This window comes from Eleutherodactylus coqui, chromosome 4 (assembly GCF_035609145.1).
Source record: "Eleutherodactylus coqui strain aEleCoq1 chromosome 4, aEleCoq1.hap1, whole genome shotgun sequence".
Lineage (NCBI taxonomy): Eukaryota > Metazoa > Chordata > Amphibia > Anura > Eleutherodactylidae > Eleutherodactylus > Eleutherodactylus coqui.
Window position 1 is genome coordinate 271,817,945 of NC_089840.1, and position 72,089 is coordinate 271,890,033.

The 72,089-nt window shown below is 45.7% G+C and overlaps 3 protein-coding genes across 3 annotated transcripts in view; all 3 read right to left on the bottom strand.

Annotated features, from left to right (window-relative positions):
• The window catches only part of LOC136626696 (trypsin-like), a 12,113-nt gene extending 10,371 nt beyond the window's left edge, over positions 1-1,742 (bottom strand). The window contains exon 1 of the mRNA XM_066601713.1: positions 1,703-1,742. Within this exon, the coding sequence (XP_066457810.1) occupies positions 1,703-1,742 (40 nt within the window). The remainder of the gene's footprint in view (positions 1-1,702) is intronic.
• Positions 1,743-12,771: 11,029 nt separating this feature from the next.
• On the bottom strand, positions 12,772-18,385 carry LOC136626357 (trypsin-like). Its single transcript, XM_066601344.1, has 5 exons — positions 18,334-18,385; positions 17,049-17,202; positions 14,816-15,069; positions 13,818-13,954; positions 12,772-13,016 (listed from the first exon to the last, which is right to left on the bottom strand). Exons 1-5 carry the CDS (start codon positions 18,371-18,373, stop codon positions 12,867-12,869), a joined length of 735 nt encoding a protein of 244 aa, XP_066457441.1. The 5' UTR covers positions 18,374-18,385; the 3' UTR covers positions 12,772-12,866.
• A 30,217-nt stretch (positions 18,386-48,602) lies between these two features.
• LOC136626356 (trypsin-like) lies at positions 48,603-52,960 on the bottom strand. The gene is made up of 5 exons (XM_066601343.1): positions 52,913-52,960; positions 51,636-51,789; positions 50,312-50,565; positions 49,929-50,065; positions 48,603-48,852 (listed from the first exon to the last, which is right to left on the bottom strand). Exons 1-5 carry the CDS (start codon positions 52,950-52,952, stop codon positions 48,703-48,705), a joined length of 735 nt encoding a protein of 244 aa, XP_066457440.1. The 5' UTR covers positions 52,953-52,960; the 3' UTR covers positions 48,603-48,702.
• Between the last annotated feature and the right edge of the window lie 19,129 nt (positions 52,961-72,089).

Below are 72,089 nucleotides of genomic sequence, written 5' to 3' on the forward strand. Positions count from 1 at the left end.
GGTCCTACCAGTGTTGGTAGTGATGTTAGCCTGGCGTGTACGTTTTCCTGTTCGGATTTAATTATTAGGTGTAAATACGTGTATATTACAGCTGTAACATGCAAGCATTTACAGCTAAGAATCGAAGCTTAGCAGAAAAGCTTACCCTGAGCCTCCAGCCCAGGCTAAAATCAGTACCGACGCTGTCCTCCCCCATGCAGTTGCGCTGGCATTGTGGGCTTGGTGAGTGTGAGGGGAGCACTTAAGCGGGAAGGGGGGGGGGGGGGAATGCACGCTGCTAGCACTGGAGGAGCAGGGGAACTGATCATCACTCAGCACACTGCTAGGACTGGAGGAGCGGTGATACTGTATATAATAGACATTTTAGAAACCCTTTGAAGAAATAGTAGCTGATAAAAGAAACATGCAGCTGGTACCCTGAAGATCTGCACATTATGCTGTATGAAAAATGTTGATGTGTAAAAGTTTTAATGCTATTTTTACGTAGTTTTATGGTACCGTATATTGTATTTTAGGTGCTGGCTGATTCTCCTAATATTATTTGTTATATGCTGCATTAGCTACACAGTTCATAAGCTAGATAGTTTTACAAAACACAGACACCAACTAAGGAAATATCCCAAGGCCTATGCTAGACTGGTGTGAAGAATTAACCTTTTGCAATCCAATTTTGGATTCAGGGTTTCCTAAGGGGCTTTCTCTTTCTGCTATTATACAATGGCGCCATCTGCTGGCTGGAGCCAGTACTGCAGTACATGACATACTAAAGAGGTCTCCGACAACAGAGCGGCCAGTAATCTATAGTAAGAATACCCTGCCGGACGTCTTCCAACATCAGCGCCTTACAGCCTTCAATCAGAATGTCTTTAGACATCAGACAGTGGATTGGAAAGGGTTAAAGTTATAAAAAGGAGTCACAGTTTTAATTCAGTGGAGTAGTAAGACAACAGCTCACAGGAACAACGACATCTCACAAAAGTAGCACAATGTGAGGTTCCACAGATATGAGGCCCACTATTGAGTGGAAGAGCAAAGGGACAATAAGCCCAGGCTGTACCTGATTCTTGTCATCCCTATGTCTGGAGGTACAGAGGTTTCGGATACCTATGATACATACATATAAGGACGTTGATGATGCTATGACAAGTTCTACTAGCGTGAGGGTCCCTGAACTAAAAAAGTTGATAATTTTAGCACAGCCAGGTTAGAAACAGAGAGAGCCTAAGAAGCAAACTAGTAAACTAGTTTGAGGGAATTACAGGAACCTCCAGAAAATATACATTGAAAATAGTCTTCTGAAGTGGTGGTCCTCTCAAGGGAAATGGTCAGCATACATAATATAAAGGAAGTCAAAATCTCATCTCAAAAAGGGCTGACAATCTCAAAAAAATTGTCCTATTTGAAACTTTCACTACTGATTTGAAATGAACCCTGGTCTTCAACATATCTACTCTAGCATTGGAAATAGAAGATGACTACCCAACCCCAGTAGTAGGAATAAGAGGGTAAGAATAAGTATCCATTAAAAGGAAGCATAGTATCTTCAGGAGTCACCAAGTCTACTGGACTTTTTAATTAGATTGAAGTAAATATTTTATCATGTGGCCTAGAGGAGAAAGCTTTCTGGATGAAATATCCTTCTCCTGAAGCCAATGCCAGTTACATCATTCCCCATAAGAATATTTAATCAATACTAACTTACCGCCCGTTACGAGCAAAGCGAAAAACACAAGACTTCTCATTGTGAAGATATGAGATTCTAGAGCCACACGTCTCCTATTTATAAGGCATCAAGAAATTAATGTACAAGATGAAGGCCACCAATTATTTTGGTTAGTTTTTGGCTAAACGACCAGGAAATAAATGTTTATACACAGGTGGTTCCGCTTAGTTCTTTCCCATGTGATAAACCATAATTTAGCATGTTTATTTTGGAACAGAATGTTTTATTAGCCACAGGGGAATTACCGTTGGTGAAAATTAAAAAGTATCAAGTTCCGGGAGAAGAATTCTAGTTCTGCAGATATGATGTATTAAGAGAAGCACAGAGTCTAGGTCACGTAAGGTCATTATCCCCCTCTACTCTTCATTAGTCAGACCTCATCTGGAATACTGTGTCCAGTACTGGGCATCCCACTTTAAAAAAGAGATAGACAAACTGGAGCAAGCTCAGAGAAGAATTACCAAGATGGTGAGCGGTCTGCAAATCATGTTCTATGAGGAATGGTTAAAGGATCTGGGAATGTTTAGCTTGCAAAAAAGAAGGCTGAGAGGAGACTTAATAGCGGTCTACAAATATCTGAAGGGCTGTCACAGTGCAGAGCGATCAGCCCTATTCTCATCTGCACAAGGAAAGACTAGAAGCAATGGGATGAAACTGAAAGGGAAGAGACACAGATTAGATATTAGACAGTGAGGGTGATCAATAAGTGGAACAGGTTACCATGGGAGGTGGGGAGTTCTCCTTCAATGGAAGTATTTAAACAAAGGCTGGACAAATATCTGTCTGGGATGATTTAGTGATCCTGCACTGAGCAGGGGGTTGGATCCGATGACCCTGGAGGTCCCTTCCAACTCTACCATTCTATGATATGATGGCTGAATAATGCAGCACCTTGATGAATTCTTAGAAATGTGGCAGAGCTGAGTTCAGTAAACTCAACATGATATTACAATGTGTTATTTATTTATTCAGGTATAGTACTACTTAATATTAACCACCAGAGAGGAATCAGGGTATACATCTATATATATAAAGACGAAAGCCCTCACTGACTCATTCACTGACTGACTGACTAGCTCACTGACTGACTGACTGACTCACTCACTCACTGACTCGCCAAAAGTTCTCCAACTTCCCGATGTCGTAGAAACATGAAATTTACCACAAGCATAGATTATCTCCAAAATAGGAAAAGTAATTGGGTCCCAACTCGACTATTCAATTCTAGCGCAAAAGAATTGGCGTCAAAATTTTGCGTACGGAATCTAAATCACTCACTTCCCAATGCCTTAGAAACTTAAAATTTGGCACGCGAATTGATTATGTCATAAATAGGAAAAGTTAATGGGTCCCAACTCGATTTTTGAATCCTATGCACAAAAAAATTAGCGTCCAAATTTTACGTGCGGAATGTAATTTCTTCACTTTCCGGTGTCATAGAAACGTGAAATTTGGCACGAGCATTGATTATGTCATAAATAGGAAAAGCTAATGGGTCCCAACTCGATTAATTAATTCTATCTGCAAAAGAATGTGTCCAAATTATACGTGCGGAATGCATTTTTCTCACTTTCCGGTGTCATAGAAACGTGAAATTTGGCACGAGCATTGATTATGTCATAAATAGGTAAAGCTAATGGGTCCCAACTGCATTATTCAATTCTATGCGCAAAAGAATTAGTGTCCAAATTTTACGTACGGAATGTAATTTTCTCACTTTTCGGTGTCATAGAAACGTGAAATTTGGCACGAGCATTGATTATGTCGTAAATAGGAAAAGCTAATGGGTCCCAACTCGATTATTCAATTCTAGCGCAAAAGAATTAGCGTCAAAATTTTACGTACGGAATGTAATTTTCTCACTTCCCGGTGTCATAAAAACGTGAAATTTGGCACGAGCATTGATTATGTCATAAATAGGAAAAGCTAATGGGTCCCAACTCGATTATTGAATTCTATGCGCAAAAGAACTAGCGTCCAAATATTACATACAGAATGTAATTTTCTCACTTCCCGGTGTCATAGAAACGTGAAATTTGGCACGAGCATTGATTATGTCATAAAACGGAAAAGCTAATGGGTCCCAACTCGATTATTGAATTCTATGCGCAAAAGAACTAGCGTCCAAATTTTACGTACAGAATGTAATTTTCTCACTTCCCGGTGTCATAGAAACATGAAATTTGGCAGGAGCATTGATTATGTCATAAATAGGAAAAGCTAATGGGTCCCAACTCAATTATTCAATTCTATCTGCAAAAGAATTAGCGTCCAAATTATACGTACGGAATGCATTTTTCTCACTTTCCAGTGTCATAGAAACGTGAAATTTGGCACGGGCATTGATTATGTCATAAATAGGAAAAGCTAATGGGTCCCAACTCGATTATTCAATTCTATGCGCAAAAGAATTAGCGTCCAAATTTTACGTATGAAATCTAATTCTCTCACTTCCTGATGTCATTTTACATAAAGGAAACGTCGCATGGTTACCTCCCCGTGGCATTTCCTGGGTAACGCAGAGAACTATGCAAAATGGTGAACATATGTTTTTCCTCAGTATCTCTAAAGTAACCACGACTTCATAAGATTTTCCGTGTGAACACCAGATAAACACCAGTACCAAATTAACTCGGGCGAAGCCGGGTATATCAGCTAGTATGATATAACCTCCAAGTATTAAAGGGGGATGTACTCTTTAGAAATCACATTTGTTAGGGCTCCTTCACACTTGTGAGGATGATATCAGTCCGTGAGTCACAGCCCGCTATTGTGCTCCCCACCGTGTGAAATCCCCAGTGATGCAAGGCGTTTTCATGTGAAAACAGCCTCGCATCACTGCGGGGATTCCCTTCATCCCCACATGGCAGATGATTGCGCCGGCCCCATTGAAAGCAATGTGCAATATCGCAAAAAGAACGTACTGCGATTTTTTTTCCCCATGCAACATTGCATGAGTGAAAACATTGCAAAAGGGAATGAAACCATTGAAAATCAATTGCTGCATTTTTACTCATTCTCACATTGCGTTAAAATCGCTCGATTGTATCACCAGTGTAAAAACACCCTTAGAAAAGTGTCCCTAATGATAAGCTGATCACAGTTTACACCAGTGCTGTGACCTCAATTCACCTGGTGCAATCACACTCAGTAGCAGATGTTGAATTCCCATGCAGCGCCACCACAGGAGAGATGAAGCATTACACAGTTTCAACTGATGTCCTATAAGTCTAATGTACTTTTGTCCTCCAGACTGCTGTATCTAGTAGATAAGAATCCCGAAGAAAAGATCCCCTTTATTAACTTAAAATGTCCTGACTCCTGAATGTCTTTTTTAATAGGGACATTCTGTACTATAGACAAAGTCAAAGTATTCTCAATAAACCCAAGAATGACAGCGTCCTGAGCTTTCTTCTTGAAGGGGCTTTTCCCAGTATTTACTACTGCAGACCTATCCTTAGGATTAGTGAAGAACAGACTTTTGAAAAGTTTGGTTCAGCCAGTTTGCCGAATCTTAGCAAAAGGTTTGGTCCGAATTCATTTCAAACTGAACCGGAATTTCACTAGTACTAGAGATGAGCGAGCATTGCCTTAAGCGAGTATCTCCCCGCTCGAGACAGAAGCTTCGGGTGCCGGCGCGTGGGAGCGTTGAGTAGCGGCTGTCAGCAGGAGAGAGCGGGGGGAGAGAGGGAGAGAGAGATCTCCCCTCCGTTCTGCCCCGCTCTCCCCCGCAGCTCCGTTCCCGCTGTCAGCACCCGAACATTCAGTCTCGAGCGGGGGAGATACTCGCTAAAGGCAATGCTCGCTCGAGCAATTGCCTTTAGCGAGTATACTCGCTCATCTATAACTAGTACCTTAAAAACTGGTGTATAACACTCTTTACCACCCAGGAGTATATCTAAGGTATCTAAGAGCTTTTAAGCTGTTTTTAAGACAAAGTTAATAGAAAAAAAAGAGGGAAAAATAATAAGGAAAAGTAGAAGGAAGAAATAGAAAAAAAGGAAAGGAAAACGAAGAAAAAAAGAATTAAAAGAAACAAAATATTTCTTCTTCCACCTTTATTCTCTTCTTCTTTTTCTTGTTCTGCACTGTGACAGCCCCTCAGATATTTGCAGACTGCTATTAAGTTTCTTTTTCGTCTTTTACTTCTTTTTTTCTTCTTTTTTTTTCTTCTTCCATAGAGTTTAAAGAGTTCATCAATGATGAACCGCCTGAATTGTGGGTTCGCACCGAACCAAAATTTTTGCAAATTTCAACCATGAAGCAGGGTGCTACTATTTTGCTTCACTCGACACTCAAGATAGAATATGTGCTTAAGGAAGACCTTGTTATCAAAATATTGCAATGTGTAGGAATAAAGTGAAGTTTGTTTTGACCCAAGATGCTGTCATGTTTCTGGATCTTCTACACCTGAGGTTTTCTGGTATTGTGCACTTCTCCTCAGCTCTCTGCTGTGAGGGATGCTGCTGACACACCTGATTTTGTTCGGTTTCAGTGGGAGTAAAAACCTTCTACTACATTTATGGCTCGGACCCTAATGTGTACATCTGTCTCAGCTAAACTGCAGATGTGGATCCCAAGCAGCCGAACCCCACTGATCAACTGCTGATTGCCTATTCTATGGATATGCCATCATAATAAATGCCTGGAATACCCCTATAAAGTATAAATTTGCCTTGCATGGTTACTCTTTTTGGTAAATAATTATAGGGACATCTAATTATTCTCACTTTGGGCTTTTACTGTCCCGACTGATCACATATTTATGGCTTATCTCAATATCCCGGTAAAGATTTTTTACATGGCAAACTGCATTTTTTATGACATACCGAGCGGCAGATACCCTGGTGTCTTCTTATTACAGTTGCTGGATGTCTCCTGTAAAATGGTTTTAGGGTTTAACATCCAAAATATTTTAAAAATGTAATTGTACTAATTATTGTGGTGCTTCCATAACTCCTCGCAGTAGGCCTGCTGGCGGGGGGTCATATTTGACTCTGATCTTTCCATCACTCCTTATTCCATCCCTTGTATGTTCATGTCACCTGCACTGCAAAAACATCTCCAGACTGAACCGTTTTATTACCATAGACAAAGGAAAATCTCCTCACTGCTCTCCCTTCTCCAATGCAATCTGAATGCAACAGCCAGGCTCATCATTCTGTCATACACTGATGTCTCCACCCTGTTGCAGTCACTACACCGATGCCTCCACCCTGTGCCAGTCACTACATTGATGCCTCCACCCTGTTGCAGTCACTACATTGATGCCTCCACCCTGTTGCAGTAACTACACTGATGCATCCACCCTGTGCCAGTCACTACACAGATGCATCCCCCCTGTGCCAGTCACTACACTGATGCCTCCACCCTGTGGTGGTCACTACACCGATGTATCCCCCCTGTGCCAAGTAAGATACAGAGACAACAACGAATTGGCAGAGCTCTATGTGAGAGGGAAAGAGAAAAGCATGGATGTGCAGTGATGTGAACGAAATGTTCTTGGCTTAATGACACCATTTAGTCAGAAGGCTATATACTGTTGGTGTGCATGGAAGAACATCATGGAAAAAAAACTAGGACTCTGGTGCAACCTGATGGCAAAAGACTGAAAACTGAAAGTGATGAAGGTGATGATAGATGTATTTTCTAAATCAGCATGTAATGCGTTTCGAGGCTGAGTACTCCTTCATCAGACAGCTGGATAATGAGCTACATTCAAAATAAATGCACAGGAAGAATGAATCAGATGCTGAAAAGAACCACTGCCTTCAATGAAGTATGGCGGTGGCTCGGTGACGCTTTGCTTCCTCTGGCACTAGAAACCTGTAGCGTGTAGATGGATTAAATCAAAATTCAAGACATCCTAGAAGATAGCGACATGCCTTCCATGGGGAAGCTGAAGCCTGGCCGTCATTGGACCTTCCAACAGGACTATGATCCCAATCATAACTCAAAATCCACCCTGGCTTGGTCACAGAAGTAGTTATGGAAGATTCTGTAGTGGCCATCACCATTGCCTGACTTGAACCACATGGAAAATCTTTTGTGAGATGTGAAGTGTGATGTTTGCTTGATGAAAAGTTGCATCATTGTTGATATCATTGTAAAATGGTGGGTGTCATGGTAGTTGGGTACCGACCGCTGCACCCTCCTCAGGAAACTTTATGTTTGTCCTTTACCTGAGTTTTGAGTTTATTGTTCATTTGTTATAACTGTAACTTTAAGTAGAAAGTGTGAGGCAGTGCTAGGGGCATCTTCCCACAAGACTAAAGGGTGGAAGGAGATATAAAATGGAAATAGGCCTACTGCCATGTTGTAGATTGTGAAATAGAAGGAAGTTTGTGGATACCGGCAGCTTCACGCTGGCTGCACTCACTGGACTGTCACTGCTGACAGTGAACATTGCTTGTTCTTTGTGTTCTATTAAAGTTACTTGATCAACAAGTGGACTCTGACATTATGTGGTCTTGGCCTATCACAGCTCCTCTACATGTCTCTTATGTGACGAATGCATGCGACCAAGCCTTTGCCCAGGCTCTCTGGAACGGCACAATCCAGGCTGCCCCCTTGTGTGCTGTGCTTGTCCATCTCTGAACTGGAACTTGGAATCATCAGCCAAGACTCTACTGTTTAGTCATCGCTTTAGTTGGGACAATCTGTGATATCTGCCGCGGCAGAGAAGCTCTGACTGAGAAACCAAAGCCTCTGTTCAGCCAAGTCACCAGGGTACCTGTATGCCAAATCGGTCCAGTGGGCAATCTACATTGCAGCCCAGTGCTGAAGGTGCAAGGAGGTGATACCTCACTGCTACCACCCAATTAGAGATGGGGGTGCTTGTTGTGAACTTCAGGTTGGAAAAATTCAGTGTATTATAATATAGTGTTGTTTTTAGTAACATATGTATAGCAATGGACTGCCCAACAGTCAGGACAACCGTGTTGAAGAGGATGAGGGTGGGGTGGGGTGGGGGTGGGGGGGTGTAGCACCCTTCCAAAAGGAATTTTATGTTTGATTTTAACCCGATTTTTGAGTTCATTGTTCATTTGTTGTTATTGTCACATTAAGAAGAGAGTGAGGTACAGCTGAGGGCGTCTTCCTGTGAGACGGGGGGTAGAAAATAGATATAATATAGTTGTATAATGTGAGGGAGGAGGAAGTGTGTGAAAGTGCCAGATCCTCTGCTTGCTGCCCTGTCAAACAGCCGGACAGGGTTATGCAGATACTCTGCAGGAGAGGACACTAAGCATTGTATGGGACTCACTGCTGTGAAAGTCCCTAACCTGCTGTAGGGTAACCGCAGTTTTCAGGTTTAGAAATGTGTTATAATGGACTTGCCCAACACCCCTCTGAGAGAGCTAGTGGCCCCCAACTCTGCTAAATCTACTGTTGCTGAGTAGTTCTTTTAGGTTTAGTGTGTTGGTCACTATTATGACCCATTGGTAACCGCTAAGTCTTAAGTAGTTCTGGTTGATCATATGTGGTTACATCATACCCGCAGTGTGATCAGTGTATTAGTTAGTATATTAGACAAGGACTGGTATCCAGTTTAGAGATAGTGATAGATCAGGTGATCGCTGGCCCATAGGAAGAGTAGTAGTCCAGTCACATTGGTAGACTAGATAGTGTTAAAGACCTAGTGTAGTGTAGTTAGGCTTGCCATCATCATCTGCCTGCCTGTTTGATGATCGTCGGATGAAGAAGCTTCTAGTCAGCATCATCATCCTCACTCATCTCCAGACCTGCAGCGGATCATCCTGTTATTCCTGAGGAACCCAAGCATCTTCCACCAGCTACAGGGGCCCCTGCATCAAGATCAATTTTACTTCTCATTTCTGAGGTATTTTGCATAGAACTCTCTGCACATACATATGTATATACCCGGGTATATAGGTACACTTAATTGGGACTTCTAGCCTAAATATGGACTACTGTTATATTCAGTGTGATTTATATCTGTGCTATCCCCAATTATGACTTCATAAAGTTGCTGTGATGGTCGTTATTGTTTTCTCAGTATAATTATTAATGTATAATTTGAATATAGAATTGGTTCCTGTTCATGGCTATGCATAGGTAATTCTCAGGAAGAAATTCTTGTTATGTCAAAGGCTCTGTCCTGAGTGGAGGCACTGAGAACAACTCATTTATACACCCATTCTTCCGCTGAGCAAAGGTGCCAGGTCTCCGTGTCCCATACAGGTTAGCGTCAGGGCCTATTGGGGGGGGGGGGGGGGGGTTATTATTAATACACCCCCAACCAGGGTTACATTTGGAGGCACTGCTGAGATCCAAGTGGGTTTTTGTTACAGATTTATGGATTGTGGATCCACTGGACCAAGCAACCAAGCCTAGAAAGGTCCTGGTGTGGTTGGCAGCTGACTCCTCAGATAGAGGGACTGTTACCAGGAAAAGGGAGACTGACTCTTGGCTGTAGAGGGAATGGAAAGCCCTACCTACCAGCAAGGCAATTGCCCCGATAAGGGCAGTCCGGCACTGGAACCTCGGGTCTGACTATCCCTGATGGGGTAGCAAATGCAGGGACTGGCCATAGACAGAGGAGCACACAGATGCAGGACAGAGCAAGGGCAAGGGCAAACCATAAACAGGAATGGGAACTGACAAAAAACAAACATACAGATCAGATGTGCAAGAAGCCTCAGACAGAACAGAAGGCCAGACACAGACCCAACACAGGGAGGCTGACAAAAAAAAACAGACCAGACAGAGCAGAGTGACCAACGAAAGTGGAGTGTCAGTAACTAATAAACACCAATTCTGAGGCAACCAGGAAGTGCATCAGCTCAGCTTAAATAGGGAGGAGATTTCCCATTAATCCCGCAGCTGAGCTGAGAGACAGAGGACTGGCTAACCCTCTCACTGCTGGATAAAAACAGACAGAGGATCCATATGCACAGGAGTAGCAGAATGATGCTTGCAGCAGCCCGGAACCGCATGTGGGCAGCAGACACAAGTAGCGACCTTACAGTACCTCCCTCCTTATGCCACCTCCTTGGCCTGAATCTATCAATCCTGGATCAATCCCCTAGGGCTGTACATTATTTCCTTAGTGGGCAGTCCATGGCTTGTCACTGAGGGTACAAGAAGTTTGGTTTGCTATGTCCAACTGGGGGCAGGGAATCTGGTCAAGAGCCAGGAGTGGCCTCTGACAAGTCCTAGAGGTGCTGGGCACCGAGGAGGGACTAGCAGATTATAAAGGCACATGGACAGATATACAGATACGGAATCAGAAGTGGTGACGATGCCAGCACAGACAGATCAGAAGGCCTAGAACAGACCTAGCACAGAAACACACGGACAAATGTAGAGATATGGAATAAGAAATAAAGCAGACTGACAAAAGGACGTACAAGACTTATCCATATGGCCTAGCACATAGAACATTACACAGAACAGAAACACTCATCATACATGTAACTTCTGTTACGTCTTTTACATCCAAGAACTGGTGATCTCAGATAGAACTGTTGAACGGACTTCATACACGCCGTACAAGAGAGCTCAGATGGAGCTTGACAAAGACTCTGCGATGGAGTTGAAACATTGCGTGTACCTTTTTAACCTAAATTAATAAAGGAGCATCGGTCTTGATGCATTGATTTAATGCAAACACCTGGTTATGCTGCTCCAATTTTGTACATTACTCATGTGATTTGGGACTTTGGAGTCAGGTCCCTACCTGAGCTGTGCATATTTGTTTGCCCTGCACCAGAGGTGTGCTCTTTTTGGAGTGCTGCTGTTTTGGGCAGAGGAGCTGAGATCGCATCTGGTGAGGAAGACTGCGGTACCGCTGTGTCAGTATTAATTGAACTCCAGCAAGCGCACAAGATCTATTCCAGGCAATCACGCTATAGATTCAATTCCTGACGCAAATCTGAAACTGCCCCCCCCCCCCCCCAATAGATCAGTGGGATCCATAGCCTTAGAATACTGTTACAGATTGTGGATCCACTGGACCGACCAACCAAATGGAAACCTGTCCTGAAATGGTTGGCAGCTGACTCCTCTGATAGAGGGACTGTTGCCAGGAAAAGGGAGACTGACCCTTGGCTGCAGAAAGAATGGAAAGCCCCTACCTAGCAGCAAACTAATTGAAGAGTTGCTTCAGTTGCTGAATATTCACAAGAGTCGGACAACGTCTTAGCATCTTGAAGGGGATGCTCTCCCTGAGAGATTCAACAAGACTTTACTGGATATGCTTGGTACCATAGAACTCATTAATAAATATGCTTGGAGCTGAAAAGTCGAAGCCATGATGCATGCCTATAATAGCACCAGACATTCATCATACTTCCTAATGTTTGGAAGGGAGCATCAATTATGTATTGACATCCCACTAGGAGTTTCTACTGATAGAGTTAGTCATCAGGATCATTACCAATATGTGGCCCATTTGAAGGAGACACTCAGGAGAGCATATCCACTGGCTAAAGAGAATGTTGCCAAATTGAACAAAAGGAATAAGAGGAGATTTGATCTTTGGGTCACGTACCGGAAATTGAATCCAGGTGACCAAGTTCTGCTACAAAACTTGGGAGCCTTGGCGAAGCACAAGATAGCGGATCGATGAAGGAACAAAATCTTCACAGTAGTGACCAATTACCTGGGATTCCAGTTTACAAGATAAAGTGGCCAGAGGGTAGGGTTAAGACTTGGACCAGGAATCATTTGCTACCTATTCATCAGATTGGCAACCCAGATGTCTCTGATGACAATTCAACCTGTGATCCATCTCAGAGCCTGATCTTCAATCCATCTGATTCTCTCAAGACAAATGAGAATAATTGGATGACAGTGACTGATGCACCTAGTCCCACTGTTTCTCCTCTGCCGAATAATTAAAGATGATCAAGCAAGCAAGTGGCCTCTGACATTATGTGGTCTTGGTCTATCACAAGTCCTCTACGTGTCCCTTATGAGGGAAATGTGTGCAACCAGGCCTTTAACAAGTGCTGGGTGTGAAAAGTGTTGAAGTGCTATTAACAATAAAAGTATAAAGCAAAAGAAATAAAGCTGTAATCAGTTGATCAGTTTTAGATTTTTATTGCCATTCTATATGCTACGATGTGGTGACTTATAACAAAGTAGCAGGAGTAAAAAACAACCGGAAGAAAGTAGATGTTTAGTTGGCAGCCATAGTGTTGGAGATCCAGGAGTTGTAGTTGCAGACCTTGGTGTAGACCCCAGGGTAGTTCTTGAGAGCACAGCCATATCCCCAGGAGACAACGCCCTGCAGCTGTCCATTGCAGACCACGGGTCCACCAGAGTCACCCTGAGGAGATATAGAGAGACATTGTTAGCGATTTAGGACATACTATTCTACCATATATGTACATTTTACAGCTTGGAACAAGTGAGGGCTTCTTTACAGACTTGAATGGAAAAAGTTATATAAATACCACCTCTGCATTAAGCCCATACCTGGAGGCAGCAATATGGGAACAAGGGGGTAAGAGGAGACCTGTTCTCCTGAGCATCTACTGTGCACCCCCTATGTATTGTGGATATATTTTAGCATAGATGCCACAATGAGGTCTTTATAATGCGTAGTAAATATAGTTGTAATTAATGTAGCATTACATTGGTCAGGATAATGTCTAACCTAGGGGTTAAATGATTTAAAGTGACCCACCAGTTTTGGGACAAATTTCTGTATATATTACCTGAAGGTGATCTTCTTGATGGTCCCTCTGTTGTTCTGGGTTCTGTTTTTGAGCAGCCAGCATGGCCTCTGCCATTTTCTAACCACACTATGCACTGCTCTTTGATTGGCCAGCTCTAATCACACGATCTGCACTGGCCAACCACAGAGCAGGTATAGCGTAGTCTTAACACTACTATGCACTATGGGTGATTAGGTAGTCTAAACATGGTAGCAACCATCTTGGCCATCCAAAAATAACCCCCAGGAAGGACCACTTAGAAGATCATCTACAGATAATATACCACCAAAATTTTGTTCTGAAACCAGAGGGTCGCTTTAAGACAGAGGTACAAAGATTTTAATGACTGGTAGCAGTTTTCACCCAATGGTCATGGATCTAAAATGTATGTGATTAAGAATATACATTACCTGGCAGGAATCCTTGCCGCCTTCCAGATATCCAACACAGATCATGTTGTTGGTGATCTCTCCAGGGTAGGCGCTGGAACATTGGGCGGTGGTCAGGATGGGAGCGTTCAAGCATTGCAGTTGGCTGGGCATGTTTGCTGCAAGTAAAGATTTACAAAATCTTAAAATCTTTGTATAGTGTTTATTTAATAGACCCAGAAAGCTGATAGATATGTTAAAGAAAACCTGATCGGTGAGGTCTCACCTCGGAGATCCCAGACAGTCTCCAGAATGGGGATCCCTTGTCCCCCCTCCAGCTCACTTCAGGGTTACTGCACCCCCTGCAGTGAGGTGGACACTGAATGAAGTACTGGATGTGCAAGCGCGCAAACGTTCTCTTCATTTTTAATGGGAGTGCTGAGAATTCGAGCGAGTATTTCTGTCAGTCACATTGAAATTAATGGAGTGCTGACTGTGCATGTGCGGCTAGCACTCCATTCAGAGTGACATGCCTTGTGTTAAAGATTAAGGATCAATGATAAAACAGGTAGAGGTGAGCAATCAGCCATAAATCTTCTCTAGCACTAGCTAATAGAAGAATCTATCGGAAAGTACCTTCCAATAGATGTTTTATAGAGGACCTGATTGGTAAGAGTCTCACCACTGAGATCTCCAGAACAGAGGTCCTGTGTCCCACCTCATTGCAGAGTTACTGCACCCCCACTTTGAGGAGGGGACTGAATGAAGCGCTGGTCATGCAAACACACCAGTGTTCTCTTCACTGTCAATTGGACTGCTGAGTACCTGAGCAGTGTACCTGCTTGGGTCTTTCCATCAGCAAGTTATCCACAGGATAGAAGATAACTTGTAATCTTGGTGCAACACATACAATGTTTACTTTAATTTGCTTGAAAAGAACCTCTACCTGTCATGTCATAAGGCGTGATCCATATCATTCTGACCATGTTCTTTAGCAAAATAGTATTGACAGCACTATGAAAGTGCAATTCTTGACTTACTTCCACTGCTGAGGGTGTTGCCCCATCCGGAGATCAGACAGCTGGTGCCAGCAGGTGCACAGCCATTGGGCAGAGGAGCAGTTTTGACGTAAGAGTTGAGGGTGGCGGGAGTGGACAGCTTGATCAACATGATGTCATTGTCCAGGGTTCTGGAGTTGTAGCTTCCATGTCGGACCACCTTGGCAGAGTTGATGAACTGCTCAGTACCTTCACTGGAAGCAATATTGTGTTCTCCAAGTCTGACCTGAATGCTCCTGCAAAAATTTAATGGAAATGTCACATCTGGTACTAGTAGTTTGCATAACTAGAGGTGACAAGTTACAGAGAAATAGACAGGATCGAACCAGAAACCAATGAAACGTGTCAAACTAATGAAAGACATCCAGATAAAGTATGATGATGTATGGAGAACTATCAAACTACTAACGACCACTTGACCCTGAGTATGTATGTTTGTGTGTGGGTGCTTCTCATGCTCCACCTCTGGTGACATCATTGCCCTGCCCCTGGTGACGTCATCACAGGTCCTACAACATATATAAAACACAGAGCCTGACCGACAGAAGAACAACAAAGTAGGGCTCTTGGAAGTGGAGGACAAGAGTACCAAAATGAGAATACAAATAAGCCATTATTATCTTAGACACAACTCAGCGGTCCTGACAGAAGACACTGGCCTACTGCCACCACAGAGATTCAGTAGGCTGAAGGACCTGCGGTGATATCACTGCTGTGGGAGCAGACATTTTGCAGTTTGGGCTGAAGGACCTGTGGTGACGTCACTGCTTTTTGGAGGAGCCACTCTGCAGTTTGGTAGAAAGTACTGTATACTGGAAAAGCCAACAACAGCCACCAGGACCTATGATGGCGTCACCGCCATGTGATCACCTGTGTGGATGGAGTCAGGGATCACAGGACCAGGGCCTGATCACTGTATCCAGGAGTCTGCTGAGCTGGTTATGTCCGGAAATGAGCATGGATGTACCACAGTTGCGTGTGTGTGATGTGTGTGAATCAGGATGCATCTAGTAGGGCTGTGTGCATGATGTGTGGGGATCATAATGGATGTACAATGTAGCACAGCTGTCTGGTGCAATGCGCCACCAAAAGCACCGGTACTACAATTTCCTAATAATTACTTGTATGACTAAATGTGCTAGAACTACCGGAACCAGACTGATCCCTCAAGTGGAGCACCTGCCCCAAAAAATGCAACCCCACTACAGTGTAGAGTAATTGGCAACTACTACACTGAACCCTAAACCTCTGAGCCTAACTAGCCGAAGTAATAAACTGACTAAAGCCCTAATAACTAAGTACAAGAACAGCAGAGAAATGTATACGCACAACTCTCTGACTCAACAAGTGGCCAGAATACAAACATTACAGTTACAATTGATATGGTAACCAGGATAAAAGGCAACCAAGCCAGTCTATCAGAGCACCAGAGGGAAATGTTGTGCTGATGTCACCCCAGACCCATCCAGGAACCTGAAACCAACAGTGCGGTCAGCGCCATGAGAGGAAGAGTGTATTTCATAAAAATCCAAGCAAGGGAAGAATAAGTAAGTATAGCATGTGATGGCTGAGACACTTGATTGGTTACAGTGATCACATGCTGCTCGTAAACAAAGGCTGCTAGACCGCCAGAAAATCTTCACTGGATCAATGGTGTATTGTAAAGCTGAGTATTGGGTGTTTTGTGTTTTTTTGGGGGGGGATTTTATGTCTGTAGCTATAAAAACCGTTGCCTTCTCCTGGCACTTCAGAAGTGTTTATTCACGGGTTGCCCTGGAGACGTCCTATAGGCATTCTAGCACTACAGGTCGGGCTTGCTCAGTAAGAACAACCAGGGATGGCTTTTTCTCTCTTCAGCTCAGATTGCTGACCAATAGCTGGCAGCACACAGCAGGGACACACAAAGAAGGGAGCTATAGAGTGGAGAACTTTGTGAAATATAATTTCAAGTTGCTATCTTGAAAAATAGGGAAATATAAGAAATGGAGGGCAGTATAAGATGGTAATGACTGTGCAATTTATACCCATAACCAGCTGTCCATAAACATGGGGCAAACAGCTTTCATATCTGGAATTTTTGAAAATTCACTTCACAACTGGAATACCCCTTTAAGAATCGTACAATTATCTGTGCTTGACTAGTAAACCCTACATATCACCAGTTGTTGACTTCAGTTTGATTGGTTCGGTCTTGAGCTGAATACAAGATACTTACGACTTGTAGCAGTGAGCAGCAGAGATCACCCAGGTGCTGGTGACCAGGGTTCCTCCACAGAAGTGGTAGCCAGAGTTCAGAGACACCTGGTAGGGGACGGAGTTCTTGGTGCAGGTGAAACCGCCTACAATCTTATCGTCATCATCATAAGCAGCTGAGAATATTACAAAGGACCAAGTTAGAAGTCAACTTTTGATTTCAGTAAATATTGTGTATATGGAAAGGAAAATAAAATAAGAGACTGAAAGAAAAGTAAAGGTCAATAGCTAATAGAAATAAAAAACATAAAAATAAGCAATTTACTTAAATAGGAGGTCATAGTAAAGGCCTCCATACACAATATTTAGTTGTTTGAACATGCCAGTAATGGTAGAGTCGGCAAATATCTAGTGTGTATGAGGGATGCTCAAAGAAGGATCGGTGATGTTGAATTTCAATGTCCGAACCTTTTGTTCCTCGGAAAGATAAACAACCACCGGAGCTGTTTGGTTGTGGCTTACCTCCCTAAACACATGAATACTTGGCCAAGCAAATGATTATGTGTAGAGGGAAAAGCTGTCAGCTCAACAACCATTCAGCTGACAAAGATTGAAGGTTTTTGGCACGTTAAAGGGGTTGTTTGGGACTTTTGCTATCGATGACCTATCCTCAGGATCGCACAAGTAGAAACAGATATGATGTCAGCAGTATAATCCAGAGCACTTTAATAGTGAGGCAACAAATGTACAGTCACCTGGAACCAGAATCCATGGATCCAATTTGGAATCATAGAAGGAAGACATGAAAGCATTCAATGTACAAAATTTAAAATGGAAACCTTGAATGCTGTCAAGTCTTCCTCCTGTCCTCAGGATCAGTCATCAATAGTTGATCAGCAAGGGTCCGCTGCTCTGGATCCCTGCCGATCAGCTGATTGTCTGGCTCACTGCACTGACAGCCAGCTGGACATTGTCATTGGTGGTTAGGGTCGGTAGTGTAGTAGATGGCTTAATTCCCATGGAAGTCAATGGGAGCAATGCCTGCTATTATACTTCCGGATGTGACTACAATAATTAGGACATCCTATTGATTTCAATGACAGCAGAGCCAGCTATTACACTTCTGGCCCTGACCACTGATGTAGACGACCGACTATGCTGTACTGACACTAGACCAAGTCATCAGCTGATCGATGGGGATCCTGAATGACGGACCACCGCTGATCAAATATTAATGAGCTATCCCGAAGATAGGTCATCAATAGTAAAAGTTCTTGAATACCCCTTTAGTAGACGGCAGGACTCACCAACTGCTCCGAGGAGCACACAAATCAGAAGAAGTTTCATGGTGGAAGTTGGTCCGGAGTGATCACCGAGTATAAACGCCGATATTTATACCCAAAAATTATCATGATATCACCCCTCGACCCCCCCCCCCACACCCAAGAGAAAGTTAATCAATATCCACATAACCTAGTTGAAGGTTATTTTGTTGTGAAGGTTTTGTTGTTCCACCCTACCGAGTAGATATTTTTGGAATGTTGAGCGATAATCTTTAACCTTTTTCCACTGCAGCCATTTTTCACTTTTTCAGTTGTTTTTCACCCCTTGCCTTCCAATGGAAAATGGAAAAATCTTTATTTATTTTTCCATTGACATGGCCATATGAGGGCTTGTTTGTGGTATTTTGTAATCATTAATGTACCGTATAAAGTACTGAAAATATTTTAAAATAAAAGGTATGTGCATTGAATAAAACAATACAATTTGGCCATAGTTTTCTGTTTAATTATTATAATGTTCATTAAAGCAGTAAAAATGAAGGGTCAATCTTATTCTGTGGGTCAGTACCTTTATGGCAATACCAAATTTATATCGTTTTTTATGTTTTACTACTTGAAGATATAAAACTTTTTTTTTTTCTTTTAAAAAATTTGTATTAAATTTTTACATTTTTTTAGAAAACATTTGTTACCTGTAATGAAAATACATTTCCAGAAATAAATCACGAGTGAATAACGTATAAATAGTACAGAATTAAAACCTAAAAAAAACAAGAAGTGTGAGTAATGAAAACAGGGTTTAGGGTGCCTACCTGCTAGCGTTTTTTTTCCGCTGCGAATTCGCTGTGTTTTTTTTTTCTTCAATTGTCAATGGGACTTTCTAATGTTAAAAACGCAACACAACTTGCATTTTTGGTGGGTTGCATTTTTAACATGAGAAAGTCCCATTGACAATTGGAAAAAAAAAACGCAGCGAATTCGCAGCAGAAAAAAAACGCTAGTGGGTAGGCACCCTTAGAGGGAAAAGTGTATCAACCAAGGTTTCCACATTGAATGGTATTTTTGAAGAAGATTATTACGAAGGACATGAGTTTTTCATGAGCGCTATGCTTAGAAACTACAGATATAAGCTCCCTAAGTGTAGGAATTTTAGGAGACCTCCAAAGTCTCGTTAAAAGAATCTTTGCTGTCAGTAAGATGTGGCATATCAGTCGTCTATAGGAGAGTGGGATAATGTCAGCCTCCAGCAATAGAAGGGCCAGGGCTGGGGTTTTGGTAGGGTCACTCCAGTAATAATAGAAATTATATTAAATACCTCATTCCAAAATGGATCAATAGAGGGGCGTCCCCAGAATATATACAAGGATCTGAGTTGCCCGCCACCGCGCCAGCATAAAACATCCGTCTCTGGGAAGTATCTCACCTATCTTATCAGGGTAAAAGACCATCTGGTTTGCAATGTAAAGTGGCCCTTTGAATATGAAATATTGCGTATCTATTGGCCAATTCAAATGCTACAAGCCATTGTTTAAGGGTCAAACATTTGGCTAGGTCTTTTTCCCAACTTGTACTTTCTTAGAATCACCAAAGTCCCCGGGAAGCATGCTATAGAAGTGACTATTTCTCCCGGATACAGCGAAGAGTAATAAGGATAGTTTCCACAGGATTTCAACTGAGCCACAATTAAGGGCTGCAAGGAATGAACTCATTTGAATGAATTTAAAATGATGTCCCATGCGATTTCGAAATTCTGATTCCAGGAAAGACCTCATTCTACCCTCGGCATTATATCGTTAATGTATGTAATACTGCAGCCAACCCTTTACACAAATGTTTGGTATAAAGTATTCATGCTCCTCCATGGGTATACTAACAGTCATTCTCTTAGTCCCCGATTTATGCCGAAAGACCTGAAGAGTAGAGATGCTGTCATAGGAGGGGAAAATACAAGAGATTCGGGAGGAAAATGTATATTTGTGTTTTTACAGCTAATGGTTTGCGCCACTATAAGAGCTTTTAAAGTTCTGTTACCAGTAAAGGAGAGCTCTATAGTAACCCAGTTAGTACAAGGAAAGCTCATTCCCAATTGCTTCATTCGTTGTTAATGATTGAGTGATAATAAGGTTGGAGGCATGGTACCCCTAAGCCCCCCTGTCTACGATGTGGGTAGATAATAGAAGCCACTATTCTGGGTTTTTTATCGTTCCAGATAAATTTAGAGAGTTCTGATTGAAGTTCAGCTATTATATTTTGGGGAAGAGGTATAATGAGTGTTTGTAAGAAGTAGAGGATTTTAGGCTATATTAGCATCTTATGTAAGGTTATGTGTTCAATCGAGAAGAGTTCATGTTTCCAGATAAGACTTAGTTCCTTTTGAAGGGAAGAAAGAAGAAGCATATATTTGGTTGTTGCCGATTTGGAGAGCAGAAAGCATAATTGAGGAATACTACGGGTTGTATGAACACAATTCTAATTGCCAAAGGCAAAAAATACCCCTAGGTAATATCCTCTAAAATATAATCTAAATACTTTATCATTCAAAAAAAAGACAATGTCAATGATATTTAAAATAAAGAGGCAAATAGTGGTAACAATGAAATGTGCCAATTAAAGGGAAATTCTTGTTGACTGTCCCTCTTCAAGATGTCAGGTATATTAATTCCCAAAGTTGGGATTTACTCAAGTTTGATTTATAGTAGGAGATTGGGATGAAGCGGGCAATAGAACCATAAGCCTCTCCTGGTGAGTGCATAGGGTAAGAATCCCATCACCTGCAAACAATCCTATTTTGTGTTGTCTATGCACGCTGAAATTCACATAATATTTATGTTGGAACTAAGTGAGTTCCATTAGTTATCTTAAATAGAGGGTGCCATCTACCAGAACCCAAGCTGAAGAGAAGCTATGGAGTGCCTGAATGGCTAAGAAAATAACGGAACCCAAATTTTTGTAATGCTGCAAAGGTAAAACCCCAATGAATCCTGTCAAATGTCTTCTGTGCATCCAGTGTCAGAAGCAGAGAAGGCATCCGAGAGCGCTCCGCCACTGCTGTGAGATTGATCATTTGCCTAGAGGCATCAGAGGCTTGTCTCCCCTCCATGAATCCCACCTGGTCACAATGAATAGGATCAGGCATGATTTCCTGAAGTCTGTGGGCAATCAATTTAGAGTACATTTTTGGGTCACAGATGAATAGAGAAATAGGGCTGAAACTGGCGAGAGAATCTCTTGATTTATCAGGTTTGGGTATGATAGCAATCATAGCATGAATCATTTCTTCAGGCAAATGGCCCCTTGCTGCAGCTTGGCTGAAAAGCTTAGCTAAATGAGTGGTTATGACTACAGATGAGCGAACGTACTCGTCCGAGCTTGATATTCATGCGAATATTAGGGTGTTCGGGATGCTCGTTACTAGAGGCGAGTACCACGCGATGTTCCAGTTACTTTCACTTTCATCTCTGAGACGTTAGCGTGCTTTTCTGGCCAATAGAAAGACAGGGAAGGCATTACAACTTCCCCTGCGACGTTCAAGCCCTATACCACCCCCCTGCAGTGAGTGGATGGCGAGATCAGGTGTCACCCGAGTATAAAAATCGGCCCCTCCCGCGGCTCGCTACAGATTTGTTCTGACATAGAGGAGGGAAAGTGCTGTCTTGGTGGAGCTGCTATAGGGAGAGTGTTAGGAGAATTTTAGGCTTCAAGAACCCAACGGTCCTTCTTAGGGCCACATCTAACCGTGTGCAGTACTGTGGAGGCTGCTTTTAGCAGTGTTGCACTTTTTTTTTTTTTGGTATATCGGCCGTGCAGAGCATTGCACCTTGCAGTAATACTCCAGGGCCAGAAGCGCTTAGGCAGGGACAGAAGACATATTGATTAAATATAGGCAGTGGGCCTTTGCAAAAACATTTGGGGAAAAAAATCTATTTGGGCTGCCTGTGACTGTTCTCAGTGTTCTGGGTCTCTGCTGGGTGTAGTAGTTCTCCAAATTCATACGCAGCCAGCTAAGTGTTACAGCAGGCTTGCGCAAAATTATTTCCTGGCTCTGTCTGGGCTGTTAAATCACCGCTGTATTGCAGTCCACAGTGCAACACTCTGCAGTTCTTTGACATACTCCAGGGCCAGAAGCGCTTAGGCAGGGACAGAAGACATATTGATTGAATATAGGCAGTGGGCCTTCGCAAAAACATTTGGGGAAAAACATCTATTTGGGCTGCCTGTCACTGTCCTCAGTGTTCTGGGTCTCTGCTGGATGTAGTAGTTCTCCAAATTCATACGCAGCCAGCTAAGTGTTACAGCAGGCTTGCGCAAAATTATTTCCTGGCGTTCCGTAAGCGAAGTCAGCCTCCAACCACAGGCCAATAAGTGGCACATTTAATTACAGCGTTCTGTTTCTGCATTACTGGAAATACAGCATGCTGAGGGGTAGGGGTAGGCCTAGAGGACGTGGACGCGGCCGAGGACGCGGAGGCCCAAGTCAGGGTGTGGGCACAGGCCGAGCTCCTGATCCAGGTGTATTGCAGCCGACTGCTGCGGGATTAGGAGAGAGGCACGTTTCTGGCATCCCCAGATTCATCGCACAATTAATGGGTCCACGCGGTAGACATTTATTAGAAAATGAGCAGTGTGAGCAGGTCCTGTCGTGGATGGCAGAAAGTGCATCCAGCAATCTATCGTCCACCCACAGTTCTGCGCCGTCCACTGCTGCAACTCAGAATCCTCTGGCTGCTGCTCCTCCTTCCTCCCAGCCTCCTCACTCCATTACAATGACACATTCTGAGGAGCGGGCAGTCTCCCAGGAACTGTTCTTGGGCCCCTGCTCAGTTTGGGCAGCAGTGGTTCCTCTCCCACCAGAGGAGTTTATCGTGACTGATGCCCAACCATTGGAAAGTTCCCGGGGTCCGGGGGATGAGGCTGGGGACTTCCGGCAACTGTCTCAAGACCTTTCAGTAGGTGAGGAGGACGATGACGATGAGACACAGTTGTCTATCAGTGAGGTAGTAGTAAGGGCAGTAAGTCCGAGGGAGGAGCGCACAGAGGATTCGGAGAAAGAGCAGCAGGACAATGAGGTGACTGACCCCACCTGGTTTGCTACGCCTACTGAGGACAGGTCTTCAGAGGGGGAGGCAAGGGCAGCAGCAGGGCAGGTTGCAAGAGGCAGTGCGGTGTCCAGGGGTAGAGGCAGGGCCAGACCGAATAATCCACCAACTGTTTCCCAAAGCGCCCCCTCGCGCCATGCCACCCTGCAGAGGCCCGAGGTGCTCAAAGGTCTGGCAGTTTTTCACTGAGAGTGCAGACGACCGATGAACAGTGGTGTGCAACCTTTGTCGCGCCAAGATCAGCCGGGGAGCCACCACCACCAGTCTCACCACCACCAGCATGCGCAGACATATGATGGCCAAGCACCCCACAAGGTGGGATGAAGGCCGTTCACCTCCTCCGGTTTGCACCGCTGCCTCTCCCCCTGTGCCCCAACCTGCCACTGAGATCCAACCCCCCTCTCAGGTCACAGGCACTACCGTCTCCTGGCCTGCACCCACACCCTCACCTCCGCTGTCCTCGGCCCCATCCACCAATGTCTGTCAGCGCACCGTCCAGCCGTCGCTAGCGCAAGTGTTTGAGCGCAAGCGCAAGTACGCCGCCACGCACCCGCACGCTCAATCGTTAAACGTGCACATAGCCAAATTGATCAGCCTGGAGATGCTGCCGTATAGGGTTGTGGAAACGGAGTCTTTCAAAAGTATGATGGCGGCGGCGGCCCCGCGCTACTCAGTTCCCAGTCGCCACTACTTTTCCCGATGTGCTGTCCCAGCCCTGCACGACCACGTCTCCCGCAACATTGTACGCGCCCTCACCAACGCGGTTACTGCCAAGGTCCACTTAACAACGGACACGTGGACAAGCACAGGCGGGCAGGGCCACTATATCTCCCTGACGGCACATTGGGTGAATTTAGTGGAGGCTGGGACAGAGTCAGAGCCTGGGACCGCTCACGTCCTACCCACCCCCAAAATTGCGGGCCCCAGCTCGGTGGTGGTATCTGCGGCGGTGTATGCTTCTTCCACTAAACCACCCTCCTCCTCCTCCTCCAACGCAACCTCTGTCTCGCAATCAAGATGTGCCAGCAGCAGCACCACGTCGCCAGCAGTCGGTGTCGCGCTGCGTGGCAGCACAGCGGTGGGCAAGCGTCAGCAGGCCGTGCTGAAAGTACTCAGCTTAGGAGAGAAGAGCCACACGGCCCACGAACTGCTGCAGGGTCTGACAGAGCAGACCGACCGCTGGCTTGCGTCGCTGAGCCTCCAACCGGGCATGGTCGTGTGTGACAACGGCCGTAACCTGGTGGCGGCTCTGCAGCTCGGCAGCCTCACGCACGTGCCATGCCTGGCCCACATCTTTAATTTGGTGGTTCAGCGCTTTCTGAAAAGCTACCCACGCTTGTCAGACCTGCTCAGAAAGGTGCGCCGGCTCTGCGCACATTTCCGCAAGTCCCACACGGACGCTGCCACCCTGCGCACCCTGCAACATCGGTTTAATCTGCCAGTGCACCGACTGCTGTGCGACGTGCCCACACGGTGGAACTCTACGCTCCACATGTTGGCCAGGCTCTATGAGCAGCGTAGAGCTATAGTGGAATACCAAATCCAACATGGGCGGCGCAGTGGGAGTCAGCCTCCTCAATTCTTTTCAGAAGAGTGGGCCTGGTTGGCAGACATCTGCCAGGTCCTTCGAAACTTTGAGGAGTCTACCCAGGTGGTGAGCGGCGATGCTGCAATCATTAGCGTCACCATTCCTCTGCTATGCATCTTGAGAAGTTCCCTGCAAACCATAAAGGCAGCCGCTTTGCGCTCGGAAACAGAGCCGGGGGAAGACAGTATGTCGCTGGATGCATGAGGAGCATGAGGAGGATGAGGAGGAGGGGGAAGAGACAGCTTGGCCCACTGCTGACGGTACCCATGCTGCTTGCCTGTCATCATTTCAGCGTGTATGGCTGGAGGAGGAGGAGGAGGATCCTGAAAGTGATCTTCCTAGTGCGGACAGCCATGTGTTGCATACAGGTACCCTGGCACACATGGCTGACTTCATGTTAGGATGCCTTTCTCGTGACCTTTGCGTTACACGCATTCTGGCCACTACGGATTACTGGGTGTACACACTGCTCGACCCACGCTATAAGGAGAACCTTCCCACTCTCATTCCCGAAGAGGAAAGGGGTTCGAGAGTGTTGCTATACCACAGGACCCTGGCGGACAAGCTGATGGTAAAATTCCCATACGACAGCGCTAGTGGCAGAAGGCGCAGTTCCGAGGGCCAGGTAGCCGGGGAGGTGCGGAGATCGAGCAGCATGTACAGCCCAGGCAGTGCAACAGTCTTTAAGGGCCTGGACAGCTTTATGGCTCCCGAGCAAGACTGTGTCACCGCTCCCCAGTCAAGGCTGAGTCGGCGGGAGCACTGTAAAAGGATGGTGAGGGAGTACGTAGCCGATCGCACCACCGTCCTCCGTGCCGCCTCTGCCACCTACAACTACTGGGTGTCGAAGCTGGACACGTGGCCTGAACTAGCGCTGTATGCCCTGGAGGTGCTTGCTTGTCCTGCGGCTAGCGTCTTGTCGGAGAGGGTGTTTAGTGCGGCTGGGGGAATCATCACAGATAAGCGTACCCGCCTGTCAACCGACAGTGCCGACAGGCTAACACTCATCAAGATGAACAAAGCCTGGATTTCCCCAGACTTCTCTTCTCCACCAGCGGACAGCAGCGATACCTAAGCAATACGTAGGCTGCACCCGCGGATGGAAGCATAGTTCTCTCTCACCATCCAAAACGGGGACATTTCTGCTTCATCAATCTGTGTATAATATTCCTCCTCCTCCTCCTGCTCCTCCTCCTGAAACCTCACGTAATCACGCTGAACGGGCAATTTTTCTTAGGGCCACAAGGCTCACTCATATAATTTTTCTAAAAATTTTTTATACGTTTCATTGCTCTTAAAAGCGTTGGAACTTTAACTTGAAACAATTTTTCGTTAAACTGGGCTGCCTCCAGGCCTAGTTACCACTTAAGCCACATTAACCAAAGCGATTAATGGGTTTCACCTGCCATCTTGGTTGGGCATGGCCAATTTTTACTGAGGTACATTAGTACTGTTGGTACACCAATTTTTTTGGGCCCTCACCTACAGTGTAATCATAGCAATTTCTATGTTCTTCGCCTGCACTCATGGTACAGAAAGGTGTGTGGGGTTGGCCTACACTTTAGCTACATAAATGTAACTTGGGCCTTGGCTATACTGCAGCTACTGAAATGGAACTAAGACTGCGCTCCCACTATACTGCTGCTTCGGAATTGTTCCTGGGGCCTGTGTAGGCTGCTACTATTACTTAAATGGAACTTGGACTATGCTCCTCCTATACTGCTGCTTCGGAATTGTTACTGGAGCCTGTCTTGAGTGCTACTATTACTGAAATGGAACGAAGACTGCGCTCCCACTATACTGCTGCTTCGGAATTGTTACTGGGGCCTTTCTTGAGTGCTACTATTACTGAAATGGAACGAAGACTGCGCTCCCACTATACTGCTGCTTCGGAATTGTTACTGGGGCCTGTCTTGAGTGCTACTATTACTGAAATGGAACTAATACTGTGCTCCCCCTATAATGCTGCTAGTGATATGTTAGTGGGGCCTGTCCTAATGCTACGGCTGAAATGTTACGAATTATGGGCTCTGCCTATACCGCTGCTAATGGTATGTCTCTGGGGTGTGGAAACAGAGGCTTCACAAAGACATGATGGCGGCGAGGCCATTTCCCACCAACGCGGTTACTGTTAAGGTGCATATAACCACGGACACGTGGAGAGGACACATAATGCCTCAAAAACATCCCCCTCCTCCTCCAACAATTAAAACATTCTTGGCAAATGCCTTTGCATTGGTTCGTCTGGTGGCAGTCCAAGAATTTCACCTTTACCGACACAACAAGAGAGCCCCCCCACCATCCCCCCGCCACGGCCCACTTAATCCTGGCCACATTCCGAAAACCAACAAAATAAAACCGCGCTACTAGGTCCGCAGTCACCACCACATTACCACCAACGCGGTTACTGTTAAGGTGCATATAACCACGGACACGTGGAGAGGACACGTAGTGCCTCAAAAACATCCCCCTCCTCCTCCAACAGCAGGGGAGACGCGGAGATCAGGCAGCATGTACAGCACAGGCAGGGGAACACTCTCTAAGGCCCTTGACAGCTTTATGGCTCCCCAGAAAGACTGTGTCACCGCTCCCCAGTCAAGGCTGAGTCGGCGGGAGCACTGTAAAAGGATGGTGAGGGAGTACGTAGCCGATCGCACGACCGTCCTCCGTGATGCCTCTGCCCCCTACAACTACTGGGTGTCGAAGCTGGACACGTGGCCTGAACTCGCACTGTATGCCCTGGAGGTGCTTGCTTGTCCTGCGGCTAGCGTCTTGTCAGAGAGGGTGTTTAGTGCGGCTGGGGGAATCATCACAGATAAGCGTACCCGCCTGTCAACCGACAGTGCCGACAGGCTTACACTCATCAAGATGAACAAAGCCTGGATTTCCCCAGACTTCTCTTCTCCACCAGCGGACAGCAGCGATACCTAAGCAATACGTAGGCTGCACCCGCGGATGGAAGCATCGTTCTCTATCCCCATCAAAAACAGGGACATTTTTGCTTCATCAATCTGTGTATAATATTCCTCCTCCTCCTCCTGCTCCTCCTCCTGAAACCTCACATAATCACGCCGAACGGGCAATTTTTCTTAGGCCAAAAGGCTCAGTCATATAATTTTTGTAAACAATTTTTATACGTTTCAATGCTCATTAAAGCGTTGAAACTTTCACCTCAACCAATTTTTATTTTAACTGGGCTGCCTCCAGGCCTAGTTACCAATTAAGCCACATTAACCAAAGCGATTATTGGATTTCACCTGCCCTCTTGGTTGGGCATGGGCAATTTTTCTCAGGTACATTAGTACTGTTGGTACACCAATTTTTGGGGGCCCTCGCCTACAGTGTAATCAAATTAATTTTTAGCCCACCTGCATTACAGCTGAAGTTACATCAGCTGTGTTAGGCACTGCAATGGGATACATTTATGTACCGCCGGTGGGTTCCAGGGAGCCACCCATGCTGTGGGTGCACACGGAATTCCCATTGCGGAGTTGTACCTGCCTGTGACTATTTATAAAAAACCGCGGTCTGATTGGGGCATGCAGACACCTTGACAGAATGAATAGTGTGTGGCACATAGGTTCCCCATTGCTATGCCCACGTGTGCAGCTCCAGATGGAGGTGGCACAGGATTGGATTTCTCATTGCTTCTGTACAGCATTGTGGACTATCGCCCCACCACTTTTAAAGAGGGTCGCTGCCTAGCCGTGCCAACCCTCTGCAGTGTGTGCCTGCTTTTCCTCTGGCAGACGCACTTATAAATAGACATGAGGGTGGTGTGGCATGAGGGCAGATGAAGGCTGGGCAGGGACAGTTTGGTGTGCGCTGTGGACACTGGGTCGTGGGGGGGGGGGGGTTGGGCAGCATGTAACCCAGGAGAAGTGACAGCGGAGTGTCATGCAGGCAGTGATTGTGCTTTGTTGGAGGTAGTGTGGTGCTTAGCTAAGGTATGCATTGCTAATGAGGGCTTTTCAGAAGTAAAAGTTGTTGGGAGGGGGGGCCCACTCTTGCTGCTATTGTGGCTTAATAGTGGGACCTGGGAACTTGAGATGCAGCCCAACATGTAGCCCGTCGCCTGCCCTATCCGTTGCTGTGTCGTTCCCATCACTTTCTTGAATTGCCCAGATTTTCACAAATGAAAACCTTAGCGAGCATCGGCGAAATACAAAAATGCTCGGGTCGCCCATTGACTTCAATGGGGTTCGTTACTTGAAACGAACCCTCGAGCATCGCGATAATTTCGTCCCGAGTAACGAGCACCCGAGCATTTTGGTGCTCGCTCATCTCTAGTTATGACATTAGCGGATCCATCTGGACCCAGAGATTTTAGCACTTTGAGGGATTTAATTATTTTAGAGACCTCATACGGGACGATAAATATTATTTTAGAGAAAATATTAAATATTTCTCATTTCTTTTCGTTATTTAGGGCTTTGAGCTGTTTAGGAGAGATATAGGGAAGGTTAATTTTTAAAGATGAGCGAGCACCAAAATGCTCGGGTGCTCGTTACTCGGGACGAAATTTTCGCAATGCTCGAGGGTTCGTTTCGAGTAACGAACCCCATTGAAGTCAATGGGCGACCCGAGCATTTTTGTATTTCGCCGATGCTCGCTAAGGTTTCCATGTGTGAAAATCTGGGCAATTCAAGAAAGTGATGGGAATGACACAGCAACGGATAGGGCAGGCGAGGGGCTACATGTTGGGCTGCATCTCAAGTTCACAGGTCCCACTATTAAGCCACAATACCGGCAAGAGTGGGCCCCCCCCCCCCCTCCCAACAACTTTTACTTCTGAAAAGCCCTCATTAGCATGGCATACCTTAGCTAAGCACCACACTACCTCCAACAAAGCACAATCACTGCCTGCATGACACTCTGCTGCCACTTCTCCTGGGTTACATGCTGCCCAACCCCCCTCCCCCCTGCACGACGCAGTGTCCACAGCGCACACCAAACTGTCCCTGCGCAGCCTTCAGCTGCCCTCATGCCACACCACCCTCATGTCTATTTATAAGTGCGTCTGCCATGACGAGGAACTGCAGGCACACACTGCAGAGGGTTGGCACGGCTAGGCAGCGACCCTCTTTAAAAGTGGTGGGGCGATAGCCCACAATGCTGTACAGAAGCAATGAGAAATATAATCCTGTGCCACCGCCATCAGGAGCTGCACACGTGGGCATAGCAATGGGGAACCTATGTGCCACACACTATTCATTCTGTCAAGGTGTCTGCATGCCCCAGTCAGACTGGTAATATGTACCTTAACAGTAACCGCGTTGGTGGTAATGTGGTGGTGACTGCGGACCTAGTAGCGCGGTTGTATTTTGTTGGTTTTCGGAATGTGGCCAGGATTAAGTGGGCCGTGGCGGGGGGTATGGTGGGGGGGCTCTCTTGTAGTGTCGGTAAAGGTGAAATTCTTGGACTGCCACCAGACGAACCAATGCAAAGGCATTTGCCAAGAATGTTTTCCCTGTTGGAGGAGGAGGGGGATGTTTTTGAGGCACTACGTGTCCTCTCCACGTGTCCGTGGTTATATGCACCTTAACAGTAACCGCGTTGGTGGTAATGTGGTGGTGACTGCGGACCTAGTAGCGCGGTTTTATTTTGTTGGTTTTCGGAATGTGGCCAGGATTAAGTGGGCCGTGGCGGGGGGATGGTGGGGGGGCTCTCTTGTTGTGTCGGTAAAGGTGAAATTCTTGGACAGCCACCAGACGAACCAATGCAAAGGCATTTGCCAAGAATGTTTTCATTGTTGGAGGAGGAGGGGGATGTTTTTGAGGCACTACGTGTCCTCTCCACGTGTCCGTGGTTATATGCACCTTAACAGTAACTGCGTTGGTGGTAATGTGGTGGTGACTGCGGACCTAGTAGCGCGGTTGTATTTTGTTGGTTTTCGGAATGTGGCCAGGATTAAGTGGGCCGTGGCGGGGGGATGGTGGGGGGGCTCTCTTGTTGTGTCGGTAAAGGTGAAATTCTTGGACTGCCACCAGACGAACCAATGCAAAGGCATTTGCCAAGAATGTTTTCATTGTTGGAGGAGGAGGGGGATGTTTTTGAGGCATTATGTGTCCTCTCCACGTGTCCGTGGTTATATGCACCTTAACAGTAACCGCGTTGGTGGGAAATGGCCTCGCCGCCATCATGTCTTTGTGAAGCCTCTGTTTCCACACCCCAGAGACATACCATTAGCAGCGGTATAGGCAGAGCCCATAATTCGTAACATTTCAGCCGTAGCATTAGGACAGGCCCCACTAACATATCACTAGCAGCATTATAGGGGGAGCACAGTATTAGTTCCATTTCAGTAATAGTAGCACTCAAGACAGGCCCCAGTAACAATTCCGAAGCAGCAGTATAGTGGGAGCGCAGTCTTCGTTCCATTTCAGTAATAGTAGCACTCAAGAAAGGCCCCAGTAACAATTCCGAAGCAGCAGTATAGTGGGAGCGCAGTCTTCGTTCCATTTCAGTAAAAGTAGCACTCAAGACAGGCTCCAGTAACAATTCCGAAGCAGCAGTATAGGAGGAGCATAGTCCAAGTTCCATTTAAGTAATAGTAGCAGCCTACACAGGCCCCAGGAACAATTCCGAAGCAGCAGTATAGTGGGAGCGCAGTCTTAGTTCCATTTCAGTAGCTGCAGTATAGCCAAGGCCCAAGTTACATTTATGTAGCTAAAGTGTAGGCCAACCCCACACACCTTTCTGTACCATGAGTGCAGGCGAAGAACATAGAAATTGCTATGATTACACTGTAGGTGAGGGCCCAAAAAAATTGGTGTACCAACAGTACTAATGTACCTCAGTAAAAATTGGCCATGCCCAACCAAGATGGCAGGTGAAACCCATTAATCGCTTTGGTTAATGTGGCTTAAGTGGTAACTAGGCCTGGAGGCAGCCCAGTTTAACGAAAAATTGTTTCAAGTTAAAGTTCCAACGCTTTTAAGAGCAATGAAACGTATAAAAAATTTTTAGAAAAATTATATGAGTGAGCCTTGTGGCCCTAAGAAAAATTGCCCGTTCAGCGTGATTACGTGAGGTTTCAGGAGGAGGAGCAGGAGGAGGAGGAGGAATATTATACACAGATTGATGAAGCAGAAATGTCCCCGTTTTGGATGGTGAGAGAGAACTATGCTTCCATCCGCGGGTGCAGCCTACGTATTGCTTAGGTATCGCTGCTGTCCGCTGGTGGAGAAGAGAAGTCTGGGGAAATCCAGGCTTTGTTCATCTTGATGAGTGTTAGCCTGTCGGCACTGTCGGTTGACAGGCGGGTACGCTTATCTGTGATGATTCCCCCAGCCGCACTAAACACCCTCTCCGACAAGACGCTAGCCGCAGGACAAGCAAGCACCTCCAGGGCATACAGCGCTAGTTCAGGCCACGTGTGCAGCTTCGACACCCAGTAGTTGTAGGTGGCAGAGGCGTCACGGAGGACGGTGGTGCGATCGGCTACGTACTCCCTCACCATCCTTTTACAGTGCTCCCGCCGACTCAGCCTTGACTGGGGAGCGGTGACACAGTCTTGCTCGGGAGCCATAAAGCTGTCCAGGCCCTTAAAGACTGTTGCACTGCCTGGGCTGTACATGCTGCTCGATCTCCGCACCTCCCCTGCTACCTGGCCCTCGGAACTGCGCCTTCTGCCACTAGCGCTGTCGTATGGGAATTTTACCATCAGCTTGTCCGCCAGGGTCCTGTGGTATAGCAACACTCTCGAACCCCTTTCCTCTTCGGGAATGAGAGTGGGAAGGTTCTCCTTATAGCGTGGGTCGAGCAGTGTGTACACCCAGTAATCCGTAGTGGCCAGAATGCGTGTAACGCAAAGGTCACGAGAAAGGCATCCTAACATGAAGTCAGCCATGTGTGCCAGGGTACCTGTATGCAACACATGGCTGTCCGCACTAGGAAGATCACTTTCAGGATCCTCCTCCTCCTCCTCCGGCCATACACGCTGAAATGATGACAGGCAAGCAGCATGGGTACCGTCAGCAGTGGGCCAAGCTGTCTCTTCCCCCTCCTCCTCATCCTCCTCATGCTCCTCATGCATCCAGCGACATACTGTCTTCCCCCGGCTCTGTTTCCGAGCGCAAAGCGGCTGCCTTTATGGTTTGCAGGGAACTTCTCAAGATGCATAGCAGAGGAATGGTGACGCTAATGATTGCAGCATCGCCGCTCACCACCTGGGTAGACTCCTCAAAGTTTCGAAGGACCTGGCAGATGTCTGCCAACCAGGCCCACTCTTCTGAAAAGAATTGAGGAGGCTGACTCCCACTGCGCCGCCCATGTTGGATTTGGTATTCCACTATAGCTCTACGCTGCTCATAGAGCCTGGCCAACATGTGGAGCGTAGAGTTCCACCGTGTGGGCACGTCGCACAGCAGTCGGTGCACTGGCAGATTAAACCGATGTTGCAGTGTCCGCAGGGTGGCAGCGTCCGTGTGGGACTTGCGGAAATGTGCGCCGAGCCGGCGCACCTTTCCGAGCAGGTCTGACAAGCGTGGGTAGCTTTTCAGAAAGCGCTGAACCACCAAATTAAAGACGTGGGCCAGGCATGGCACGTGCGTGAGGCTGCCGAGCTGCAGAGCCGCCACCAGGTTACGGCCGTTGTCACACACGACCATGCCCGGTTGGAGGCTCAGCGGCGCAAGCCAGCGGTCGGTCTGCTCTGTCAGACCCTGCAGCAGTTTGTGGGCCATGTGCCTCGTATCTCCTAAGCTGAGTAGTTTCAGCACGGCCTGCTGACGCTTGCCCACCGCTGTGCTGCCACGCCGCGCGACACCGACTGCTGGCGACATGCTGCTGCTGCTGACACATCTTGATTGCGAGACAGAGGTTGCGGAGGAGGAGGAGGGTGGTTTAGTGGAGGAAGCATACACCTCCGCAGATACCAGCACCGAGCTGGGGCCCGCAATTCTGGGGGTGGGTAGGACGTGAGCGGTCCCAGGCTCTGACTCTGTCCCAGCCTCCACTAAATTCACCCAATGTGCCGTCAGGGAGATGTAGTGGCCCTGGCCGCCTGTGCTTGTCCACGTGTCCGTTGTTAAGTGGACCTTGGCAGTAACCGCGTTGGTGAGGGCGCGTACAATGTTGCGGGAGACGTGGTCGTGCAGGGCTGGGACGGCACATCGGGAAAAGTAGTGGCGACTGGGAACTGAGTAGCGCGGGGCCGCCGCCTCCATCATACTTTTGAAGGACTCCGTTTCCACAACCCTATACGGCAGCATCTCCAGGCTGATCAATTTGGCTATGTGCACGTTTAACGATTGAGCGTGCGGGTGCGTGGCGGCGTACTTGCGCTTGCGCTCAAACACTTGCGCTAGCGACGGCTGGACGGTGCGGTGCGAGACATTGGTGGATGGGGCCGAGGACAGCGGAGGTGAGGGTGTGGGTGCAGGCCAGGAGACGGTAGTGCCTGTGTCCTCAGAGCGGGGTTGGATCTCAGTGGCAGGTTGGGGCACAGGGGGAGAGGCAGCGGTGCAAACCGGAGGCGGTGAACGGCCTTCGTCCCACCTTGTGGGGTGCTTGGCCATCATATGTCTGCGCATGCTGGTGGTGGTGAGGCTGTTGGTGGTGGCTCCCCGGCTGATCTTGGCGCGACAAAGGTTGCACACCACTGTTCGTCGGTCGTCAGGCGTCTCTGTGAAAAACTGCCAGACCTTAGAACACCTCGGCCTCTGCAGGGTGGCATGGCGCGAGGGTGTGCTTTGGGAAACAGTTGGTGGATTATTTGGTCTGGCCCTGCCTCTACCCCTGGACACCGCACTGCCTCTTGCAACCTGCCCTGCTGCTGCCCGTGCCTCCCCCTCTGAAGACCTGTCCTCAGTAGGCGTTGCACACCAGGTGGGGTCAGTCACCTCATCGTCCTGCTGCTCTTCCTCCGAATCCTCTGTGCGCTCCCCCCTCGGACTTATTCCCCTTACTACTACCTCACTGCAAGACAACTGTGTCTCATCGTCATCGTCCTCCTCACCCACTGAAAGGTCTTGAGACAGTTGCCGGAAGTCCCCAGCCTCATCCCCCGGACCCCGGCAACTTTCCAATGGTTGGGCAATAGTGACGATAAACTCCTCTGGTGGGAGAGGAACCACTGCTGCCCAATCTGAGCAGGGGCCCGAGAACAGTTCCTGGGAGTCTGCCCGCTCCTGAGCATGTGTCATTGTAGTGGAGTGAGGAGGCTGGGAGGAAGGAGGAGTAGCAGCCAGAGGATTTGGATTTGCAGCACTGGACGGCGCAGAACTGTGGGTGGATGATAGCTTGCTCGAAGCACTTTCTGCCATCCACGACAGGACCTGCTCACACTGCTCATTTTCTAATAAAGGTCTCCTGCGTGGACCCATTAATTGGGCGATGAATGTGGGGACGCCAGAAACGTGCCTCTCTCCTAATCGCGCAGCAGCCGGCTGCGATACACCTTGATCAGGAGCTCGCCCTGTGCCCACACCCTCACTTGGGCCTACGCGTCCTCGGCCACGTCAACGTCCACGTCCTCTAGGCTTACCCCTACCCCTCAGCATGCTGTATTACCAGTGATTTCCCAGGCAGGAAATAAATTGGCGCAAGCCTGCAGGACAAATAGAATGTTTCCCTTTTGGGGAAACGGAGGGCCCACTGACTATATTCAATCAGATAAGATATGTGTTGCACAGAAATGCAGTTATATGAAGTGCAGCAGAGCGGTTACGTTTCACAGGCAGCAAATAAATTGGCGCAAGCCTGCAGGACAAATAGAATGTTTCCCTTTTTGGGAAACGGAGGGCCCACTGACTATATTCAATCAGATAAGATATGTGTTGCACAGAAATGCAGTTATATGAAGTGCAGCAGAGCGGAGACTTTTCACAGGCAGCAAATAAATTGGCGCAAGCCTGCAGGACAAATTGAATGTTTCCCTTTTTGGGAAACGGAGGGCCCACTGACTATATTCAATCAGATAAGATATGTGTTGCACAGAAATGCAGTTATATGAAGTGCAGCAGAGCGGTTACTTTTCACAGGCAGCAAATAAATTGGCGCAAGCCTGCAGGACAAATTGAATGTTTCCCTTTTTGGGAAACGGAGGGCCCACTGACTATATTCAATCAGATAAGATATGTGTTGCACAGAAATGCAGTTATATGAAGTGCAGCAGAGCGGTTAATTTTCACAGGCAGCAAATAAATTGGCGCAAGCCTGCAGGACAAATTGAATGTTTCCCTTTTTGGGAAACGGAGGGCCCACTGACTATATTCAATCAGATAAGATATGTGTTGCACAGAAATGCAGTTATATGAAGTGCAGCAGAGCGGTTACTTTTTTTCACAGGCAGCAAATAAATTGGCGCAAGCCTGCAGGACAAATAGAATGTTTCCCTTTTTGGGAAACGGAGGGCCCACTGACTATATTCAATCAGATAAGATATGTGTTGCACAGAAATGCAGTTATATGAAGTGCAGCACAGCGGTTACTTTTCACAGGCAGGAAATAAATTGGCGCAAGCCTGCAGGACAAATAGAATGTTTCCCTTTTTGGGAAACGGAGGGCCCACTGACTATATTCAATCAGATAAGATATGTGTTGCACAGAAATGCAGTTATATGAAGTGCAGCAGAGCGGTTACTTTTTTTCACAGGCAGCAAATAAATTGGCGCAAGCCTGCAGGACAAATAGAATGTTTCCCTTTTTGGGAAACGGAGGGCCCACTGACTATATTCAATCAGATAAGATATGTGTTGCACAGAAATGCAGTTATATGAAGTGCAGCACAGCGGTTACTTTTCCCAGGCAGGAAATAAATTGGCGCAAGACTGCAGGACAAATAGAATGTTTCTCTTTTTGGGAAACGGAGGGCCCACTGACTATATTCAATCAGATAAGATATGTGTTGCACAGAAATGCAGTTATATGAAGTGCAGCAGAGCGGTTACTTTTCACAGGCAGCAAATAAATTGGCGCAAGCCTGCAGGACAAATAGAATGTTTCCCTTTTTGGGAAATGGAGGGCCCACTGATTATATTCAATCAGATAAGATATGTGTTGCACAGAAATGCAGTTATATGAAGTGCAGCACAGCGGTTACTTTTCACAGGCAGCAAATAAATTGGCGCAAGCCTGCAGGACAAATAGAATGTTTCCCTTTTTGGGAAACGGAGGGCCCACTGACTATATTCAATCAGATAAGATATGTGTTGCACAGAAATGCAGTTATATGAAGTGCAGCACAGCGGAGACTTTTCCCAGGCAGGAAATAAATTGGCGCAAGACTGCAGGACAAATAGAATGTTTCCCTTTTTGGGAAACGGAGGGCCCACTGACTATATTCAATCAGATAAGATATGTGTTGCACAGAAATGCAGTTATATGAAGTGCAGCAGAGCGGTTACTTTTCACAGGCAGCAAATAAATTGACGCAAGCCTGCAGGACAAATTGAATGTTTCCCTTTTTGGGAAACGGAGGGCCCACTGACTATATTCAATCAGATAAGATATGTGTTGCACAGAAATGCAGTTATATGAAGTGCAGCACAGCGGTTACTTTTCCCAGGCAGGAAATAAATTGGCGCAAGACTGCAGGACAAATAGAATGTTTCCCTTTTTGGGAAACGGAGGGCCCACTGACTATATTCAATCAGATAAGATATGTGTTGCACAGAAATGCAGTTATATGAAGTGCAGCACAGCGGTTACTTTTCCCAGGCAGGAAATAAATTGGCGCAAGCCTGCAGGACAAATAGAATGTTTCCCTTTTTGGGAAACGGATGGCCCACTGACTATATTCAATCAGATAAGATATGTGTTGCACAGAAATGCAGTTATATGAAGTGCAGCAGAGCGGAGACTTTTCACAGGCAGCAAATAAATTGGCGCAAGCCTGCAGGACAAATTGAATGTTTCCCTTTTTGGGAAACGGAGGGCCCACTGACTATATTCAATCAGATAAGATATGTGTTGCACAGAAATGCAGTTATATGAAGTGCAGCACAGCGGTTACTTTTCCCAGGCAGGAAATAAATTGGCGCAAGCCTGCAGGACAAATAGAATGTTTCCCTTTTTGGGAAACGGAGGGCCCACTGACTATATTCAATCAGATAAGATATGTGTTGCACAGAAATGCAGTTATATGAAGTGCAGCACAGCGGTTACTTTTCCCAGGCAGGAAATAAATTGGCGCAAGCCTGCAGGACAAATAGAATGTTTCCCTTTTTGGGAAACGGAGGGCCCACTGACTATATTCAATCAGATAAGATATGTGTTGCACAGAAATGCAGTTATATGAAGTGCAGCACAGCGGAGACTTTTCACAGGCAGGAAATAAATTGACGCAAGCCTGCAGGACAAATAGAATGTTTCCCTTTTTGGGAAACGGAGGGCCCACTGACTATATTCAATCAGATAAGATATGTGTTGCACAGAAATGCAGTTATATGAAGTGCAGCAGAGCGGTTACTTTTCCCAGGCAGGAAATAAATTGGCGCAAGACTGCAGGACAAATACAATTTTTCCCTTTTTTGGAAACGCAGGGCCCACTGACTATATTCAATCAATAATATATGTCTTCTGGCCCTGCCTACACAATTCTCTCCCTGTAGTATTACTGCAAGGCGCAATGCTCTGCAGACTGCCGATTTTGAAAAAAAAAAAATTTGTGCAACACTGCTAACAGCACCCTCCACAGTACTGCACACGGATAGATGTGGCCCTGAGAAGGACCGTTGGGGTTCTTGAAGCCTACACTCACTCCTAACACTCTCCCTACAGCAGCACCAGCAGCAACACTTTCCCTCAGCTAACTCACACGGCATCTGAGGCGAGCCGCGGGAGGGGCCGACTTTTATACTCGGGTGACATCTGATCGCCCCAGCCACTCACAGCAGGGGGGTGGTATAGGGCTTGAACGTCACAGGGGGAAGTTGTAATGCCTTCCCTGTCTTTTAATTGGCCAGAAAAGCGCGCTAACGTCTCAGAGAGGAAACTGAAAGTAACCGGAACACCGCGTGGTACTCGTCACGAGTAACGAGCATCCCGAACACCCTAATATTCGCACGAATATCAAGCTCGGACGAGTACGTTCGCTCATCTCTATTAATTTTCAGAAGGATATAGTTGATTAATAGTTAAGAAGGTTGTTGGGCGGATGATGTGTCACCTTTCAGATTATAATGCTTGACGTAAAATTCACTAAACTCATTCCCGATGCTTTGAGGATGGGTAATTTTTCAACCTGACCTGCCTTGTTTTAGTAACTATGGTATTTTTGTCTAAGGATGCCACCAATCTGGAGGGTTTATTATATGAGGAGTCGTACAATAATCAGGAGAATTTTTGGTGTCTTTCAAAGTTTACAAATTTTCACTTTATATTTCTATTAAAAAATGTTTGGCATTACAAGCAGATCTGTCCTAGAAGTCATTTGTTAGCGTTAAAACAATAGGATTCTCAATAAATTCAAGAATAACAGAACCATAAACTTTCTTCTTGAAGGGGGTTATCCCAGTATTTGCTACTGATCACCTATCCTCAGGACTAGTGAAGAGCAAACTTTTAAAAAGTTCGGTTCAAACAGTTTGCCAAATCTAGGCAGAAGGTTTCATCCTAATTTGTTTGAACCGAACCAGAGCTATTTAAAAGCCCAGTGTAACACTCTTTAACGCCCAGGGGTGTATCTAAGAACGTTTGAGCTGTTTAAAAGGTAAAGTTGATGGAGACCAAAAGAAGGAAAAATGAGAAGGAAGAAAAAAAATAAAAAAGAATGAAAATGAAGAAAAAAGAAGTAAAAAAAAGAAAAGAAACAAAAACAAGGGAAAAACATCTTTTTTTTCTTTTTCTTCTTAGTTTTCTTCTTTTTTCGTCTTTTTCTTTTCCCCTTCTTTTTTAAAAATTTTTCTCCTTTTTTCCCTTTTCTTCTAATTTTTCTTCTTCTTTTCCTTCTTCCTTTCTCCTTCTTTTGTTTTTTTTTTGTCTTTCTTCCTCCGTTTTCTTCTTCTGTAGAAGAAAAATTTTAAAGCTCAACCTGAAACAGGGTTATTCTGCTTTGGTTCGCTAAACACTACTCAAGATAGAGCGTGTGCTTAAGGAAGACCTTGTCATCAAAACTTTGCACCATGATGGAATAAAGTGAAGTTTGTTTTGACCCAAGATGCTGTCATGTTTCTGGATCTTCTGCACCTGAGGTTTTCTGGTATTGTGCACTTCCCCTCAGCTCTCTGCTGTGAGGGATGCTGCTGACACACCTGATTTTGTTCGGTTTCAGTGGGAGTAAAAACCTTTCATTACATTTATGGCTCCGATCCTAATGTGTACATCTGTCTCAGCTAAACTGCAGATGTGGATCCCAAGCAGCCGAACCCCACTGACCAACTACTGATTGCCTATCCTAAGGATATGCCGTCATAATAAATGCCTGGAATACCCCTATAAAGTACAAATTGGTAAATAATTATAGGGACATGTAATTATTCTCACTTAGGGCTTTTACTGTCCCGACTGATCACATATTTATGGCTTATCTCAATATCCGGGTAAAGAATTTTCAAACAACAAGCTGCATTTTTATTACATACCGAGCGGCAGATATCCTGGTGTTTCCTATTACAGTTGCTGGATGTCTCCTGTAAAATGTTTTTAGGGTTCAACCCCCCCCCCCCCCCCCCCCCAAAAAAAAAAATTAAAATGTAATTGTACTAATTATTGTGGTGCTTCCATAACTCCTCGCAGTAGGCCTGCTGGCGGGGGGTCATATTTGACTCTGATCTTTCCATCGCTCCTTATTCCATCCCTTGCATGCTCAGGTCACCTGCACTGCAAAAACATCTCCAGACTGAACCGTTTTCTTACCATAGACAAAGCAAAATCTCTTACTACAGTCCTGATCCCATTTTGTCTTGACTCTTGTAGCTCACTGCTGATCAGTCTTCTCCTCACTAAACTCTTCCCTCTCAATGCAATCTGAATGCAACTGTCAGGGTCATCATTCTGCCCTACACCAATGCCACCACCCTGTGCCAGTAACTACACCAATGCTTCCACACTGTGCCAGTCACTACACTGATGCCTCCACACTGTGCCAGTCGCAACACTGATGCTTCCACTCTGTGCCAGTCACTAACCAATGCCTCTTCCCTGTGCCAGTCACTAACCAATGCCTCTTCCCTGTGCCAGTCACTAACCAATGCCTCTTCCCTGTGCCAGTCATTACACTGATACCTCCAACCTGTGCCAGTCACTACACTGATGCCTCCACACTGTGCCAGTCACTACACTGATGCCTCCACTCTGTGCCAGTCACTAACCAATGCCTCTTCCCTGTGCCAGTCACTACACTGATACCTCCAACCTCTGCCAATCACTACACTGATAGCTCCAACCTATGCCAGTCACTACACTGATGTCTCCATACTGTGCCAATCACTACGCTGATGCCTTCACTCTGTGCCAGTCACTACGCCGATGCCTCTACCCTGTGCCAGTCACTACGCCGATGCCTCTACCCTGTGCCAGTTACTACACTGATACCTCCAACCTGTGCCAGTCACTACACTGATGCCTCCATACTGTGCCAGTCACTACACTGATGCTTTCACTCTGTGCCAATCACTACACCAATGCCTCTACCCTGTGCCAGTTACTACACTGATACCTCCAACCTGTGCCAGTCACTACACTGATGCCTCCATACTGTGCCAGTCACTACACTGATGCTTTCACTCTGTGCCAATCACTACATCAATGCCTCTACCCTGTGCCAGTCACTACACTGATACCTCCAACCTGTGTCAGTCACTACACTGATGCCTCCATACTGTGCCAGTCACTTCACTGATGCTTTCACTCTGTGCCAATCACTACACCAATGCCTCTACCCTGTGCCAGTCACTACACTGATACCTCCAACCTGTGTCAGTCACTACACTGATGCCTCCATACTGTGCCAGTCACTACACTGATGCTTTCACTCTGTGCCAATCACTACATCAATGCCTCTACCCTGTGCCAGTCACTACACTGATACCTCCAACCTGTGTCAGTCACTACACTGATGCCTCCATACTGTGCCAGTCACTTCACTGATGCTTTCACTCTGTGCCAATCACTACACCAATGCCTCTACCCTGTGCCAGTCACTACACTGATACCTCCAACCTGTGCCAGTCACTACACTGATGCCTCCATACTGATGCTTTCACTCTGCGCCAATCACTACACCAATGCCTCTACCCTGTGTCAGTCACTACACTGATACCTCCAACCTGTGCCAGTCACTACACTGATGCCTCCATACTGTGCCAGTCACTTCACTGATGCTTCCAGTCTGTGCCAGTCACTAACCAATGCCTCTTCCCTGTGCCAATCACTACACTGATACCTCCAACCTATGCCAGTCACTACACTGATGCCTCCATACTGTGCCAATCACTACACCAATGCCTCTACCCTGTGCCATTCAATACACTGATACCTCCAACCTGTGCCAGTCACTACACTGATGCCTCCATACTGTGCCAGTCACTTCACTGATGCTTTCACTCTGTGCCAATCACTACACCAATGCCTCTACCCTGTGCCACGTTACCCAGCAACACACTATGTCGCACCGTGCATCCACACGTGATGACGTCACGCGTCGGACTCATTAGAGTCGCAACGCATGACGTTGTATAGGCGCCGAGGATTCCCCACTCCTCTGAAGGTGATTGGGAATTAACATCATCAAGGAATGAAAGGTACACTTTCCTATATAAACCATTCATTTTTTAGCAATTGCATAACTTGATAAGGGTACAATACGTACCGAAACGCGTTGTTACGATCGCTGGGTGAACTTGTCACATCTTGTATGAGTCGGCTTGTTGCACCATTGTTTGGTTACATTTTAAATAAACTGTTAAGAAGAAAAACCCTGGACTGGAAACCTTATCTGTTGAGAGACACTAAGACCTGTGGGAATTAGGAGGGGGAATATTGGCAATCATAACCCCCTCCTTCAAACGTAAGTTTCTTCTATTTGAAAGATAAAAGTTCGTATATGCAAATTTGAAATTCTGTGAGCGCAGGAAGAATTTTTTACTAAATGAAAAATTTCTTTGTCTACCCTGTGCCAGTCACTACACTGATACCTCCAACCTGTGCCAGTCACTACACTGATACCTCCAACCTGTGCCAGTCACTACACTGATACCTCCAACCTGTGCCAGTCACTACACTGATACCTCCAACCTGTGCCAGTCACTACACTGATACCTCCAACCTGTGCCAGTCACTACACTGATGCCTCCACCCTGTGCCAGTCACTACACTGATACCTCCAACCTGTGCCAGTCACTACACTGATACCTCCAACCTGTGCCAGTCACTACACTGATACCTCCAACCTGTGCCAGTCACTACACTGATACCTCCAACCTGTGCCAGTCACTACACTGATACCTCCAACCTGTGCCAGTCACTACACTGATGCCTCCATACTTTGCCAGTCACTTCACTGATGCTTTCACTCTGTGCCAATCACTACACCAATGCCTCTTCCCTGTGCCAGTCACTACACTGATACCTCCAGCCTATACCAGTCACTACACTGATGCCTCCATACTGTACCAGTCACTACATCAATGCTTCAACCCTGTGCCAGTCACTACACTGATACCACCAACCTGTGCTAGTCACTGCGCAGGTTGGAGGAGAATTCTCTACCCCGTGCTAAGTGAGATACAGAGACAAAAATGAGTGGGAAGAGCTCTATATGAGAGGGGAAGAGAAAAGCATGGATGTGCAGTGATGGCAAAGAAATGCTCTTAGTTTAGTGATGCCATTTAGTCAGAAGGCTATATAGTGTTGATGTGCATGGAGGAAGTTGTAAGGGTTTGGTGCAGGTTCAGAGGCTTTGGTTGTAACTAGAGATGAGCGAGCACCAAAATGCTCGGGTGCTCGTTACTCGGGACGAAATTATTGCGATGCTCGAGGGTTTGTTTCGAGTAACGAACCCCATTGAAGTCAATGGGTGACCCGAGCATTTTTGTATATCGCCGATGCTCGCTAAGGTTTTCATGTGTGAAAATCTGGGCAATTCAAGAAAGTGATGGGAACGACACAGCAACGGATAGGGCAGGCGAGGGGCTACATGTTGGGCTGCATCTCAAGTTCCCAGGTCCCACTATTAAGCCACAATAGCGGCAAGAGTGGGCCCCCTCCCCCCCCCCCCCCCCCCGCACTGTCAGCGTAAAGATCGTTCTCCTCTGCCATAGCTGTAACAGCTGTGGCAGAGAAGAACGATGTTTGCCCATTGAATTCAATGGAGCCAGCAATACAGCAGGTTCCACTGAAAGCAATGGGCTGCCGGCGATCGCGGGATGAATTGTCGGGAAGGGCTTAAATATATAAGCCCTTCCCTGCAATTCATCCAGAAATGTGTTACAATAAAAATATATACCGGCGTATAAGGCGACGGGGCGTATAAGACGACCCCCCAACTGTCACCTTATATGGCGGGAATACAGCGGAGCAAAGAATAAAAATCATTACTTACTTCTCCTGGCGTTCTGCGCCGCTGCTGCAGGCTGTCGCTCCCTCCTGGTCCCCAGCAGAGCATTGCTTTCTGGACGCAGTGGTTGAAATCCCCGCCTCCAGAAACACACGTGCCTTCAGCCAATCACAGCCATTCAATGACATCATTGTCATTGGCTGTGATTGGCTGAAGGCACGTGTCTTTCTGGAGGCGGGGATTTAAAGCCCTTCGTAGAGAAAGCAATGTTCTGCCGGGAACCAGGAGGGAGCGACAGCCTGCAGCAGCGGCGCAGAACGCCAGGAGAAGTGAGTAATGATTTTTATTCTTTGCTCCACTCTATTCCCGGCGTATAAGGTGACAGTTGGGGGGTCGTCTTATACGCCCCGTCGCCTTATACGCCGGTATATATTTTTATTGTAACACATTTCTGGATGACTTGCAGGGAAGGGCTTATATATTTAAGCTCTTCCCGACAATTCATCCCGCGCTCGCTGGCAGCCCATTGCTTTCAGTGGAACCTGCTGTATTGCTGGCTCCATTGAATTCAATGGGCAAACATAGTTCTTCTCTGCCACAGCTGTTACAGCTGTGGCAGAGAAGAATGATTTGTCTTCTATATGTTCTCAATGGGGTCGACGCTGCTGCCGCCGGCCCCATTGAGCGCATATAGAGAAGAGAACAGAAATCGCAGATCGCACATAGGTGCGATCTGCGATTTCTATGGCCTAAGAAGGACCGTTGGGGTTCTTGAAGCCTAAAACCACTCCTAACACTCTCCCTATAGCAGCTCCGGCATCAACAACACTTTCCCTGAACTATGTCAGAATGCATCTGTGGAGAGCCGCGGGAGGGGCCGATTTTAATACTCGGGTGACACCTAATCTCGCCAGCCACTCACTGCAGGGGGGTGGTATAGGGCTTGAACGTCGCAGGGGAAGTTGTAATGCCTTCCCTGTCTTTCTATTGGCCAGAAAAGCGCGCAAATTTGTCAGGGAAGAAAATGAAAGTAACCCGAACACCGTGTGGTACTCGTTACGAGTAACGAGCATCTCGAACACCCTAATACTCGAACGAGTATCAAGCTCGGACGAGTATGCTCGCTCATCTCTAGTTGTAACCCAAGCAGACAAATAGCATAGTCAGAGGTCGGGAACAGGTAATATCTGCTGCAGTACAAAGGAGCAAGTACTAAGCATAGTCAGCGGAAAGCTAGAGGTTGGTAATGGGTAATATCTGTTGTGGTACAAAGGAGCAGGCACGTAGCGTAGTCAGCGGAAAGCTAGAGGTTGGTAATGGGTAATATCTGTTGTGGTACAAAGGAGCAGGCATGTAGTGTAGTAAGAGGAAAGCCAGAGGTTGGTAATGGGTAATATCAATTTGCAGTATGGTGGAGCAGGCAGAAGGTGAAGCTAAACGACTGGCTGGGAGCACAATAATCACGCAAGGAGTGAGAAACAGGGCCGATCAAGGGAGCATAGGGGTGCATATCAAGAACTAGAACAACAGGAGCAAGAACTAGGCTATGATTCAGCAGTTAGAGCTACCGCCTGAAGCTTTGGAGCTACTGGGTTTGAGTCCCAACAAAACTTCATGGTAAAAAAAAGACTTGATAGCAAAAGACTGAGAACTGAAAGTGATGATGGTGATGATAATTTTATATTCTGAACCAGCATGTAATGCATGTCAAGGCTGAGTACTTCTTCATCAGATAGCTGGACAGTGAGCTACATTAAAAATAAATACACAGGAAGAATGAATTAGACGATGAAAAGAACCCCCTACCTACGGTGAAGTATGGCGGTAGCTCAGTAATGCTCTGGGGCTACTTTGCTTCCTCTGGCAATAGAAACCTACAGCATGTGGAGGCAAGATGGATTCAATCAAGTATCAAGAAATCCTAGGAGAAAGTGACATGCATTCTATAGGGGAAGCTGAAGCTTGGGCACCATTGGACCTTCCAACAGGATAATAATCCCAATCATACCAAAAAAACCACCAAGACTTGGTTTCAGAAGACGTCCTGAAAGATTCTGGAGCGGCCATCACCATTGCCTGACTTGAACCACCTGGAAAATCTTTTGTGGGATGTGAAGTGTGAAGTTTACAGTGTGCAAACCCAAGAAAATTAGTGAACTTACTGTTTTCAAGGAAATACCTTTGCCATAAAAGCTGGACTACCACATGCATCAGCCTCTACGTTTTCCAAGTGATTGTTGCTTGATACCCCCATTTTCATAATCACTATGCTATGTTCCTGTTGACTGAGTCCATTGGCATTTCTAGTGTGCATGGATCACTTCCCACTTTAGCATTGCCTGGTCATCCATGCAGTAGGTAATGATAGCTTAAGACTCTGTTCACATCACATTTTAGCCCTATATTTGGCACTAAGTATTTTCATAAAGCTCTTTTTATCCAACGGATGCCGATGCATCAACGTATTTCAGCATTGGAAGACTCAATCAGTCATCAACTCTAGCCCTTCTAGTAATAGATGCCCATACAAAGTGTAGTCAGCTACATCTAACGTATTACTTGATGAAAAGTTGCTTCATTGTTGATATTATTGTAAAATGGTGGGTGACATTGTACTTGGGTACCGACCGCTGCACCCTCCTCAGGGAACTTTGTTTGTCCTTTACCTGAGTTTTGAGTTTATTGTTCATTTGTTGTTACTGTCACTTTAAGTAGGGTGTGGGGTACCTCTAGGGGCATCTTCCCACAAGACTAGCGAGAGGAAGGAGATGTAAAATGGAAGTAGGCCTACGACCATGTTGCAGATTGTAAGGGAGGAGGAAGCGTGTGGATAATGGCAGCTTCACGCTGGCTGCACTCACTGGACTGTCACTGGAGAGAGTGAACATTGCTTGTTCTTTGTGTTCTATTAAAGTGGATTGACCAACAGGCGGACTCTTGACATTATGTGGTCTTAGCCTATCACAGCTCCTCTACATGTCCCTTATGTGGGAAATGCATGCGTCAGGGCCCATCCATTGCTGTTTTGCCCAGGCTCTTTGGAACTGCACTTTCTAGGCCCTCAGTGGGCTGTGCTTGTCCATCTCTGAACTGGAGCTGGGAAACATCAGCTGAGACTCTACTGCTTGGCCATCACCTCAATTGGGACAAGCTGTGATGTCTGCCTCAGCAGAGAAGCTCTGACTGCAAAACCAAAGCCTTTGTTTAGCCTTTCCCACACGTCACCAGGGTGCCTGTATGTCAAATGGGCCCAGTGGTCAATCTACATTACAACCCAGTGCTGAAGGTGCAAGGAGGTCATACCTCCCCGCTAGCTTCCAATTAGAGAAGGGCCCTCTTATGACCTTCAGGTTGGAACAATTCTGTGTATTATAATGTTATAGTGTTTTGTTTTCAGTAACATATGTATAGCACGGGATCGCCCAACAGTCAGGACAACCGTGTTAAAGAGGGGGGGAATGTAGCACCCTTCCAAAAGGGACTTAATGTTTTTTTTTAACCCGAAGTCTGAGTTAATTGTTCATATGTTGTTATTGCCACTTTAAGTAGAGAGTGGGGTCTAGCTATGGGCATCTTCCTGTGAGACTAGGGAAAGAAAATAGATATCAAATGGAAGTAGGCCTTTGACCATGTTGTAGTCTGTGAGGGAGAAGGAAGTGTGTGAAAGTAGCAGATTCTCTGCTTGCTGCCCTGTCAGACAGCTGGACAGAATTATGCAGATACTCTGCAAGAGAGGACACTAAGCATTGTATTGGACTCTCTACTGTAAAAGTCGCTAACCTGCTATGCTCTTGCTGCCTGCATGGATTGTTGCTGGTCAGAGTGGATATTTTTTGTTTTTCCTTCATTCTATTAAAATTGATCAGGCAAGCAAGTGGCCTCTGACATTATGTGGTCTTGGTCTATCACAAGTCCTCTACATGTCCCTTATGAGGGAAACGTGTGCAACCAGGCCTTTGATGGGACCCATCCACTGCTGTATTACCCAGACCCTCTGGAGCCACACAATGCAGGTTGCCCCTTGTGTGCTGTCTCCTGGCCTGCTCATCTCCAAACTGGCTTTCAACATTTTAACAAGTGCTGAGTGTCTACTTGTGCAGAAGTATGGAAAGTGTTAAGGTCCTATTAACAACCAAAGTATAAAGCAAAAGAAATAAAGCTGTGATCATTTGATCAGTTTTAGATTTTTATTGCCATTCTATATGCTACGATGTGGTGACTTATAACAAAGTAGCAGAAGTAAAAAACAACCGGAAGAAAGTAGATGTTTAGTTGGCAGCCATAGTGTTGGAGATCCAGGAGTTGTAGTTGCAGACCTTGGTGTAGACCCCAGGATAGTTCTTGAGAGCACAGCCATATCCCCAGGAGACAACGCCCTGCAGCTGTCCATTGCAGACCACGGGTCCACCAGAGTCACCCTGAGGAGATATAGAAGGAAATTGTTAGCGATTTAGAACTTACTATTCTACCATATATGTACATTTTACAGCTTGGAACAAGTGAAGGCTTCTTTACAGACTTGAATAGAAAAAGTTGCACACATACCACCTCTGCATCAATCCTACACTTGGAGACAGCAATATTAACCATTCGCAATGCAGTTTTGCATTCAGGGTTTCCTAGGAGGGGTTCTCTTTCTGTCATTATACAATGGTGCCATCTGTTGGTTAGAGCCAGTACTGCGGTATGGGGCATGCTGCAGAGGCCCCCACCACAGTGCAGCCAGTAGTATACAGTAAGAATACCCTGCCGGACGTCTTCCGAAATCGGAGCTGTACAGCTTTCAATTTGAATGTCTGGAGACGTCAGACAGTGGATTGGAAATGGTTAAGCTGCTTCACCTGGAGAATGGAGGGTAAGAGGAGACCTGTTCTCCTGAGCATCTACTGTGCACCCCCTATGTATTGTGGATATATTTTCGCATAGATGCCACCATGAGGTCTTTATAATGAGTAGTAAATATAGTTGTAATTAATGTAGCATTACATTGGTCAGGATAATGTCTAACTTAGGGGTTATATGATTTAAAGCAACCCACCAGTTTCAGGACAAATTTCTGTATGTATTACCTGGAGGTGATCTTCTTGATGGTCCCTCTGTAGTTCTGAGTTCTGTTTTTGAGCAGCCAGCATGGCCGCTGCCACTTTCTAACTACACTATGCACTGCTCTGTAATTGGCCGGCTCTGATCATGTGATCAGCACTGTTCAATCACAGAGCAGGTATAGCGTGGTCTTAACACTACTAATGCACTATGGGTGATAAGGTAGTATAAACATGGCAGCAACCATCTTGGCCATGCAAAAATAATAACCCGTAAGGGACAACTTAGAAGATCATCTACAGATAATATACCACTTCCACCCTACAGTCCAGGATAGAATTTTGTCCAGAGGGTCGCTTTAAGACAGAGGAACAAAGATTTTAATGACTGGCAGCAGTTTATATCCAATAGTCAGGGATCTAAAATGCATGTGATTAAGAAGACACATTACCTGGCAGGAATCCTTGCCGCCTTCCAGATATCCAACACAGATCATGTTGTTGGTGATCTCTCCAGGGTAGGCGTTGGTACATTGGGCGGTGGTCAGGATGGGAGCGTTCAAGCATTGCAGTTGGCTGGGCATGTTTGCTGCAAGTGGAGATTTACAAAATCTTAAATCTTTGTATAGTCCCTTTCTCCAGATCGGCAGAGGTCTCAGAGACCACAGGATAGAGGATAACTTGTAATCTTGGTGCAACCCCTTTAACATTTACTTTAGTTTGCTTGAAAAGAACCTCTACCTGACATGTCATAAGGTGTGATCCATATCATTCTGCCCATGTTCCTTAGCAAAATAGTATTGACAGCACTATGAAAGTGCAATTCTTGACTTACTTCCACTGCTGAGGGTGTTGCCCCATCCGGAGATCAGACAGCTGGTGCCAGCAGGTGCACAGCCATTGGGCAGAGGAGCAGTCTTGACGTAAGAGTTGAGGGTTGCGGGAGTGGACAGCTTGATCAACATGATGTCATTGTCCAGGGTTCTGGAGTTGTAGCTTCCGTGTCGGACCACCTTGGCAGAGTTGATGAACTGCTCGGTACCTTCACTGGAAGCAATATTGTGTTCCCCAAGTCTGACCTGAATGCTCCTGCAAAAATGTAATGAGATGTCAAATCTGGTACTAGCAGTTTGCATAACTGGAGGTGACAAGTTACAGAGAAATTGATGGGACTGAACCAGAAACCTAATGAAAAATATCTAAATAAAGTATGGTGAAGTATGGAGAACTGTATGAATAAATTTGCAGAACTGCCCAAATCAGACTGGTCCCTCAAGTGGAGCACCTGCACCAAAAATGCAACCCCAGTATGAGAGAGAGACCGGGGACCAATCTGAGAGTAATTTTCAACTACTACACTGTGATGGCTGAGACACTTGATTGGCTACAAGATAGACTGCCAGAAAATCTTCACTGGATCAATGGAGTATTAAAAAGCTGAGTATTGGGTGTTTTGTATTTTTTTTGTTATTTTAGCTCCTTTGATGCTGTTTCTTTTTCCATAGAGTTGGAAAGCCCTTTCAGTATCTGTTCATGAGAAAACCCCTTTAAAGGGGTATTCTGGTTATGCAATGTTGCTGTTAAATGAATGCTAATAAAATGTTATTAAAGTTTGTGTCTGTAGCTATAACACCGTTGCCTTCTCCTGGCACTTCCGAAGTGTTTATTCACTGGTCGCCCTGGAGGCGTCATATTGGCATTCTAGCACTACAGGTCGGGCTTGCTCGGTAAGAACAACCAGTGATGGCTTTTTTTCTCTTAAGCTCTCAAGATCGGATTGCTGACCAATAGCTGGCAGCACTTAGCAGGGACGCACAAAGAAAGGAACTACAGAGTGGGGGACTTTGTGAAATGTAATTTCAAGTTTCATATTGGCAGCAATGTAGTGGCCATCTCGAAAAATAGCGACGTAGGAAAATATAAGAAATGGAGGGCAGTATAAGATGGTAATGACTGCGCAATTTATACCCATAACCAGCTGTCCATAAACATGGCGCAAACAGCTTTCATATCTGGAATTTTTGAAAATTCACTTCACAACTGGAAAACCCCTTTAAGCATCGTACAATTATTTGTACTTGACTGGTAAACCCTAGATATCACCAGTTGTTGACTTCAGTTTGATTGGTTCGGTCTTGAGCTGAATACAAGATACTTACGACTTGTAGCAGTGAGCAGCAGAGATCACCCAGGTGCTGGTGACCAGGGTTCCTCCACAGAAGTGGTAGCCAGAGTTCAGAGACACCTGGTAGGGGACGGAGTTCTTGGTGCAGGTGAAACCGCCTACAATCTTATCGTCATCATCATAAGCAGCTGAGAATATTACAAAGGACCAAGTTAGAAGTCAACTTTTGATTTCAGTAAATATTGTGTATATGGAAAGGAAAATAAAATAAGAGACTGAAAGAAAAGTAAAGGTCAATAGCTAATAGAAATAAAAAACATAAAAATAAGCAATTTACTTAAATAGGAGGTCATAGTAAACACTCCTATACACAATGTTTACTCGTCCAAACATGCCAGTAACGGTAAAGCCGGCAATTATCAAGTGTGTGTGGTGGATGCTCAAAGAAGGATCGGTGGTGTTAAATTTCAATGCCCTATCCTTTTGTTCCCCGGGAAGATAAACAACCACCGGAGCTGTTTGGTTGTGGCATACCTCCCTAAACACATTGATATTCGACCAAGCAAATGTTTATGTGTAGAGGGAAAAGCCTTCAGCTCAACAACCATTTAGCTGACAAATATTGAAGGTTTTTGGAGACTTTAAAGGGTTTGTTTGGGACTTTTACTATCAAGGACCTATCCTCAGGATCGCACAAGTAGAAACAGATACGATGCCAGCAATATAATCCAGAGCACTCTAGTAGTGAGGCAACAAATGTATAGTCACCTGGAACCAGAATCCATGGATCCAATCTAGAATCATAGAAGGAAGACAAGAAAGCATTCGAGGTGCAAAATCTAAAATGTAGACCTTGAATGCTGTCACGTCTTCCTCCTGTCCTCAGGATCAGTCATCAATAGTTGATCAGCAAGGGTCCGCTGCTCTGGATCCCCGCCGATCAGCTGATTGTCCAATCCACTGCACTGACAGCAGGCTGGACATTGTCATTGGTGGTTAGGGTCGGCAGTGTAGTAGATGGCTTAATTCTCATGAAAGTCAGTGGGAGCAATGCCTGCTATTATACTTCCAGCTGTGACCACAATAATTAGGACATGTCATTGATTTAAATGAGAGTAAAGTTGGCTATGGCACTTTCAGCCCTGAACACTGATGCAGATGATCGGCCCACTGCACTGGCAGCAGACCACAAGATTAGCTGATAGGGATCCTGAATGATCACCCCTGATTACCTTTTGATGACCTATCCCGAAGATAGGTCATCAATAGTAAAAGTTCTTGCAAACCCCTTTAGTAGAAGGCAGGACTCACCAACTGCTCCGAGGAGCACACAAACCAGGAGAAGTTTCATGATGGAAGTTGATCCGGAGTGATCACCGAGTATAAACACCGGATATTTATACCCCCAAATTATCATGATATCACCCCTCGACCCGCCCACACCTAAGAGAAAGTTAATCAATATCCACATAACCTAGTTGAAGGTTATTTTGTTGTGAAGGTTATTCCACCCTACTGAGTAGATATTTTTGTAATGTTGAGTGATAATCTTTAACCTTTTTCCACCACAGCCATTTTTCACTTTTTTATTTGTTTTTCATCCCTTGCCTTCCAGTAGCGATATCTTTATTTTTTTTCCATTGACATGGCCATATGAAGGCTTGTTTGTGGTATTTTGTAATGGTAATAATTAATGTACCGGAAAATTACTGACAACATTTTAAAATAAAAGTTGGGTGGACCAAAAAAAACAATACAATTTTTATATTGTTTTTTATACTGTTCATTAACCCTTTCCAATCCAATGTCGGTCCTGGTCCGACATCATCATTTCCCTCCACAGCTCCGATGTCAGGACAGGCCCGATACTGCAGTGCAGGAGTGCATCTGCACCCGATCATCAGACACATCGGGTGCAGATGCATTCCTGCACTGATCCTCATCAAGGACCCCTGAGGAGAAGGCAGAAAGGGTTTTAACCCTTTCTGCCTTCTCCCTTACACATTACATAGTGCTCAATTAGCGCTATGTAATGCAGAGAGATTTCGGCTGGCGATCATGTGACCGCCGGTGTTACCTGACCCCCAGCGGTCACATGAACGCCGAGCCGGGAGGCTGCACCGTGGGGGGAATGCGAAAGTAATACTTCCTCATTCTCCCTTCTGCCCCCCAGCCCGGCAATCATGTAAATGTTGGGTGCCACCTGACCCCAGCGGTCACATGATCGCCGAGGCGGGAGGCAGAAGGGAGAATGCGGAAGTATTACTTCCGCATTCCCCCCATGGTGTAGTGAGCACCTGAACTGACAGAGTTCAGGAGGGTGAAGGGAAAATGTATTTTTTCTCATCCATTCTCCCCAGCTCCAATTTATTTGGAGCTGGGGAGAATGGATGAGAAAAAAATAAATAGATTGGAAAAGGTTAAAGCAGTAAAATTTTTAATTGTATTCTGTGGATCAGTATGATTATGGCAATACCTAATGTATACTTCTTCATGTTTTATTACTTAAAGATATAAAACTCTTTTTTAGAAATGTCACAAAAGTGATGGATGAAGGTGGTTCTGTGGATATCGCGTATCCGAAGAGCAGTAAAGCCTTTGGTAAAGTTCCACATAAAGAGTTTATAGGTAAATTACTGTGAATTGGACTTAATCTTTAGATAATCTGGTGGATTCACAGTTGGTTACAAGGTAGATATCAGAGTGTTGTTGGTAACTGAGTGAATTCTGATGAGGGTGAGTTACAAGTGGTGACCACAAGGATCTGTCCTAGGTCCTATTCTTTTTGACATGTTGGTAAGTGACATGGGAGAAGGTTTATTAGTTAAGGTCTGTCTGTTTGATGATAACACAAAAGTGTACAATAGAGTTATTACTCCTGGTAGTGTCTTGAACAAGGAGAAAGATTTAGCCTTACTGGATAAATGGTCAAAACAATAGAAATTGTAGTTCAGTGTTTCCAAATGTAAAATAGTGCCACCATATTGGCTGTTCTGCGTTATCTAAGACTTCAGAAGAGAATGATTTGGGAGTTCTTAATTCTGACACCCTCAAAGTGAGTCTACAGTGCAGTCAAGCAGCAAAGAAAGCATTTAGAATGCTCAGCTGTATTTGAAGAGGTATAGCCAGTAGAAAGAGAGAGATTGTGATCACGCTGTATAGAGCTCCAGTGAGACCACATCTGGAATACTGTGTTCAGTTCTGGAGACCTCATCTACGAAAAGACCTTGATAAACTAGAAGAAGTCCAAAGACAGCTACAAAAATGGTGGAAGGGCTCAAAAACAAATGTTATCAGGAAAGATTTAAAGAACTTAATTTGTATAGCTTGGAGGGAAAAGGAAAGAAGTAGAACATGATGGAAACCTTTATATGTGTTACAGTTGGAAAGATGGGAAATGGAGGACATGATGGAAACTTTTATAAATGTTACATGAGGGAGAAGGAAGAGGGGAGACATGATGGAAACCTTTACATGTTACAAGGGAAGAGAAGGGAGAGAGGGGACATGATGGAAACCTTTATATGTGTTACAGTTGGAAAGAAGGGAAATGGAGGACATGATGGAAACTTTTATGAATGTTACAAGAGGGAGAGGGTGACGTGATGGAAACCTTTATATGTTACAGGGGAAGAGAAGGGGCATGATGGAAACCTATATATATTATAGAGGGAAAGAAAACATATAGGATCATGATGGACACCTTTATATATGTTGAACCTGGAAGAAAAGAGAGGGAGAACATGATGGAAACTTTTATATATGTTACAGGAGAAAGAAGGAAAAGGGAGGACATGTTGGAACTGGGTTGGAAGTAAATGTTCTGGCACTGCCGCATCAGGTAAGCTTTTTTCCATCCTGGACAACCCTTTTAATTTTTGACTCCCACCAATCTTATATTGACGACCTATCCTTACATCTTGTAGCAGTGAGCAGCAGAGGCCATCCAAAGGCTGTTGATCAGGAACCCTCCACATAAGTAATAACTAGAACTCAGGGACACCCTGTAAGGGACAGAGTTCTTGGGTAACAACCTCCCATGATCTCATTATTATCCTCAAAAGCAGCTAAGAGAAATGAAGAGGAAAATGTTACATGTGGTGCTTTTTACTTCATATACACAGTATGAGACTACATGGTCAAAATTGTGAAGCAGAAGAAAAGTTTTCAAACAGTATAAGAGCTTAAAAATTGGCATGAAGGTTTAGCCTGAGCAGAGGAGGGACAATATGTCCTCTTTTGGCCAAATTATTGTAGCTCTCGCCAGCTGCTCCGCGGAGCGGATCCAGAATAGGATAAGATAAATATAGTTTGTACCTTACAAGTTTGAAGGTCACTTTGTTGTTAAGCTTTTTGCAATCTCTTTCTAACCTTGGGTATGCAAATGAGTGATAGAATAATCCGCCAAATCACCACCTATTGGAAGGTAGCTACTCTATGAGTCAATATCTGACCTTTTAAAAGGCCATGTAGTATGACTAGTAGAGATGAGCGAGCACCCAAATGCTCGGGTCCGCGTTATTCGAGTCAAGCTTTTCGTAAAATTCGAGAGCTCTACTCGAGTAACGAGCCCCATTGACTACAATGGGAGACTCGAGCATTTTTGTATGTGGGACGCCGGGTCCCAAGCTTTTTTCTTTTTTTTCTTGGTTCGTGTTCTCTCTCTCTCTCTCTCTCTCTCTCTCTCTCTCTCTCTCTCTCTCTCTCCCCTTGCCTGCCTGCCAGCCAAAAAAATTGCCATTGACATGCGCTGCGTCGTGGCGGGGAGTGTCCAAAACAGGCACGTCACAGTGGGGAGGAGCCAAAAACTGGGGCGGGGTCGAACATGGCATGATGGTGGTTTAAGTAACGAGCACCATCGAGTACGCTAATACTCGAACAAGCATCAAGCTCGACAGAGTACGTTTGCTCAACTCTAATGACTAGGGATGTAAGCAAACCAGAACATCCATGTACAGACAGCTGTTTTGGGGTTCTTTCCCCTCATCAGTTCACAGTAGGGTTCTGGCTGGCTGGATTAGAGCTCAACAATATACGTCCAAGAAGGTAATGATTCTGTTTATGGAGAGCACAGAGGTTCAGATATTAACTCATAAGTCAGCTACCTTCCATTAGGTGGTGCTGTGGAGGATTATTCCATGCTTCATTTGCATAGCTTTTTCCCAAGTATCATTAAATGGCCTCTAAGAAACATTACCCACCCCCCCCACCCCCATTCCTTCAGTGATAATTCTAGTCTACAAATAGAAAGCAATATATATCTCTTTATGTTCTGTTCAGTTGTGTGATTCATGATCTCAGCATGTTTCTTTATTTAAGCCATTGCATATATCTCGAACACTTTATCCTATGTGTGGCGGAAGCTCTTTTTATACAAATTGTGAAAACATCATCTGAACATTACAGATTATGGAAATGTATTTTCATTATAAACACACCTAGTTTTTTGTTTTTTTAATGTACTTTTTATTTAAGATACACTGAAATGTTGTTATACTTTTGTACTGGCTCCCATTACACAGAAAAAAGTCTTTTAGACTTTTTCTAGTTTCTGCAGTTCACATTTCAGTTTTCTGTGTAGACTGGGACAGAGTCAGCTGAGTCATCTCATTATAAATAGAAGATGGGAGACTTTAGTAACAGATTACTCCCCTATTGTCCAGCTAAAGGATTAGAACACCAACACTAGAAACAGAGATAAGGCTCTGTGCACAGCTACATTTCTGATCTAGGGGAGAAGCTGAACTCTGCTTCTTCCTGGAGACTCTATGGAACTGATTTATTGAGATCATCATTTTGTATAAAGGTCTTTAAAAGCAGCCCCATCTTCAAAATATGCTCAGCCCATGCACCAAAAGTAGAATTCTATGCCAGCAACGAGGTAATGGATTCAAGGCTGCAGTTCAGTCCATACCAAGTGTATGAGGATCAGAATGCTAATGAAAGTTACAGTTTTCTATGTGCATTCTCCTCTGTAATCATGATGTCTGATGTCACTAGGGGGCTGCATAGGAAGCAACCAAGAACATACTAGGTGACAAGCACAAATCTGCACAGTCCTGTATATTCTGTTATTGTCCTGTTTCCACTATGTAAAAAAATTGCAAATCATCTCTGGTCTGCAGTTTGCACAATGCCTATGACATGCTGCTTGCTACTGCAAAGTACGCAGTCTGCAGCCTTTCCTCTGTATTTCTGCATTCTGCAAATTATCTTCCAAACTTGTGATTTTCCAAAAATGTAGCAAAATTCAATCGGTTCAGATCTTCATTGGCCGCTGTTTTGCTGCTGTTTGCACCCAGTTTGAGCTCAATCAATCCAGTTTTCTATGTAGGTTTTCCTATTTTCCTGCTGTCTTGCTTTTTGTACCAACTTATAGGTATGGGGACGGGTCACAAGCCAGCCATTCTGCCAGTCCTGTACTAGCCGGGACTTCCTCTCTCACACTTCCCATGCTGCCTTGCCTAGCCCTGCTCTAATAAGTTGCAAGGCAGCATGTAGTGTCCCCATGTCCTTTTTACTAGAGAAGCCAAATGCCTTATGACAGGCAGTGGATGGCAAAGGTACTGGAAGGTAGACCCCTAGTGGCCAGCACTTCAAACTTGATTTTTAGTGGTAAAACAAAAAATGTTTAATGCAATGTTTACTACAAGATTGATGATACACATATAGGCTGTTGGATAAGCAGAAGTGTGTGAAAAATTACTGTCCATTTAATTTGCATGGGGACAAGTTTCAACACCAGCACAGTTTAAGGAAAGATGTGATGTAGCTTCTAAAGAAAGGTGAATCCTTTTTTTACAATCGTGTAAAGCCCCAATAAAGCCTAAATTTCACAACAAAACAACATGGACCGCTGAATGCCTTCACTGAAAGGACACACATGACATAGAAATGGGCCATGTAGCTTCTATGAAACTCTTAGAGGAAAGTGACCCTGTTCTAGCTGGTCCCATTCCCCTTTGTTGCTTAGCTGTGCTGTACTCCCCTCCTAGGGAAAACTGCAGTGCTTGCAAGCAAGGAATAGGGAATCTACCCACGGGTCATGGAAGGGGAATGGAGTGTGTGTGGGGGGGAATCAAAATTCTTCTGTCTTGGGTGGCAAAACCTGGCACCATAATATTAGGTCCAATTAGGTCTTTTTATGGGCATCCCTCTCTTCCATGTACACCACTACCCCATTATTTCAATGGCCCCAATAGTAATGGTGCCCTCCTTCAGTGGCCCCTACAGTAATAATGCTCCCTCTCAGTGGCCCATACAGCAATAATGCCCCCGCCCAGTGGCCTCCATAGTAAGAGGGCCTCCTCTCAATGACCCCAGTAGTAACGGTTCCCCCTCTGAGTGGTGGCACTAATTGTAATAAAGCCCCCTCTTAGCAGCCCCTATAGCAATAGTGGCCCCTCTCAGTGTGTCCAATGATAATCATGCCGCCTTTAGTGGCCCTAATAAACATTGGATAGAATGCAAAAAATGAATGTTAAAGGGGGCAATGTGCATAGACTGGGGCTTCTATGTTTTTATACCAAATCACTTTATTATTTCTTCCATAAATACTAATTGATCCAACTCCTAGAATTCACAATGATATCAGATTTTAGAGCAAGTGTGCAATTGGATGGTAGAAGGATGCCTGTACTGCGCCACCCATCAGAGGGTAATTACCCTACAAGTCAATGTCCAACATTTTAACCTGCATTGTAACACGACTAGGATGAAACCCAAACCAAAGACTTTTCTATAAGGAAAAGACACCTATCTACATACAGCTGTTTTGGGATACTTGTCCATCATCACTGCAGAGTAGGGTTCTGGTTAGCTGGGTGAGAGGCCATCAATGTGGGTCTGGAGTGGGGGTACTCTTTCTCCTTGTGGAGAGCACTAGTTGGTGTAGGGAGCTTTATAGGTCATGCAATGCTCAGTGGGAAAAAGATATGCAGATTGAAAAATGTCTCCACAGTGCCACCTATAGGAAGGTATCCACCCTACATGTGAATGTCCAAGTTTTAACCTGCGTTGCAGGGGCAAGAATACTGGAATCGGTTCTGTAAACGGGTGTCCTTTCCTTATGGAGAAGACTCTGGTTTGGTTTACATCTTGGTTATGTCGAAAGGTCCGTTAAAAGGTCAGACACTGACTTATAGAGTGGCTAACCTCCGATAGGTGGCGCTGTGCAGATATAGTTCCATCTCCTACTTAAGTAGTTTTTAGAGAACATATTAATGATATTGTGCGAATTTTGTTTTTCTTAGGAGGTACTGAAAGCAAAAAACAAGATAGATAAGGGAATTACAAATATGCTCATTTTTCCACAGCCAAAGCCAAATTGCAAGGCCGCCTGCCACCAGGCAGTCTATTTAATGTCCACTGTATATGTATTTCCATGTACGTTAACATCTTCCTGCCAGATCAGAGAACTATACAGATGGTGATTAATTCCAGAAGACAAATCATTGGATCCTTCTACCTCATGAAGCTCCTTCTGATCAGTGTGCTCCTCCTAAATCGTCATGGTCAAGACCAAGGTTATAGTCAGAATGTTCTCTTCCAGCTGCTTTTGAGGATGATGATAAGAGCGTGAGAGGTTACACCTGCACCAAGAACTCCGTCCCATACCAGGTGTTCCTGTACTTTGACTACCACCTTGTGGGTGATCCTTGCTGCTACAAGACATAAATAAAATGTTTCTGTCTATAATCTTTGTTAAAAAAAATTCCCCCCCCCCCCCCTGGAGGGAGTTGTCGTTTGGCTAAAAATCTCAGCAGATATGTAAATGATTAGTGTTGTGGCGTGATTAGGTGAACGGTCTTGTCACTTGAAGCCCTAGAAGTGGTTCCCCCTTGGCCTATAAGAGGCTCTCGGAGGCCCCTTGTGTGTAGTGATCTCTTCTTCCACTTGTAGAGCTTGTTGACCTCTAGACGCCTCTACGACGCAGAGAAGAGATTTCACCCCGGTACCAGAGTCTGAGAGGTGGGCATTATTGGGATGGGAGAAGCTGGATGGTCAAAATGCTGGACTGTCTGCCACCTCGGCCATTCTGACCACACCAGTAGGAGGTCTTACATCATCTTCTTGAACTCTTTCCAATCCACTGTCTGACATCTTCAGACATTCTGATTGAAGGCTGTACAGCTCCGATGTCGGAAGACGTCCGGCAGGGTGGTATTACTGCAAATTACTGGCCACTCTGTTGTCGGGGGCCTCTCCAACATGTCCCATACTGCAGTACTCGCTCTAGCCAGCAGATGGTGCCATTGTATAATGGCAGAAAGAGAAACCCCCTAGAAAACCCTGAATCCAAAATTGGATTGCAAAGGGTTAACTTTGCCTTAATTACAGCTCAAAAAGTACTTAGATACACTCTTAGGTGACCGAAGAATGCTAAAATGAGAAATAAATGTTTGGCACATCCGGATATATTGAAAGTCCTCTTTATTAAGTGTTGTTAAAAAACATAAAAGTTGACCCACCAAAGCATGTGCACCAGACGCGTTTCAAACCAAATGGCTCTTCTTCACAGCATAATGTGCACTGGTGGTGATCAAACATTTAAAACATATATGGACCAATCACAAGCGGTGATTAGTCTTATATATTTATATAGTTATAGGTGATCTTCTCTATAGATAGTGAAAGTGATAACTCTATGTCTCTTCTTTAGTTATCTGATTGCAGGGGTTTTGCTGCATATGTATTGTCTAATATGTTTGTATTATATGGTGTATATATGATTAGATACATCATTGCACAATGTTTGTGATTAATCCACATTGGTTTTAGAGGTTTGATTAGAACCAGTGCACATTATGCAGTGTACATTCTCATTGTGTGCTGGCAGTGCACTGAACCCCTCCGGAATGGGAGCCGGACAGAAGATTGAAGCAGTACCGTAGCGGTAAGTGGATTCTGTTTTTCTATTGGTCCAAGAGTGTCACACAGGGCTTTTATGGCTCTTTGACAGTGTGATACAACAGTTTTGGGGGAATTGATGAAGTTAAGTAAGTAGGTGCCTCCAGAAGGTAGGTAATTTTCCTCAGTTGATAAACACCCATACCTACAAAGCAGCATAGGGGTAATACCGTGTTTCCCCAAAAATAAGACAGGGTCTTATATTAATTTTTGCTCCAAAATATTTCTTTTTTACATGTATATCTGCCTGTACACCATTTAAAAAATCATACTAGGTCTTATTTTCAGGGTAGGTCTTATTTTTAGGGAAACAGGGTAATTACACAGAGAACCCCTATGCTGCTTTATAAGTGAGAGCCCCCCATATTCCAGAAAGTCTGCTGCAGCCAAATTATGCAGGTGTTGACTGTTCTCCGACGCACTAAGTGGCTCCCAACTTACTAGCTGCTCCTCCATAAAAGGTAATGGTGCCTGGTGCATTGACAGCAGAACACTGTGGCTCCTCTTCCATGCTGTGTGCTATGTTCTGGAGGCGGGACCAGGGCCTGCAGCATCACAGAGGGAAGACTCCACTGCGGCGCGTAGGGACTCTGACAAACTTAGAAGTCCTGCTGCTGTCGTGATTCAGACTTCTACATGTGGCGGGCCACATAAAATGAGTTGGTTTTAAAAGACATTAAAAAAATTTCTAAAAAAGTTGCATGAAGAAATAACAGTGTAAATGTAATATCTACATAATTATACTGACCCGCAGATTAATGTAACATTTCATTTATACTGCATGGGGAATACTGCTGAAAATAAAAACACGCCAGAATTGCAGATTTTTGTTAATCTTGCCTCTAGAAAAAAATGGAATAAAAAGTGATCAAAACGTTCCCAAAACTGGGTGTAAATTAAGACTAGAGTTCATCTTACATAAAACAAGCCCTTCTGGAGCTCCGTCGATGAAAACATGGAAATGCTATGGCTCTTATGGCTCTTGGAATGTGGGAACACAAAAGAAATCTTTTTTAAAAAGTGATTTTTTTTGTGTACACAAAAAGAAAAAGCAAAAATTGTATAAACTTGGTATCATCGGAGTAACCACACTGGCACTGGCACCCTGGGCTCTCCCAGCATTCAAAGCCGCACTGCATGATACTGATAAATACCGATAAATATGAGGTATTGGTTAATATTAAGAATAGTACTAAGCGGCCGCCCCCTCGATATAAGGAAGCTGTGCGAGTGCCGTTCATTCGATCCCTCATTCGGCAGTCCGGCTGTCTGCATGTTGAGGGATGTGATGCTTCTACCTGCCCTCTTGTATCAATATATCAGTAAGTATATGGCCACTTTCTGTGAGGTCAGGTGATCTGTGAGAGATAATAGTCACCTGTGAGGTCCAATAAGAGTGTCGCTCCTGTCAGGTGATCTGTGAGAGATAATAGTCATCTCCGAGGTATAATAAGAGAGCCGATCCTGTCAGGTGATCTGTGAGATAATAGTCATCTGTGAGATATAATAAGAGCGCCGGTCCTGTCATGTGAGCTATGAGAGATAATAGTCACCTGTGAGGTATAATAAGAGTGTCGGTCCTGTCAGGTGATCTGTGAGAGATAAGTCATCTGTGAGGTATAATAAGACAGCCGGTCCTGTAAGGTCATCTGTGAGAGATAATAGTCATCTCCGAGGTATAATAAGAGAGCTGGTCCTGTCAGGTGATCTGTGAGAGATAATAGTCATCTGTGAGCTGGAATAAGAGTGCCGGTCCTGTCAGGTGAGCTGGGAGAAATAATAGTCATCTGTGAGGTATAATAAGAGCGCCGGTCCTGTCAGGTGAGCTGTGAGAGATAATAGTCATCTGTGAGGTATAATAAGAGCGCCGGTCCTGTCAGGTGAGCTGTGAGAGATAATAGTCATCTGTGAGGTATAATAAGAGCGCCGGTCCTGTCCGGCATATTAAACGCTATACATGGGTAATACATTGCGTATATGCGGCGTTTAATACACAATGCTGCTATGAGACAGAGCGGGGAATTTAACAAAAAACAGCTAGTCACACGGCGCATGATGGCGTGCGTAAATACGCTGTCATTCGCAGTGCAACATCGCTGCCCTACGCAGCCTTAGCCGGCTCATCACTGGGTCATACGCATACGGCTGGGTGAATGAGCCCTTATGGTGACCGGTATATACTCTAAGGCCTCATGTCCACGGGGAAAATCGGGCCCGCTACGGATTCTACATGTAGAATCTGCAGCGGGTCCCTCCTGCCCCGCGGACATGAGGGCTGAAAATGCAAATAAATGAGAATAAACTTACCTCCGATCCGCTCCGTTTCTTCTCTTCGCGGCGGCGTCATCTTCTCTCGTCGCGGCCGGATCTTCATTCTTCGGCTCGGCGGATGTGCACGATGACGTCGGTGACGTGCCCCGCGCATGCGCCGGGCCGAAGCAAAATGATCCGGCCGCGGCTGAGAGAAGATGACGCGGCGCCGAAGAGAAGAACCGGAGCGGGTGAGTAAAATGTGATTTTTGTGTCCCGCGGATCCGGACGGCTTCCATAGGCTTCAATAGAAGCCCGCGGGAGCCGTCCCCGCGGGAGACCCGCATGAAAATGGAGCATGGTCCAGATTTTTTCATGCTCCATTTTTTTTAAAATCACTTTTATTGACGATCCGCGGGTATTTATCTACCCGCGGGTGGTCAATGCATCCCTATGGGGTGCGGATCCGCGCGCGGGAGAAGCGTTAAAATCCGCTGCGGATTTTAATTCTTCTTTTCCCCGTGGACATGAGCCCTAAGAGTGTTACATGGGGCATGTATGACTCCTAGACAGCGTTATACACAAGTTTTGGGGGTTTTGGTGAACTTCCGGTTTGAACTCATTCGGACATCCATACTCTTCAAAACTTCACCCGTCACTATATTTAACCCTTTTTAGTCTAACTAATCATTAACATAAGCCAAACTCCAAAGCATTAAGTCATTAGATGTGTCCGCAGCTGGGGCTGTCGACAGATATGTCGATTATCAGGAATCCTATCAGCGCCCCCTGTTGGGATCGGAGAGGATGACAGTCAGGTTATTTCCACACTAGTCTCTGCTCTCTCAGGCTGTGTATACTGGAAGCACAGAAGTACACAGCACTTTCTTTTTGGGATGAGGGGTTTAGGATCAGCGTGGAGTTATAGACCGTGGGCCGCCGTAAAGTCCATGTCGCCTTATACCCCTCCTCCATGTCCACAGGCTTATCGACTTCTAGGGAGAGCACCATGAGCTTCAGTCCTTGCTCCGGCTTCTGCTGGTACCAGTACATATTGAAGTAGGTGCTCTGATCTTGTTCACACGTCAGATTCACCGAATCTCCAGTCTTCACTATCAGAAGCTTCGGCTGCTGATCCACTCTTACCGCTCCGCAGCCTGATGGAGACACAAGGGGACAGGAAGCTCAGCGGGCCGTACGTGTCAGGGGGCTTCGGAACCAGCCACTGGTGGGTTGTTAAAGGGCACTACACTGCATGATTGTGGCTGGAAGTAGTCCCAAGAGCTGACAATCCATCTACAGCAAGTGTGTCTCCCTGACCCCAAGAACTGACAATCCACCTACAGCAGCTGTATCTTCCTAACCTTGGTAGTTGAAAATCCATCTACAAAGTTTATGTCCCCCTGACCCCAGAAGCTGACAATCTATCTATACCTATTGTGTCTCCCTGACCCCAGGAGCTGACAATCCACCTATAACCATTGTGTTTATATGACCACAGGAGCTGACAATCCATTTACAGTAGTTGTGTTGCCCTCACCCCAACAGCTGACAATCCACCCACATCAGCTCTGTCGCCCAGACCCCAAGAGCTGACAATCCACCCACAGCAGCTGTGTCTTCCTGACCCCAGGAGCTGACAATCCACCCACAGCCATTGTGTCTCCCTGACCCCAGGAGCTGACAATCCATCACCAACAGCTGTGTCTTCCTGACCCCAGGAGCTGACAATCCACCCATAGGTGTTGTGTCTCCCTGACCCCAGGAGCTGACAATTCACCCACAGCGGTTATGTCTCCCTGACCCCAGGAGCTGACAATCCACTTACAGCAGTTGTGTCACTCTGACCCGCGGAGCTGACAATCAACCCACAGCAGCTGTGTCTCCCTGACCCCAGGAGCTGACAATCCACCCACAGCAGTTGTCTCACACCAGAGTGGAGAGCCTAATATTTTCTATACCCCACAGTAAAGTGATAACTTACTTGGAAGAAGGGTGGATGCAGTAAGAAGTAGGAGTAATACCCTCATCATCCTCTCACCGGGGATGAAGCTTCATGAAGACGGATCTGCTCTGTAGGGGGCGGCTTGTAAGATCAGGGCTGACACTTCTTGGTGTTGATTCTTCACCCTTCAAGCCACATCTTTCTAAAGCCACACCTACTTAAGAAGATCCACCTCTTAGTTTTCTGTGCATAAAGTGTAATTACTGTATGTAAGAACTTTCTAATAAACTTGCTGTTCCAATTCCTCACTCTTCTCCACATATTTGTTTGCTGTCAGTGAATGGGAACACTGTAGGGTCCATTTAGGGATGGTGATCCTGTACATGGTGATCCGGCTCAGCTCAGAAGTGGAACGATTCTCTGTCAGCTGAATACGTTAGCTGCCGCGCAAATTTCCCTGGTAGAGCAGCAGAAGGTCAATATCAGACTCCTAAAAGAAAGGAAATGTACTGAATATACACGTTGGACGCCCTACAACCCGGGGGAAATTCCAAAAAGAATTTCAAATTTTGATTCATCTGACCATAGAACAGTTTTCCATTTTGCCTCAGTCCATTTTAAATGAGCTTTGGCGCAGAGAAGACGCCGGCGTTTCTGGATTGTGTTGATATATGGCTTCTTCTTTGCATGATACAGCTTTAAGCTGGATTCACACAAACGTATATCGGCCCGGTTTTCACGCCGAACCGATATACGTCGTCCTCATCTGCAGAGGGGGGAGAGGAGGGAAGAGCCAGGAGCAGGAACTGAGCTCCCGCCCCCTCTCAGCCTCCTCTCCACCCCCTCTCCGCCCCTCTGCACTATTTGCCCTTCTCCCCATTGCAAATAGTGCAGAGGGGTGGAAAGGAGGCAGAGAGGGGGCGGGAGCTCAGTTCCTGCTCCTGGCTCTTCCAGGCTCGCCCCCTGCAGAGAGAGATGAAGTATATCGGCTCGGCGTGAAAACCCAGCCGATATACGTTCGTGTGAATCCAGCCTTAACTTGCATTTGTGGATTGCACTGCAAACAGTGTTCACACACAATGATTTCTGGAGGTATTGCGGATCCCTTGCATTACAGAATCAGCGGGGAACAGGGGGGAGCCCTCTCTCTCTCCCTCTCCCCCCCACTCCCCACTGCAACCCCCCACTCACCCACGGCGCCCCCCGAATCTTTTCGCCCGAGTACGGAAGTACTCGAAAATCGCGGTGCTCAGGTGAAAAAGGGGCGTGGCCGAGTAGGTTCGCTCATCTCTAATCCCAACTTTTTGGGAATTAGGGTTGTAGTTAGAGATGAGCGAGCACGCGCAGATAAGTCAGTTACTGGAGCGAGCCTCGCTCTTCTCAAGTAACTGCATTCTTGTCCGAGCGTGCTTGGTGGGGGGAGGGCGGCGGGGGATAGCGGAGAGAGAGTGAGATCTCTCTCTTTCTTCCCCCTGCCGCCCCCCCCCCCCCCCCCCCCCGAGCGTGAAGAATGCAGTTACTCAAGAAGAGCGAGGCTCGTTCCAGTAACTGACTTATCTGAGCGTGCTCAGGGGGGCGTTGGGGAATAGCGGGGGGTAGTGGGGAAGAGAGTGAGAGGGATCTTTCTCTCCCCCCCCCCCCCGCTACCCCCCGCCGCCCCCCTCCCCCCCCCCCCCCCCCGAGCACGCTCGGACAAGAATGCTGTTACTCGAGCAGAGCGAGGCTCGCTCATCTCTAGTTGTAGTTGATTTAATTAAGTGTATTCTTATTTTATCTAAATATTTTTTATATTGTGCAAATCCTAAATTTTAATTGGAAGAAAATAAAAAAAATTTATTAAAAAAAATGTATTTACATTTTACACATCGTCACAACTTTTTTGAATTATGGTAATTGCAATCCAGGAATTTTCGTTTAGTCTGTTCTTAATTATTTAAGAGTTATTTGTTATATAGTTTTGCTCTACCTGTGCCCAAAACTAAATAAAACTAGTATGTGCACCGTGATGCCAGATAACCGCTCTGCACCATGGCACTTGACGGGTGACATCATCCAGCAATGGTGACACCACATAAAGCTGTCAAGTGGACTTCTAATGTAGAAGCCCCCGGCAGGTTTACTGGACATCACTGATGATGCCCCTGTTGGGCCTTCTATTGGCTGCACGAATCACATTGGGAAACGAGCTACGTAAACAGAAGGCGGCACGGGGCATCTTGGCAACAGGAGGTGAGTACTGTGTTTTTTTGTTTTTTTTTTAATGCAGGCATCAACTTCAACCACTTATTCGGAAAACACCTTTCATAATAATTCTACTAAAAGTAACATTAATTATATTTCTTCATATTCATTGTTATTATTTGTATCGCTTTTCTTCTTCAGCAGATTGTCGCCCCCTGCAGGAGCAGGAGATGATTACATCCAGGTTATTTCCACTCTGGGCTTCACTCTCTCAGGCTGTGCTTGCTGGCAGCACAGAAATACACAGCGCTGTCATTTCTGGATGAGGCTGTTAGGGTCAGTGTGGAATTATGGACGGTGGGCCTCTGTATGGACCATCTCGTCTTATAGCCCCCCTCCATGTCTGTAGAATTAGCACTAATTGATAGCACCATGAGCTGCAGTCCTCGTCCCGCTTTCTGCTGATACCAGAACATATTTAAGTAATCGCTCTGGTCTTGGTTGCATCTCATCTTCACCGTATTCCCAGATTTCACAATCAAAAACTTCTCATCCTGCTTCACTTCTATCGCACTGCAGCCTGATAGAGACACAAGGGGTTAATTAATAATAAGGTTATGTAATGTCCTAACGCTCTCCTCGCACCCTCGCTCCCCAAATTCCAACTAAGTGTCAGCTTTGGAACAAGAAGTAGCAATGGTTGGCTTACGGATTAACTGCAAGAAGACACAGATTAGGCGAGTTGGATGCGCCACATCCATCAAGTGCCTCAACCACGGTCAACCAACAACAGTGGTTGAAAGAGGTCAACTTGTTTGTCTACTTGGACAGTACAATCACCAATGACAGAAATGCCGAATATGATGTCCAGTGTCGTATCGGGAAGGTGTAGGCAACTTTCCAACGGCTACATCCTTGATGTCCAGTGTCGTATCGGGAAGGCATGGAAGACTTTCCAGCGTCTACGTCCTAGATAGACTACCACTTCACTCTCATTACAAACGAAGATACAACTTCTGAACACTATAGTGATCCCGATTGCGCTATATGCATCTAAAACATGGAAAGAAACCACACATATCAACCGGTGACTTACTGTGTTCCATGCCTTCATCGCCTCTTTAATGTCGCCACAATCGGGTTACCAAAGAAGAAATTTACCACTACTCTGGTATGTGGCCACTCCATTCCCAAGTCATCGAAAGATGACTCTGTTTTGCTGGACAGCTTCTACACCTCCCTGAGACACGACTGGCAAGAATCATTATCTCATGGAATCCAAGAAAATGGGAAGCGTTGGTGGGGAAGGCGAAAGATCACCTGGCAACGAACATTAATAGAGGATTTGTGTTCTGTGGACCTCCCAAGGGTATGGTGCCGAAATTCGTGTCTTTGATCGGCAGCATTGGCATTCTCCTTCCACCTGATGCGTCCAAAGGCATTGGAAGACATGTGTATAAGTAAGTAATGTTATAGATGAATGATCCTTAACTTGTGGAAATCCCTGCATTCTCTGACCACCACAAGTCACTATGGAACCGCTGATGGTGGGGCCTGAACCCCAGATCTCCTCCAATATGCCTGCCGTCATCGTATCTACTGCATGCATGGAAGATTGATCCCACCTTCAGGACTTCTCCCGTGCTGCACCTGTCTAGGATAATTTGCCTGGCTCCTATAATTCACAGCTATAAACCTGCTGACAAGGATTTGGACTTTCAGATACATTCCTTATTATTTGGCTACTATGGGACAATTTGGCTGTATAGGTAGGGTTTCTAGATCAGTAGGGTTTCTAGGGTATCGGTAGGGTTTCTAGACCATCAGATGCCAGACTAATAGCCCTTTGCAGAAAAACTGTTCTCTACAATTTGGATAATAAGAACTCACATGGCAGGAAGTAAGAAAGAAGCAGGAGGAGGACGTTCATGGTCTCACCACACGGTGTAGGAGATGGATCTGCTCTGTACAATGTGAAGATGTCTATGAGGATGGGTTCCGGATTGCAGTGCGTGAGATCAGAGCTGAGGCACCTGGTATATACGAACCGTCTTCTCTTCGTCTCCTCTATAGGGTGAGATTAGTGGTTGTTGCCAATTCTTACTCTTTTTTTTATCAGAGATGTTGAATCCTTATATTCATTTCCTGCTTTACTTTTGAAGTTAACCCTTTGAGGAAAGTACGATGTAGCTAATAAGCATACAAATTGGAGATGATACAATGACTCTGCAGCGCCACCTTTTGGAATGTGGCTGATCTTCCAAAAGGCCTGTAGCAGGACTGGGAACAGAAGACAAAGCAGAGGCCCCTCCAGAAGGGAGAGAACATCTCATCTACAGACAGCTGTTTCAGGGTTGTTGGCCCTTATCATTGTACAGTAGGGCTCTAGTAGGCTGGGTAAGAGGCGTAGGATGTGGGTCAGGATTGATACTGTAGTGCTCCTCCTAGTGGAGAGCACCAGTGTTGCAAGGCCTGTTAGAAGGTCAGACATCTTTTAAAATCTCCCGCGCCATACGTTAATGGGACTGTCTCTTCTGGACGGAATTTTTAGAATGCGCCCGGTCACCTCGGCTGATGAGTAGTATGCCATTCAGGGAGTGCTTTGATTAACAATGCGCATGCCAGAATTTTGCAGATTGGCGCATGTGCAGGTGATGTATCCCTTTTGTGGGCAGATTGGTCGTTCCCATTGCTGTAACTTCCCGGAGCAATCCTGTGGTTAGTTTAGTGGGGTAGAAACCGCTGACCGGTTCCCTTTAATGTATATAGGGACGCTGCCTTCCAGTAGGTGGCGCTGCAGAGACATGGTATTATCTCCTATTTGCATACCAAGTTTCCCAGGGGAGCATTGTAGGACCTATAAGTCTCCCCACACCTCCCCAAGGAGAAACTGTACCCCTCCCTGATGCAATAAGAAAATAAAGGGGTTGTCTCACAGTTGACTATTATCCCCTGTCCATATCATAAGTGATAAAAGTCTGATAGGTGGGGATCTCACAGCTGAGACCTGCACTGATTCAGAGAATGGCGGTCTCATGTCCCCCCTCCTCCTTGCTGCAGGCTCGCTGCACACCTTATAGTAGGGAGGAGATTGGATGGTGTGGCGGTCTTGCATGCGCAGTGCAGCTCCAGTCAATTTCACTGGAACTGCCAGAGGTGACCGTCCGCTTGTACTCTGCTATTTCCCATCAGCCCCATTGACATAAGTACACCGGCACATTCACAACCCACCGCTCCATTCAATCTCCACCTCGCTGTGTGTGTGTGCAACAAGTACATAGTGATGAAAAAAGGGGAACATGGAAACCCCATTCTTGGGATCAATGGGAGTCTTAGTGGTGGAACCCCCACCGATCGGACTTTTATCACCAGTCCAACAGATGGGTGCTAAAAATCAATAGTAGTACAACCCCTTTAAGCTCCACCCCTTACAAGCAATCATTCATTGGCCACACCTCTTCATTAAGCCCCACCCCCTTAGTGATATGTGTCATGGACAGACACTCATACTACAGGCATCTCTATGGGTCCTTTAAATAGGATGATTGACGAGTGCTTGAGTGTCCATTAGTCGGCCCAGCGATCATCGCTACTGTGATTTCAAACATGAGCAATAATCGTTCAGTGAATGGAGGTGGAGCATCTCGGAAAAACGGTTCTGGTTGCCCGCTGCCAGTCACTGTAAATAGGCAATTCATAGATGAACGACTGCCAGTGACTACTTATATATGAAGTTAGTAAGATGGCGATTAATGGATATGACTCACATGCATGATGGGCGTGTATCTGATGAGGCGCGGGGATGTAGATGTGTGGCTTACCGCCCAGCAGTAATGGCGGATGTGAGCGCCATCGTAGGGCATGTTGTCCTTCAGCTCAGATAGGTGGGGTTGATTATATGGTGTTATCGCTTTCAGATGATTTTTGTATCACTGTTACCCGAAACGAAGCCCCAACGCCACGACGACAGCAGCCTTAATAAAGTGTGTTTCCTCTGATATTACTATTTTTGTGCTCTTCCCATCGGTGCAGTATTTGATATTCGTATGGGACTTACTGTTTGAATTAATTTAAAGAGGTTGTCCCGCGGCAGCAAGTGGGTCTATACACTTCTGTATGGCCATATTAATGCACTTTGTAATGTACATCAAAAGTTATCAAAAGTTTTATACTTACCTGCTCCGTTGCTGGCGTCCTCGTCTC

Coding starts and splice junctions, on each gene's coding strand:
- LOC136626357 (XM_066601344.1), bottom strand. CDS start 18,373: ATGAAACTTCTTCTGATTTGTGTGCTCCTCGGAGCAGTTG. Junction 17,203..18,333: donor TGTGCTCCTCGGAGCAGTTG/GTGAGTCCTGCC, acceptor TAATATTCTCAG/CTGCTTATGATGATGACGAT. Junction 15,070..17,048: donor GCTGCTCACTGCTACAAGTC/GTAAGTATCTTG, acceptor AAATTTTTGCAG/GAGCATTCAGGTCAGACTTG.
- LOC136626356 (XM_066601343.1), bottom strand. CDS start 52,952: ATGAAACTTCTCCTGGTTTGTGTGCTCCTCGGAGCAGTTG. Junction 50,066..50,311: donor CAACACCCTCAGCAGTGGAA/GTAAGTCAAGAA, acceptor CTCCACTTGCAG/CAAACATGCCCAGCCAACTG. Junction 48,853..49,928: donor GCGGCAAGGATTCCTGCCAG/GTAATGTGTCTT, acceptor ATATCTCCTCAG/GGTGACTCTGGTGGACCCGT.